We start from the raw sequence: 70,220 nt of genomic DNA, 5'->3' as shown, positions 1-70,220 counted from the left end.
GGCCAGGTCGAGGACGCTAATGTTGGTGCGTCTGTCCTCCCAGGGGATTTGTAGGATCTTGCGGAGACATCGTTGGTGGTATTTCTCCAGCGACTTGAGGTGTCTACTGTACATGGTTCATGTCTCTGAGCCATACAGGAGGACAGGTATTACTGCAGCCCTGTAGACCATGAGCTTGGTGGCAGATTTGAGGGCTTGGTCTTCAAACACTCTTTTCTTCAGGTGGCCAAAGGCTGCACTGGCGCACTGGAGGCGGTATTGAATCTCGCCTTCAATGTCTGCTCTTGTTGATAAAAGGCTCCAGAGGTATGGGAAATGGTCCATGTTGTCCAGGGCCGCGCTGTGGATCTTGATGACTGGGGCACAGTGCTTTGCGGTGAGGACAGGCTGGTGGAGGACCTTTGTCTTACGGATGTTTAGCGCAAGGCCCGTGCTTTCGTACGCCTCAGTAAATACATCGACTATGTCCTGGAGTTCAGCCTCTGTATGTGCGCAGACACAGGCATCGTCCGCGGACTATAGCTCGAAAACAGAGGTTGGGGTGGTCTTGGACCTGGCCTGGAGATGACGAAGGTTGAACAGGTTCCCACTGGTTCTGTAGTTTAGTTCCACTCCAGCGGGGAGCTTGTTGACTGTGAGGTGGAGTGTGGCAGCAAGGAAGATGCAGAAGAGGGCTGGGGCGATGATTCAGTCCTGTTTGACCCCAGTTCGGACGTGGATTGGGTCTGTAATAGATCCGTTGGTAAGGATCCTATGTCCACCTGTCCTAGCTCCCTGCTAAATACTGAAGCAAAATAATGATTTAATATTTCTACCATCTCCCTATCATTACCTGTGGTATTATCCTGTCTATCCCTAAATGGCCCTATTCCCATCCCAACCTTCCTTTTTTATTGATGTGCCTGTAAAATATTTTACTGTTTTGTTTTATGTTCCTTGATAATTTAATTTCATAGTTGCTCCTTGCCTTCCTAATTGTTTTTTTGACTTCTCTCCTAACCCTTTCGTATTCTCTCTTATCATGCACTTCTCTGCTGTCTATGTACTTAATGTATGCCTCTTCCCTTATCCTTAATTGATACCTTGTGTCTTTATTCATCCATGGAGTCTCATTAGTGTTTAGTTTGTTCTTTCCTTTTAGTGGAATGTATTTTTCCCGCACTCTGTTGAACACCATTTTAAATGTTTCCCATTGTTATTCTACATTATTGCTTGCCAATATTGTTGCCCATTTTATCTTCCCAAGTTCTATTCTCAGTCCCTCAAAATGAGCTTTTCTCCAAATCTGTATGTGTATGTATGTGAATGCACAAAGCGTAGTAAACAAGGTAAGTGAGCTGCAGATGTTGTGGCAATAACTGAGACCTAGCTCAAAAAAGGGCACGATTGAGTATTAAATATTCCTGGTTATAAGGTGTTCAGGAAAGATAGGAGTTTGTGTGGCAGTATTGGTTAAGGAGAATGTTACAGTACTGGAGAGGAGGATGTCCTGGAGGGGTCAAGGACAGAATCTATATGGCTAGAGTTAAAAAATAATAGAGGTGCCATTACACTACTGGGTGTATTCTACAGACCACTAAATAGTGGAGGAGCAAATTTGCAGAGAAATTACAGAGAGGTGTAAGAACTATATAGTAGTGATAATGGGGGACTTTAACTATCCTTATAGACTGGGATCGTAATAGTATAAAGGGCAGAGAGGGGAAAGAATTTCTGAATAGTGTTCAGGAGAACTTTCTTGATCAGTATGTTTCTGGCCCAATGAGAAAGGAGGCATTGCTGGATCTGGTTCTGGGAAATGAGGTGGGTCAAGTGGAGCAAGTGTCAGTAGGGGAACATTTAGGGAAGAGTGATCATAATATCATAAGGTTTCGATTAGCTATGGAAAAGGACAGGGAGCAATCTAAAGTAAAAATGTTTAACTGGGGGAAGGCCAATTTCAGTGGGATGAGAATGGATCTGGCCAGGTAAACTGGAATCAAAGATTGACAGACAAAGCTGTAGTGGAACAATGGGCTGCCTTTAAAGAGGAAATAGTTTGGGTACAGATGAGGTACATTCCCACGAGGGGGAAAGGTAGGGTAACTAAAGTCAGAGCTCCCTGGATGACAAAACAGATAGAAAGATGAAGCAGAAAAAGAGCATATGACAGATGTCAGGTTGCAAGTACATCTGATAATCAGACTATATATAAAAAGGTCAGAGGAGAAGTGAATAAAAGGGGAAAAGAAAGGGTATGAGAATAGAATGGCAACTAACATAAAAGGTAATCCAAAAGTCTTCTGTAGACATATAAATAGTAAAAGGGTAGTAAGAGGGGTGGGGCCCATTCGGGACCAAAAGAGAGACCTATGCATTGAGGCAGAGTGTACGGCTGAGGTACTAAATGAGTACTTTGCATCTGTCTTCACCAAGGAAGAGGATGCTGCCATAGACATAGTGGAGGAGGAGGTAGTGGAGACACTTGAAAAGATCAAAATTGATAAAGAGGTATTAGAAAGGCTGGCTGTACTTAAAGTAGATAAATCACCAGGAGCAGATGGGATGTATCCTCGGATGCTGAGGAAATTGAGGGCGGAAATTACGGAGGTACTGGCCATAATATTCCAATCCTCCATAGATATGGGGGTGGTGCCACCAGAGGACTGGAGAATTGATATTACACCATTGTTCAAAAAATGGTGTAAAGATAAACCCAGCAACTACAGGCCAGTCAGTTTAACCTCGGTAGTGGAGAAGCTTTTAGAAACAGTAAATCGGGGGAAAAATTAACAGTCACTTGGATAAGGGTGGATTAATTAAGGCAAGCCACATGGATTTGTTAAAGGCAAATCGATTTTAAACAACTTGATCGAGTTTTTTGATGAGGTAATAGAGAGGGTTGATGAGGGTAGTGTACATGGTCTTCCAAAAGGCATTTGATAAAATGCCACATAATAGGTTTGCCAGCAAAGTTGAAGCTCATGGAATAAAAGGGACAGTGTTAGCCTAGGTACAAAATTGGTTAAGTGACCGGAAACAGATAGTAGCGGTGAACGGTTGTTTTTCAGACTAGTGGAAGGTATACAGTGATGTTTTAGGACCACTGCTTTTCTTGATATATATTAATGACTTGGACGTGGGTGTACAGGGCACAAAAACAACATTTGCAGATGACACAAAAAGTATTGTGAACAGTGAGGAGGAGAGTGATCGACTTCAGGCTGGTGAAATGGGCGGAGATTTAACGCAGAAAAGTGTGAAGTGATGCATTTTGGTAGAAAGAATGAGGAGAGGACATATAAGCTAAATGATGCAATCCTAAAGGGGGTGCATGAACAGAGAGCCCTGGGGGTATGTGTGCATAAATCATTGAAGGTGACAGGGCAGATTGAGAAAGCAGTTAAAAAGGCTTATAGGATCCTGGGCTTCAGAAATAGAGGTACAGAGTACAAGTGTGTAAATTATGATGAACCTGTATAAAACACTGGTTCAGCCCCAACTGGAGTACTGTGTCCAATTCTGAATGCCACACTTTAGGAAGGATGTGATGGCCTTAGAGAATGTGCAGAAAAGATTTAAGAGAATGATTCCATTCAGTTACGTTGATAGACTGGAGAAGATGGGGTTGTTCTCCTTGGAGCAGGGAAGATTGAGAGGCAATTTGATCGAGGTGTTCAAAATCATGAGGGGTCTGGACAGAGTAAATAGAAAGAAACTGTTCTCATTGGCAGAAGAGTCGAGAACCAGAGGTCAAAGATTTAAGGTGATTGGCAAAAGAACCTGAAGCGACATAAGAAAAAACTCGTACGTAGCGACTCGTTAAGTACTGGAATGCACTGCCTGAAAGGGTGGTGGAGGCAGACTCAATTTTATCGTTCAAAAGGGAGTTGGATAAGTATCTGAAAGAAAAAAATTTGCAGGGCTACGGGGAAAGTGCAGGGGAGTGGGACTCGCTGAGAGTCGGCACGGGCTCGACGGGTCGAATGGCCGCCTTCCGTGCTGTAACAATTCTATGGACAGTTAAGAAAGAAAAAGGAGGAGACAGCACATCACTGGGTATTATCGAGGAGAACGGAGAGCAGGGCCATTAATGAAGGTGTCTCTGAGCTGCATCTGTCACTGCAGTTTTTCAGGTTAAGCTGCCTCAGTTGTAGCTTACACCATTTTACTTTGCAGATTGTGTACCTGCAGGAAGGAGGAGCTATGAAGGCAATATAAAAAAAGACAAAGAGAAAGAACTAGCTTAAAATGACAGCTTGGCTCTGATGGCAGCACTTTCCCCTTGGATCAAGACCACTGTACACCATCGGGGAGTGCTGCACTGCCGGAGGTGCTTTGGATGAGATGCTAGTGATGCACCTGTTCACGGATGGGCCGTTTCCGAACACTTTTCCTCCAGTACATTCATTGCTGGCAGCTTCCAGGAGCAGATCAAGGTTCCCAAGAACAGAGACCTCCATCCAATCAGCTTATTTATGTTAGTTTAGCCCAGGTCTAACAGTGAACCCCGATCACAATAAACTGCTCCCTGGAGAACACGCAGGATGCCCACTTAGACATCCTGCCAGCTGGAAACTATCATTGTCAGCCCATGTTGTACTAGCTGAACTACCATTAATTACAAGTAAAACAGCATAAAGCAGGAAGGCTTCACACAGGGAGCACGGGGCAGAGACAGAGATACAACACAGGGGTCCAGCTCTCTGAGCTGCTCTCCTTCTGAGTGCAGGAGCACTGCTTTACCCGATAGGCGGAATACAACTGGGATCAGTCCACAAAGGGTTAAAGGCGGCCTGCTGGCTGAAGGAAGTAGGTACAACACGAGACAAAAATTGGAGATCACCTGCACCCCACCCACCGCCCCAAACACTTCGACGCTCAAATCTCTTTTTTATGGTGCATTTACTGAAAAAAAAGATAAATAAAAATTTATACTGTAAATAACATATATACAAAGAGGACAAAAGTGCACACACGCGTCCAACCTACACACAGCCACTCTGCACAGTAACTGCCAAGGTCACTGCTTCACGGACAGCTTCACGATTAACGGAAGGAGATGGGAACCTGGCCTGTGGTAGACCAGGGGATTAGAGTCATGTGTCTGCACCCCTCAAACACGCGGGTCTTGTCCGTCAGGGGCGAGCAATCGGGTCTGTTTAGCAGGATTCCCGATAACCTTGTGGTTTAACTCTCCTCGCCATCACTGCTGATCCTGTGGAATATTCCCCTTGAATAATAATTAGTCCCGTCTCTGTCCTCTGACTGACCTGCAGCAACACTTCTGGGTTTGGGGTGTTGGGGCAGTTCCTGTGCTGTGCAATGGGGCGACAGGTGGAGTCCGCAACGGTCAGATGTTTGCCCAGTGACAGAGGGGGACAGGCCACAAAATTCAATTATTCAGACTGGTTCGACAGGTGGAATTAGGAAGAAATATTTTGACAAATTCTGAAAGTCAGGTGGAAAATATTCTAGAAAGGATGAAAAGTACACTGCTGGTGTTAGCCTACATTCAGTACAGTGTGGGGTTAGTCTGTGTCCAGTACAGTGTGGGGTTAGTCTGTGTCACTACAGTGTGGGGTTAGTCTGTGTCAGTACAGTGTGGGGTTAGTCTGTGTCCAGTACAGTGTGGGGTTAGTTTGTGTCCAGTACAGTGTGGGGTTAGTCTGTGTCAGTACAGTGTGGGGTTAGTCTGTGTCCAGTACAGTGTGGGGTTAGTCTGTGTCCAGTACAGTGTGTGGTTAGTCTGTGTCCAGTACAGTGTGGGGTTAGTCTGTGTCCAGTACAGTGTGGGGTTAGTCTGTGTCCAGTACAGTGTGGGGTTAGTCTGTGTCCAGTACAGTGTGAGGTTAGTCTGTGTCCAGTACAGTGTGCGGTTAGTCTGTGTCAGTACAGTGTGGGGTTAGTCTATGTCCAGTACAGTGTGGGGTTAGCCTGTGTCCAGTATAGTGTGGGGTTAGCCTGTGTCCAGTACAGTGTGGAGTTAGTCTGTGTCAGTACAGTGTGGAGTTAGTCTGTGTCAGTACAGTGTGGGGTTAGTCTGTGTCCAGTACAGTGTGGGGTTAGTCTGTGTCCAGTACAGTGTGGGGTTAGTCTGTGTCCAGTACAGTGTGGGGTTAGTCTGTGTCCAGTACAATGTGGGGTTAGTCTGTGTCCAGTACAGTGTGGGGTTAGTCTGTGTCCAGTACAGTGTGGGGTTAGTCTGTGTCCAGTACAGTGTGGGGTTAGTCTGTGTCCACTACAGTGTGGGGTTAGTCTGTGTCCACTACAGTGTGGGGTTAGTCTGTGTCCAGTACAGTGTGGGGTTAGTCTGTGTCCAGTACAGTTGGCGTGATAACGTGTCCAGTACAGTGTGAGGTTAGCCTGTGTCCAGTACAGTGTGGGGTTAGCCTGTGTCCAGTACAGTGTGAGGTTAGCCTGTGTCCTGTACAGTGTGAGGTTAGTCTTGTGTCCAGTACAGTGTGGGGTTAGTCTGTGTCCAGTACAGTGTGGGGTTAGTCTGTGTCAGTACAGTGTGGGGTTAGTCTTGTGTCCAGTACAGTGTGGGGTTAGTCTGTGTCAGTACAGGGTGGGGTTAGTCTATGTCCAGTACAGTGTGGGGTTAGCCTGTGTCCAGTACAGTGTGGGGTTAGCCTGTGTCCAGTACAGTGTGGAGTTAGTCTGCGTCAGTACAGTGTGGAGTTAGTCTGTGTCAGTACAGTGTGGGGTTAGTCTGTGTCCAGTACAGTGTGGGGTTAGTCTGTATCCAGTATAGTGTGGGGTTAGTCTGTGTCCAGTACAGTGTGGGGTTAGTCTGTGTCCAGTACAGTGTGGGGTTAGTCTGTGTCCAGTACAGTGTGGGGTTAGTCTGTGTCCAGTACAGTGTGGAGTTAGTCTTAGTCTGTGTCCAGTACAGTGTGGGGTTAGTCTGTGTCCAGTACAGTGTGGAGTTAGTCTGTGTCCAGTACAGTGTGGGGTTAGCCTGTGTCCAGTACAGTGTGGGGTTAGTCTGTGTCCAATACAGTGTGGGGTTAGTCTGTGTCCAGTACAGTTGGCGTGATAACGTGTCCAGTACAGTGTGAGGTTAGCCTGTGTCCAGTACAGTGTGGGGTTAGCCTGTGTCCAGTACAGTGTGAGGTTAGCCTGTGTCCAGTACAGTGTGGGGTTAGCCTGTGTCCAGTACAGTGTGGGGTTAGTCTGTGTCCAGTACAGTGTGGGGTTAGTCTGTGTCAGTGCAGTGTGGGTTAGTCTGTGTCCAGTACAGTGTGGGGTTAGCCTGTGTCCAGTATAGTGTGGGGTTAGCCTGTGTCCAGTACAGTGTGGAGTTAGTCTGTGTCAGTACAGTGTGGACTTAGTCTGTGTCAGTACAGTGTGGAGTTAGTCTGTGTCCAGTATAGTGTGGGGTTAGTCTGTGTCCAGTACAGTATGGGGTTAGTCTGTGTCCAGTACAGTGTGGGGTTAGTCTGTGTCCAGTACATGTGGAGTTAGTCTGTGTCCAGTACAGTGTGGGGTTAGCCTGTGTCCAGTACAGTGTGGGGTTAGTCTGTGTCCAGTACAGTGTGGGGTTAGTCTGTGTCTAGTACAGTTGGCGTGAGCCCGTGTCCAGTACAGTATGAGGTTAGCCTGTGTCCAGTACAGTGTGCGGTTAGCCTATGTCCAGTACAGTGTGAGGTTAGCCTGTGTCCTGTACAGTATCGGGTTAGTCTGTGTCCAGTACAGTGTGAGGTTAGCCTGTGTCCAGTACAGTGTGGGTTAGTCTGTGTCCAGTACAGTGTGGGGTTAGCCTGTGTGCAGTACAGTGTGGGGATAGTCTGTGTCCAGTACAGTGTGGGGTTAGTCTGTGTCCAGTACAGTGTGGGGTTAGTCTGTGTCCAGTACAGTGTGGGGTTAGTCTGTGTCCAGTACAGTGTGGGGTTAGTCTGTGTCCAGTACAGTGTGGGGTTAGTCTGTGTCAGTACAGTGTGGGGTTAGTCTGTGTCCAGTACAGTGTGGGGTTAGCCCGTGTCCAGTACAGTGTGGGGTTAGTCTGTGTCAGTACAGTGTGGGGTTAGTCTGTGTCCAGTACAGTGTGGGGTTAGTCTGTGTCAGTACAGTGTGGGGTTAGTCTGTGTCCAGTACGTGTGGGTTAGTCTGTGTCAGTACAGTGTGGGGTTAGACTGTGTCCAGTACAGTGTGGGGTTAGACTGTGTCCAGTACAGTGTGGGGTTAGTCTGTGTCAGTATAGTGTGGGGTTAGACTGTGTCCAGTACAGCGTGGGGTTAGTCTGTGTCCAGTACAGTGTGGGGTTAGTCTGTGTCTAGTACAGTGTGGGGTTAGACTGTGTCCAGTGCAGTGTGGGGTTAGACTGTGTCCAGTACAATGTGGGCTAGTCTGTGTCCAGTACAGTGTGAGGTTAGCCTGTGTCCAGTACAGTGTGGGGTTAGTCTGTGTCAGTACAGTGTGGGGTTAGCCTGTGTCCAGTACAGTGTGGGGTTAGCCTGTGTCCAGTACAGTGTGGGGTTAGCCTGTGTCCAGTACAGTGTGGGGTTAGCCTGTGTCCAGTACAGTGTGGGGTTAGTCTGTGTCCAGTACAGTGTGGGGTTAGTCTGTGTCCAGTACAGTGTGGGGTTAGCCTGTGTCCAGTACAGTGTGGGGTTAGCCTGTGTCCAGTACAGTGTGGGGTTAGCCTGTGTCCAGTACAGTGTGGGGTTAGTCTGTGTCCAGTACAGTGTGGGGTTAGTCTGTGTCCAGTACAGTGTGGGGTTAGCCCGTGTCCAGTACAGTGTGGGGTTAGTCTGTGTCCAGTACAGTGTGGGGTTAGTCTGTGTCCAGTACAGTGTGGTGTTAGTCTGTGTCCAATACAGTGTGGGGTTAGTCTGTGTCCAGTACAGTGTGGGGTTAGCCTGTGTCCAGTACAGTGTGGGGTTAGCCTGTGTCCAGTACAGTGTGGGGTTAGTCTGTATCAGTACAGTGTGGGGTTAGACTGTGTCCAGTACAGTGTGGGGTTAGATTGTGTCCAGTACAGTGTGGGGTTAGTCTGTGTCAGTATAGTGTGGGGTTAGACTGTGTCCAGTACAGCGTGGGGTTAGTCTGTGTCCAGTACAGTGTGGGGTTAGTCTGTGTCTAGTACAGTGTGGGGTTAGACTGTGTCCAGTGCAGTGTGGGGTTAGACTGTGTCCAGTACAATGTGGGCTAGTCTGTGTCCAGTACAGTGTGAGGTTAGCCTGTGTCCAGTACAGTGTGGGGTTAGTCTGTGTCAGTACAGTGTGGGGTTAGTCTGTGTCCAGTAGAGTGTGGGGTTAGTCTGTGTCCAGTACAGTGTGGGGTTAGCCTGTGTCCAGTACAGTGTGGGGTTTGTCTGTGTCCAATACAGTGTGGGGTTAGCCTGTGTCCAGTACAGTGTGGGGTTAGCCTGTGTCCAGTACAATGTGGGGTTAGCCTGTGTCCAGTACAGTGTGAGGTTAGCCTGTGTCCAGTACAGTGTGGGGTTAGCCTGTGTCCAGTACAGTGTGGGGTTAGTCTGTGTCCAGTACAGTGTGGGGTTAGTCTGTGTCCAGTACAGTGTGGGGTTAGCCTGTGTCCAGTACAGTGTGGGGTTAGCCTGTGTCCAGTACAGTGTGGGGTTAGCCTGTGTCCAGTACAGTGTGGGGTTAGTCTGTGTCCAGTACAGTGTGGGGTTAGTCTGTGTCCAGTACAGTGTGGGGTTAGTCTGTGTCCAGTACAGTGTGGGGTTAGCCCGTGTCCAGTACAGTGTGGGGTTAGTCTGTGTCCAGTACAGTGTGGGGTTAGTCTGTGTCCAGTACAGTGTGGTGTTAGTCTGTGTCCAATACAGTGTGGGGTTAGTCTGTGTCCAGTACAGTGTGGGGTTAGCCTGTGTCCAGTACAGTGTGGGGTTAGCCTGTGTCCAGTACAGTGTGGGGTTAGCCTGTGTCCAGTACAGTGTGGGGTTAGTCTGTGTCAGTACAGTGTGGGGTTAGTCTGTGTCCAATACAGTGTGGGGTTAGCCTGTGTCCAGTACAGTGTGGGGTTAGTCTGTGTCCAGTACAGATTTAAAGTAGATTATTTTGTGTTCAGTCACTTCACATTCAGTCACTACTGTAACATCATCTGCTCTTGTGAGTGGTAACATCCCTGCACTAATTCCTCAGCAACAACAGGGAAAAAGAACTGTAGTATTGCTGGGGCTGGAGGTCACCACAACCAGTACACGCCTGTCAGTGACCCCGAGAGCTGGGGGTCACCACACCCAGTGCACGCCTGTCAGTGACCCCGAGAGCTGGGGGTCACCACACCCAGTGACCTCGAGGGCTGCCCAGTGAGAAGCTGTCAGGAACATTTCAAAGTCTACGAAACATAGAAAATAGGAGCAGTAGTAGGCCATTCGGCCCTTCGAGTCTGCACCACCGTTCAATATGATCATGGCTGATCCTCTATCTCAACACCATATTCCCGCTTTTCCCCCGTACCGCTTGATGCCTTTTTTGTCTAGAAATCTATCTATCTCTCTCTTAAATATATTCAGTGACTTGGCCTCCACAGCCGTGTGAAGCGTTTGAGTTGCACGGAGTGGGTTAAAGGAGGGAGGAGACACTGAGCCGCTCGTTACTGCTGAGGATTCCCGCACAGGCTCTGCTTGGTTCATATTTCAACAACGCAGTGCGGAGATTTGCTTTTGATTTCAGCAGCGATGACCTTTGCCCCAGATTCTCCAATCCTGTTGCCCTGGAGACTGTAAGAGAAAAAGAGCCAATGGAATGAAATGTCAGTGTTGCGATCTTTAGTATTTGGGTAAGGGAAAAAAAACGTCCAATCCGACACAGAACAGGTTTCAGACTCAGTGACAGACGGATGGAGAATTGACCAATTATATACCATCACATTGTCACTATCGCAAGTGTGCCTGTGCTCAAAATTGTTCCCCGCCGCACCGGGAGGCCATGGGAGGCCTGACAGGTTAGTCAATAGATTAGCATCTGTTTAGTTAAATGCCCTGCTGGCCCCGATTATGGCAATACTCCCGTGTGGAGTCAGCTATCAATGGCACATAGCCAATATCAACCTCTTCACAGGTATATTGGGTGGGTGGGTTACTAACGAGTCATGTTAGCTTCCAGGAGTAACTTTACTCTTTGTAGCTCTTGGCTACTGTGGGGACCTAGAACAGAGGCAGTGGGATGAAACAGATTGTGAAAAGCCCCTCACTCTATCAGCCGCGGCTTTACAACAGCATTCTCGTGAGGCGTTCAGCTGGCTTGTCAAAGATTCCTGTTCACCATTGGGAGAAGAACAATGGAGAGGTGTTCTCCCTCCCCACGCCCCCCTCCAAGTTTCCTGGGGCCCAATGCTCCTTCCCTCAACCGAACTTGTAAATCCAGTCGGGAAATCAGGAGAAACTTCTTTACCCAGAGAGCGGTGAGAATGTGGAACTCGCTGCCACAGGGAGTGGTTGCAGCGTATAGTGTATATGCATTTAAGGGGAAGCTGGATAAGTGTATGAGGGAGAAGGGAATAGAAGGATATCTGATAGGGTGAGATGGAAGTAGGGTGGGAGGAGGCTTCTATGGAACAGAAACACCGCCTTGGACCAGTTGGGCCAAATGGCCTGTTTCTGTGTTGTAAAATTCTATGAAAATAAAGAACAAGGGCGAAGGAGTCACTTACTTGATGTGGCCAAGGCTGTGGTTGTATTTCAAAGCGATTGCAACGCACATCGCCCCATCCAGACCCAAGGAATTTTCTTGAAGGCTGCAAAATAGCAAATGTGGAAACTGGATTGCTTGACCAAAGAGTGTGAGCAAAGGAGCATTCCGATTGGTCGAGAAGTGGCAAAGCCCACAATGCATCGCTCATCTCAGTGCCACAGACAGATTGGATCCAAGACCAAGGCGTCCAGGCTTAATTTGCTCTGAGTGAAAGTGACTCAAGCTCTTGGCTCGAGGCCCCACAGATTATTCCCATTGCCCGTCACTGAAATTCCTACAATCCCTTGCCCTCCAACTCAACCTATGAAAAAAAGAAAAATGGAGAATTTTGGGAACGTACAGCAGCCAATCAGCAACTGCCCTCTGACCCCAAAATATCAACTCTCCCTTTCTCTTTCCAGATGCTGACACAGTTTCTGTGTATTTTCAGCATTTTGTGCTTTAATATCTTGAGTAACCTATATACAGATACAGTCATAGCTCTGGGCCTGGATCCAGAGGTCACGAGTTCAAATCCCACCATCACCAGCTGTGAAACGGAGTTCAATAAATCTGGTCATTTGTGGGCTGGTGTCAGTAAAAGTGACCATGAAGCTGTGGGATTATCATAAAAACCCAATTGGTTCACGAATGTCCTTCAGAGAAGGAAACCTGCCGAACTTACCCGGTCTAACGACACATGACTCCAGTCCTACACTGGGTGGCCAACTCTTAACTGCCCTCAGGATGATTAGGAATGGGCAATAAATACTCCCAGGGCCACCCCAAGTTAGTGTGTCAGTTTAGCTCGGAGTCACCTGGTCACCCTAGGACTGGAGCACAGAATCCAGGCCGACCCTTCAGTGCAGTACTGAGGGAATGCTGCACTGCCAGCGGTTTTGTGTTCATTAAACTGAGGCCCAGCCTGACTTTCAGGATCCTCGGGAACTGTTCAGAAAGCCGATGGTCTTGGTGTCCTGACCACACATCCCAATTATTCATCTTATTTCTGTTTGTGAAATCTTGCCATGCCTGCCGATATAACCATCTCTGCCCTGACAGAGCAAGTCGGTGTGTGTGGAACAGCTCAGCGTCAGTCTCTCAGTCACTGCCCATCACTGCAGGAGCTGCTCCCCACTCCGCTGGAACTGCCGCCCAGCGCCAGCACCACCTCCCGCACTCGCTCACTGACCATAACATCAGGGTGCTTCCATTTCACTCAAGTCCTTTAAACGGGTTTTCCAAGGGTGCGGGTTAAACCATGGAACATGAATGATGGACTTACTTGAGAGTCCGGAGGCTGTTGTTGACTTTCAGACCAGTGGCGATGGCCTTCACTCCAGCCACACCCACTGCGTTTCCTCGCAGACTGAAACAGACCAAAAACATAATCAGGTCACAGGCCCTGGGCATTGTCAAAATACTGACACCCACACACGCCCTCTCTCCCACGCACTCCCGCTCGCGACCGCCCTCCATCCCGCTCGCGACCGCGCTCCCTGCCTCTCGCACACACACACACACACACTTCCTCTCAAACACACACAAACGCCCTCCCTCCCACACACTCCCTCTTTCACTCTCTCTCACACACACACTTTCCCCCCCTCTCATACACACATACACACACACTCTCTCTCACACACACACACTCCTTCTCCCCTCTCTTTTCTCTCTCTCACACTGTCCAGTTATATTTCACAGGACACATGACAAATGAAATTTAGTATTTAAATAAAAATTGAAAAGTATTGTAGATTGAAAAATTAGATACAGAGCGACTTAGAAAGGAGCTGGGAGAGATAAACTCGCTACTTTTAATACCTTGACAACGTGATGAAACATGAACAGAACTCTGGGATAAACAGCCTGTACTGGGGCTGTTCTACCTCCTCCCACATCCCTCAACCCCTCCTTCCCACCTTCTCACTTTATCCCACAACGCCTCCTACCCATCCTCTCACCATATGTCTCAACCCCTTCTCTTTCCCGAAACACATCTAATTATCTCTTGACCCCAAATATTGTGTCCACTTCAACTGGAATTTATTCCATAACTGTTTGTGTGACCCCTTCCCACCCCATAACTTCCCTTCATAACGCTAACATCCCCTGGGATTTGAACCCTTCAGCACTGGACAATTCCCTCGATCAGTCCCATCATAATCTCCAAAACCTCCAGTAGACCAACTTCAAGTCTCCAACGAAAATGAGGCAACTTCCTGAACCTTTTGACATGTTTTAAATTCCTGATCCCCAACCCTTCGGAGGGCAGTTATCTCCTTCCTGTAATCCAGTGCCCAGAGTTGGACTCAGTGCCCTAGCCAGGAGTGAGCAGCCCCTGCACAGGACACAGTAAACGCCCCCATCCGTGTGGGTGACTGCCAACATTTGCCGGTATCATTAACTGTGGGATTGTACTCACTCTAGAGTGGTCAGGCTCTTATTCACCAGCAAGGCATCCGCCAAGGCCTTGGCACCTCTCACACCCACCGACGTTCCCTGTAGGCTGCAGTGAAAAAGGACCAATTAACACCAGCCTGGGCTCATATCTCTCCCAATACACAGTGCGATCACAGGACACATCACCATCATCATAGGCAGTCCCTTGGAATCGAGAAAGACTTGCTTCCACTCTAAAAATGAGTCCGTAGGTGGCTGAACAGTCCAATACGAGAACCACAGTCCCTGTCACAGGTGGGACAGATAGTCGTTGAGGGAAGGAGTGGGTGGGACTGGTTTGCCGCATGCTCTTTCCGCTGTCTGCGCTTGATTTCTGCATGCTCTCGGCGACGAGACTCGAGGTGCTTAGCGTTCTCCCGGATGCACTTCCTCCACTTAGGGCAGTCTTTGGCCAGGGACTCCCAGGTGTCAGTGGGGATGTTGCACTTTAGCAGGGAGGCTTTGAGGGTGTCCTTGTAACGTTTCCTCTGCCCACCTTTGGCTCACTTGCCATGAAGGAGTTCCAAGTAGGGCGCTTGCTTTGGGAGCCTCGTGTCTGGTATGTGGACAATGTGGCCTGCCCAACGGAGCTGATCAAGTGTGGTCAGTGCCACAGCAACGGCGAGATACGCGCTCCCCACGCGCGATATCAGCTTCAGGAAGTAATTGGGATTTCAGTGACATCGTTATAGGGATCGGGTGTCGCCGTGGGAATCGTTTCCCAGTGATGTTGCTGCAACCGTGATACAATCAGGGCCACAACATTCCTTCCCAGATCAAATTCAAATCGAGTGTAACTTCTGTCATTTTAATCTGACACGTGTATAAATTAAACATATCGTAAGGAGACGGTCCATAGCTCACCTTACTCAGGGTTCGAGGACAGTTATGTGGAGAGACTGGGATTGTTCTCCTTAGAGCAGAGAAGGTTAAGGGGAGATTTAATAGAGGTGTTCAAAATCATGGGGGAAATAAGGAGAAACTGTGTCCACTGGCAGGAGGGTCGGTAACCAGAGGGCACAGATTTAAGGTCATTGGCAAAAGATTCAGGGGAGAGACAAGGAGAATATTATTTATGCAATGATTTGTTATGATCTGGAACGCACTGCCTGAAAGGGAGGAGGCAGCAGATTCAATAATAACTTTCAAAATGGAGTTGGATAAATACTCGAAGGGAAACATTTTCAGGGCTATAGGGAAGGAGCAGGGGATTGGGACTAATTGGATCGCTCTTTCAAAGGTCCGACGGGCCGAATGGCCTCCTTCTGTGCTGTATGATTCTATGACAGTGTGACCTGCAGGGCTTGGCTCCACACGGGGTGGGTGGGTGAGTGTACCCGAGGATCGATGACTATCTGGGCCTCTGGGACCAGATTTTCCCACCTCCTCCTTTGCTCCAATCAACAGCCGACAAAAATACTAATCCCCGCCCCCTCCCCCCCCCCCCCCCCCAGGGCCGTATGGTCAGAAAGTGACAATGTCCCTCCCCCCTCGATCTGCAGTAAACACATTGTGATTTAATGATATCTACTGCTCTGTAACCCTATCCATTCAATAATACAGCGTATCCTCGTTCAGCCAATAGTAGGGGATTGTGTCATTTAAAGAGGAGCCATTGGGGTACAGTGCTGCCAGTGGGGAGCTGTGGTCAGAGGGAGCATGGGTCGGAAGAGCTACATCAGTATTTTTGGTGTAAAATTATAAATCAAATACCCTCTTATTAACGGGGGGTGGGGGGGGGGGCACTAAAACTGACAATTAAACCAATTAATGTTTACCTGAAACTTAAATTAAAATTTGGTTGCCGCGGGTGATGATGCACTCCAGTCCCTCCGGCGCCCACCTCTCGCAGAAGGCCGGGAGCATACCGATGGACACCGTGTGCTCCATCTCCAGGGACACCCTGGCACGGATGTAACCGCGGAAGAGAGGCAGGCAGTCGGGCTGAACGAACCCCTCGACCGTCCGCTGCCTGGACTGGTTAATGGCCCCCTTGGCCATGCCCAGGAGCAGTCCTATGAGGAGGCCCTCCGACCTACCCGCTCCCCTCCGTACAGGGTGCCCAAAGATTAGGAGTGCGCAACCAGAATTTGAGGAGCAGCCCCTTCAAATAATGGAAGAGGGATGTTAGTGTTTCAGCCCGATCTCCAACCCACACTCCCTGGGAGCAGCGCTGCCCCCGGGAGCACTGAACTTGCCCGATAGTGTTTACCAGTTTAACCCCCTTTGAGTGACCTATATTAGGTTCTGCACTGGTTCGGAGGTTGCACCCTGTACCCCATGCAATAGTATCCTCTTCACTGCGGTCCGATATTTAAATTGAATCCAAAAGCAAAATACTGTGGGTGCTGGAAATCCGAAATAAAAACAGAAAATGCTGGAGACACTCAGTGGACCAGGCAGCAGCTGTAGAGTGAGAAACAGAGTTACCGCTTCAGGTCGATGACACTTCGTCAGAACTCACGAAACGTGGTCAGACATTAATTGGTGAGCGCCCTTCAGCCTCTCACATCCATATTCTCCAACTAATTCCAAGATGTACATTAACTCACGAAAGGGTCTGACAAAGGGTCATCCACCTGAGACGTTAACCCTGTTTCTCTCTCCACAGATGCTGCCTGACCCGCTGAGCATTTCCAGCATTTTCTGTTATTTTAAATTGAACCCATTGTTCAGGATAGTTAAAGTAAAGAAGCCAACAGCAACTTACTACAAGGAGGTCAGCACCGAGTTACATTTGAGCGCAGCTGAAAGAGCGACGATCCCATCATCTCCAATGCTGTTTTCCTGAAGGCTAGGACAGAAACAAGGCCAAATAATTAATTTTGAAGACATCGGCGGGAATGTAAATAACGTGACGCGAGGGGCAAAGGTGGTCATTCAAATCCTGGTGTCTCGCTGTCCTGTCGCTCCTGACCTCACTGACCTACGTTAGCTCAGATTTAATATCCTCATCCTCATGTTTAACTCCTCTACGGTCTCACCCCTGCACAAGGAGCTGTGTCCACCAGCAAGGAGAGCGTTAGAAAGCCTGAATGTAGAGGTGACTAAGACATGGATAAGAGTTTTGTAATGTATTTGCTTCATGGGTTCTTTGCTTAAGAATTCAAAGCAACACATTGCTATTAAGAACTAGTTGGTTTATTAGCAAAAGGTTTAACAATCACACTACACATTACCAGTTCATCCACCAGGCTCACAACCACCTGCCTCATTGTGGATCCCCTGAACCCAACTGGCTGGGGTTTTATTGAGTCTTGTGAACATCACATGACTGGCTAAGCCACTCCCAACTCAACAGCTCTGAAACGATTTTAAATCAACAGCTCTACAACTATTTTAAATTGAAAACTTTAAATCAAGTGCCCCCTTTTTGTAAGGGCACTAGAACCCATAAATTTAGAAATTAACTGGGAACGTTGTCAATCAAATTAAAATCCTGTTCCCGTGGGCGATGATGCCCTCCAGCCCCTCTGGCGCCCATTCTCATGGAAGGCCGCGAGTATACCTGTGTAGTCAACAGCTCTACAACTATTTTGTTGTATCTGTAAAACAAATGTAAATCAAATGCCCCCTTATTAAAGGGGCACTAAAACCGACAATTTATACAAATTAAACTTTAAACTTTAAACGGTCAAATTAAAATGTGGTTGTTGGGGGTGATGATGCACTCCAGTCCCTCTGGCGCCCACCTCTCAGTGAGCATACCGGTGGACACCGCGTGCTCCATCTCCAGGGACACCCTGGCTCGGATGTAATCAGGAAAGAGAGGCAGTCACTCGGGCTGAACGACCTCCTCGACCGCCCACTGCCAGGACCGGCTGATGGCCACCTTGGCCATGCCCAGGAGCAGGCCCACGAGAAGGCCTTCCAACCTGCCCACTCCCCTCCACACAGGGTGCCCAAAGATCAGGAATGTGGGACTGAAGTGCAACCAGAATTTGAGGAACTGCCCCTTCAAATATTGGAAGAGGGGCTGCAACCTCGCACATTACATAAAAACATGGAACACGGACTCTTACAGGCGGCCTGTGAGCCCATGAACCGACTTAAAAACTTATTGCACGGGACTGCTCCGTGCACCACCCTCCAGACCAAGTCCCCAATAAATAGAGGGAGGACTCCCGCGTAGCACTCCTTTGGGGACCCCTCAACAGCTCTACAAACCTGTGAGCATCCTCACAGTGCATACATTACAGGGTTTCAGCAGTAAAGGGGCTGATATAGGCTGAGATGGGACAGTGGCAGGTAGTCATGGCAGCCGGTTGGTGATTGAGACCTTGAGACTGGAGAGCTTATGGGAGATGGCCTGTGGTGCATATTGTGGGGGTCACCTTTGACCTTAGTGCCACACTGTATCGGTGCAGCGGTGAATAAAATGCAGCGATTGGCACGAGTGAGACAGAGACTTACTCGAGGCTTGTGATGCTGTGATTGGACTGTAGTGCTTGAGCTAAGGCTTTGGCAGCTTCCGAACTGATGAAGTTCCATTGAAGACTGTGAAAGAGAATGTGGACAGACATTAAACGTGGACAGACATCAGCCTCGCACATCCATATTCTCCAACTAGTTCCAAGATGTACATTAAACCCCGGCACAGAGCAGAGCACAGAACTATTGAAATCCATCTCATTTAAACCTTTCCAAACATCACTGCACGGATATCTCCACCCCTTCAGGGCACTGAGTTTGCACTCCAACTTTTCCATCTCTTTTGGGTAAATATCAGCTTACTCAAAATAAATTCAAATATAAATTCATTCTCGCTTTGATTCTCACTACGGCAGAGATACTGAGCCCACATACCGCTCCTTGAAACCTCACACTGCCATTAACACACTCACGCCACACTCATCATCATCATAGGCAGTCCCTCGGAATCGAGGAAGACATGCTTCCACTCTTAAAATGAGTCTTTAGGTGGCTGAACAGTCCAATACGAGAGCCACAGTCTGTCATGTTTGTAACTACAATGTAACACCACTGTATTACTGTATACACTCAACTCAGATGCACACTTTGACCGCAGGGGGTGAACTTGTGGGAGACACTCCTTACCTGATCACACAGGTATATAAAGGGAGGTCCCACGCAGGAGTGCTGAATAAAGAGTCAAGGTCACTGAGTGGCCTTGTCCCTGGAATGTGCCTCATGCTGTAGAGTAAGGACTTTACATTGGCGACGAGAAACGGGAATTCACGACCCAGGAGAATGGCCACCGGTAGCACAGATGAACGGTACTGTGTTGGGGAAGACTGGGACGATTTTGTTGAGAGGCTTCAGCAGAGCTTTGTCACGAAAGAATGGCTGGGGGATGCAGCGGCCTTCAAGCGTCGGGCTCATCTTTTGACCAGCTGTGGACCAAAGACTTACGCGCTCATGAAGGACTTACTGGCACCCAAAAAGCCGTCAGACAAAACCTTTGAAGAGCTTAGCAAGTTGATTGGGGAGTACCTCAAGCCGCCGAGCAGCATACACATGGCTCGACACAGATTCGTGAAGGACAGAGCATACCGGACTTTGTGGCGGACCTCAGGCGTTTGGCCAGCCTCTGTAAGTTCACAGACGCCTGCAGGGGGGAGATGCTAAGGGACTTCTTTATCGAGGGTAACGGTCATGCGGGAATTTTTCGCAAGTTAATTGAAACCAAGGACTTGACCTTGGAAGCGGCAGCGTTTTTGGCTCAGACTTTCATGGCGGGGAGGAAGAGACGAAAATGATTTACGCATGCAACTCTGCCTCCAACGCGGCGATGGATCAGGGAGTCAACGTCCTCAATGCTACCCAGAGCCCCGCGGGCAGGCAGGGGCAGTCCGACATTTACCAGGCAGTAATAGACCCCAGATAGGACCTCAACAGAGACAATGGCAGGCTGAACGGACGTTCACGCCATCACAGTGGACAATGCGGCCCGGGATGGGGCCATTGACACCCACTAATAGGGTACTTAAAAGCAGTCAGAGGGACAGTCAGCGCGGAATTCCTGGCCATAGTCCCTTTGTCCCCAACAATGGAAACTTTAACTTGTGCTGGAGGTGTGGGGGAAAACACTCAGCCAGATCTTGCAGATTACAACAGTTTGTCTGCAAAAACTGCAACCTCAGTGGCCATTTAGCTTGTATGTGCAGAAAGCCTGCAACCAGACTAATATATGAGGCGGATGGACCAGAAGATGGTTCTGAGGCAGGATGACTTTTGGGGCAAATCAATGGACGCCGAGGTTCAGCAGGTCCATGCGGCGAATATTCACAGTTCATACACCAAAACGCCACCAATGATGGATGAGGGTTTTATTGAACGGTATCCCAGTACGCATGGAGCTGGACACGGGGGCCAGCCAGTCACTCATGGGCGTTCAACAATTCGAGAAGCTATGGCCACTCAAAGCCAGTAGACCCAAATGTATCGAGAATCAATTAAGGACTTACAGCAAAGAAATCATTCCGTTGCTAGGCAGTGCAATGTTGGCTGTCACGCACAATGGGTTAGTGAACCGGCTGTCACTCTGGATTGGCCCGGGCAATGGTCCCGCACTGTTGGGGAGGAGCTGGTTAGCTGAGATGAACTGGAAATGGGGGGATGTTCACGCAATGTCCTCGGTGGAGCGAAGTTCATGCCCACAAGTCCTACAATAATTCGAGTCACTCTTCCAACCGGGCGTCGGGACTTTCAAAGGCACTAAAGTAGTGATACACATCACCCCGGACGCCAGGCCAGTGCACCACAAAGCCAGAGCGGTGCCGTATGTGATGCGGGAGAAAATCGAGAGCGAATTGGACCGACTATTGCAAGAGGGCATCATCTCGCCTGTTGAATTCAGCGACTGGGCGAGCCCCATCATCCTCATTCTTAAAGCGGATGGCTCTGTCAGGATCTGTGGCGACTACAAGGCCACCATCAATCGGGTGTCCCTACAAGACCAATACCCGCTCTCAAGAGCGGAGGACCTCTTCACCACGCTGGCAGGCGGCAAGCTGTTCACCAAGTTGGACCTCACTTCAGCCTATATGACCCAGGAACTGGCCGACGAATCTAAACTACTGACCACCATCACCACGCACAAGGGACTGTTTGCGTATAACAGGTGCCCGTTTGGCATTCAATCAGCGGCCGCGATTTTTCAACGCAACATGGAAAGCCTGCTTAAATCCATTCCTGGAACAATCGTATTCCAGGACGACATCCTCATCACGGGTCGAGACACCGAGGAACATCTCCACAACCTGGAGGAGGTGCTACGCTGACTGGACTGGGTAGGCCTGCGACTCAAGAAGTCTAAATGCATGTTCTTAGCTCCGGAGGTTGAGTTCCTGGGCAGAAGGGTTGCTGCAGATAGGATTCAGCCCAGCGAATCCAAAACAGAGGCAATTCGACGAGCACCCATCGGAGTTGCGATCATTCCTGGGACTGTTGAACTATTTCGGGAACTTTCTGCCGAACTTGAGCATGTTGTTGGAGCTGCTACACATGCTCCTGTGTAAGGGTTGTGATTGGTTTTGGGGGGACTGTCAGGAACGGGCTTTTGATCTGGTGCGAAACCTACTTTGTTCAAACAAGCTGTTACCCTTGCAAAAGTTTAGTTCTGGTATGTGATGCATCGTCCTATGGAGTTGGGTGCGTGTTGCAGCAGGGTAATGCTGAGGGTCAGCTACAACCTGTGGCTTATGCCTCCAGGTCGCTCTCTCAAGCAGAATGGGGCTATGGGATGGTTGAGAAGGAAGCGTATGCATGTGTCTATGGTTTAAAGAAAATGCATCAGCACCTCTTTGGTAGGAAGTTTGAATTAGAGACGGACCATAAGCCACTCACATTCCTGTTGTCAGACAGCAAGGCTGTCAATGCCAACGCATCAGCTCGCATACAGCGATGGGCTCTCATGCTCACGGCTTATGACTACTCCATCCGGCACCGGTCCGGCAATGAAAATTGCGCTGACGCGCTCAGCAGGCTCCCACTGACCACCACCGAGGGGGCAGCTGAGCAAAGCGCTGAGATGGTCATGGCTGTCGATGCCTTCGACAGTGCAGGCTCCCCTATCACAGCCCGCCAGATCAAAATCTGAACAAACAGGGATCCTCTTCTATCCCTGATTAAGAAATGTATCCTGACTGGGGTTTGGGCGCCCACACACGGAGCATGGCCTGAGGAGGTCAGACCATTCCACAGACGGATGGATGAGCTCTCCATCCAAGCTGACTGCCTACTATGGGGCAGCCGGGTAGTCAATCCCCAGAAGGGCAGGGAGGCGTTTATCAGGGAACTCCACAGCGAGTACCCAGGAATTGTGATGATGAAGGCCATTGCCCAGTCACACGTTTGGTGGCCCGGAATTGACTCAGACCTAGAACACTGTGTTCGCAGGTGCACGACATGTGCCCAGCTGGGCAATGCCCCCAGGGAGGCCCCACTCAGCCCGTGGCCCTGGCCCACCAAGCCATGGTCACGCATTCACGTTGACTACGCGTTTCCTTCATGGGGAAGATGTTCCTCATTGTAGTAGATGCGTACTCGAAATGGATCGAGTGCACCATCCTGAATTCATGCACATCATCCATCACCGTGGAAAGCCTACGTGCAATCTTTGCAACCCATGGCTTGCCGGACATCCTGGTTAATGATAATGGCCCATGTTTCACGAGCTATGAATTCCAGGAGTTTATGTCGGGCAATGGCATCAACCACGTCAGGACTGCGCCGTTCAAGCCGGCCTCCAATGACCAGGCAGAACGTACGGTCCAAATCGTTAAGCAAGGGATGCTCAGGATTCAAGGTCCCTCCCTACAATGCCGCCTATCGCGCCTCCTGCTGGCCTATAGATCCCGACCGCACTCGTTCACGGGGGTCCCGCCCGCAGAGCTACTCATGAAACGGACACTCAAAACTCGGTTGTCCCTCATTCACCCAGTCCTGACCGACATAGTTGAGGGCAAGCGCAAGTCACAAAACGAGTACCATGACCGTAATTCGAGGGGGAGATGTATAGAAATAAATGATCCTGTATTTGTCTTCAATCACGCCATGGGGCCTGTTATGTAATGATGCGTGTATCGTCCCAGTACCTTAAATGTAATGTAAGTACTATGCCACACCACAGAGGGCGCTGCGGTGGGAAACCCTGGTAGTATCTGTAACAAGGACTACATAAGGGTGACCACCACACCTTGGAGGCATTCTGGAGCTGAACAATAAAGGACGAAGGTCACAGCAGTTAGATTTACACCAGACCGTGTGGAGTCAGTGATTTGTGTGCTACATTCACCACATTGGCAACGAGGAAGCGGACGAACTCCACGCAACTATGGCTACTCTGGGCTCGCTAAAGGATTTTACCGTGGGCAATGATTGGGAGGCCTTTACCGAAAGGCTCGAGTACTACTTCACAGCAAATGACCTGACGGAGGACACATACGCAATGAGAGAGAAGCGTAAGGCGATATTGCTCTCCAGTTGTGGAGATGAGGTTTACTGTCTCGTCAGGGATTTGCTGGCACCCGGGAGCGCCAGGGACAAGTCATACAAGGAGCTGACTGAACTCATTCGTGACCAGTTGAAACCGAAGGAGAGCATCCTCATGGCCAGATACAAATTTTACCATCACTGCAGACCTGAGGGCCAGGATGTCACCAAATATGCTGCGGACCTCAGGAGACTCGCGGCGCCGTGTGATTTTGGGGCACACCTTGACAAGGCTTTGCGGGACGTTTTCGTTATGGGGATTGGCCACGAGGGCCTCCTTCACAAGCTGCTGGCCACAGTCACTCTGACAAAGGCCATCACCATCAGCCAGGCATATATGACCTCGACTTGCAGCACCAAGCAAATGATCCACACAGTCTCGAACCCGGCAGGCACTGTCCACAGGATAGCGCCCACCACGGACAAAACTGCAGAACGTGGCTCTGCCCGGGGCAGAGAGCACAGACCTCGGGATCCTGGAGCTCAGAGTCCGCCGAGGGGGGCCAATCAAGCAGCACCATGCTGGCGCTGTGGAGGAAGCCATGGGGCTTACCGGTGCAGGTTTGCGGAGTACACGTGCAATACCTGCCACGTTAAAGGCCACCTTCAGCGTACGTGTAAAAGAAATCGGACTCGCCATGTGGCTGAGGAGATGGGGGATGATCCACTGTTCAGCGAGGAGCAGGTAGAAGATGATGAGGTGTTGGGATTGTACACGTGTACCGACGATTCGCCCCCAGTGATAAGTGAAGTAAAAATCAACGGAGTCCCAGTGAGTATGGAAGTGGACACGGGCTCGGGTCCGTCGTTGATGAGTCGGAGAACTTTTGATAAACTGTGGATTAACCCAGCTGCACGACCCAAGCTGGTCCCGGTCACGGTGAAGCTGCGTACCTACACCAGGGAACTAATACCTGTTCTCGGCAGAGCGATGGTGCAGGTATCCCACCGGGACGAGACGCACGCTTTACCTTTGTGGGTCGTTGCAGGCGATGGGCCAACACTCCTCGGCCGGAGGTGGATGGGGAAGGTCCGTGGGAGCTGGGAAGACTTCATCACTCCACAGGCTGCTGCTCCCCGGGATGCTGCCGTGCCCCGGGTCCCCAGAGAGCAGCGCCGACCGAGCTGGAGCTGCAGCCTCAATCCACCCACAGGCAAGCCCCAGGCCCGGACCTCACACCGAGACCCTGCAGCCTTAATCCCCACAGGCAAGTCCCAGGCTCGGACCTCACACAGAGACCCTGCAGCCTTAATCCCCACAGGCAAGTCCCAGGCCCGGACCTCACACAGAGACCCTGCAGCCTTAATCCCCACAGGCAAGTCCCAGGCCCAGATCTCACACAGAGACCCTGCAGCCTTAATCCCCACAGGCAAGTCCCAGGCCCGCACCTCACACAGAGACCCTGCAGCCTTAATCCCCACAGGCAAGCCCCAGGCCCGGACCTCACACAGAGACCCTGCAGCCTTAATCCCCACAGGCAAGTCCCAGGCCCGCACCTCACACAGAGACCCTGCAGCCCCAGCCCCCATAGGCAAGCAGCCCTGCACAGAGGGGCCCAAGGGGGGGGCGAGGGTGAGCCAGCGGGGCGCTGCGGGCGGGGTGCTGAGGGATCCAGGGGCCGGCGGTTCGGAAGGGCCCCGCAGAGGAAGAGGCCGTTGGGCGGGCCCCGCAGAGGAGCTGGTAGCGTCGGTCGGCAGCCATGGCAGCCGCAGGTGAGGCCGCTACGGAGGCCGCGGTGGACGCGGCAAGTGCGGCCGCTGGAGAGGCCACGACGGCCGCAGGAGAGGCGGCAAGTCAGGTGGCAGCGGAGGGGAGCAGAGGCTGCGACGGCGGAGGGCATTCGGAGCGGCGGAGAAGAAGATGGCGGCGGCATCATGTCGGAGCTGCAGAACATCAAAGATGGCAGCGCCCAAGGAGAAGCCTCGTGGAATCCTCCTGCATCAAAGATGGCGCCTTAAAGAGGAAATGCACCCGGGAGTCTTAAAAGGGCCTTACAAAGAGGTGATCCCCACAAAGGACTTCTGTTTAGCAGAGCGAGTCTAAAATGAGCTGTGTTAATGTGAGATAATGAATTTATAATAATAATTATTTTTTTTATGCTGAATGGCCACTGTATTTGTGTAAAATAATGAATGAAGTACAATTAATGATAACAGTTAACAAGGAAATCAAGGTTCCGCTACTAGTCAATAACCAGTTAATGTACCAAATAATATGTAACATACTAACGCACTGTCTATGCCCACCTGCCTTCCGTTGGACAAGTGTGATGTTATGTAATGATGTGTGTATCGTTGTCCTGCGTCCAGGTGGGGGGGGAAGGTGATGTTCTGTAATGATGCGTGTATCGTCCCAGTACCTTAAATGTAATGTAAGTACTATGCCACACCACAGAGGGCGCTGCCGTGGGAAACTCTGGTATTACCTGTAACAAGGACTATATAAGGGTGACCATCACACCTGGGAGGCACTCTGGAGCTGAACAATAAAGGACGAAGGTCACAGCAGTTAGACTTACACCAGACCGTGTGGAGTCAGTAATTTGTGTGCTACATACACCACAGGGCCCAAATGGCTGGAGGGTACTGTAATTGACAAAGAAGGGAATAGGGTCATTGTGGTCAAACTCAACAATGGTCAGATATGCCGTAAGCATCTGGACCAAGTTAAAAAAAGGTTCAGCAATGACATGGAGGAACCTGAAGAAGACCATGAGATGGAGCTCACAACACCACCAGTGAACGAGCAACAAGAGCAATCAGAGGAATGCACAGTCCCTGAGGTCAGCCCGGACAGGCCGGAATCACCACAGGTGACAGACACTCACATCAGTGTCCAACAACCAGAGCCCCAACTGTGGCGCTCCACAAGGGAGCGTAGACCACCTGAAAGACTAAACCTATGATCCCAGTAAGACTTTGGGTGGGGGGGGGAAAGGTGATGTCATGTTTCTAACTACAATGTAACACCACTGTATTACTGTATACTCTCAACTCAGATGCACACCTTGACCACAGGGTGTGAACTTGTGGGAGACACTCCTTACCTGATCACTCAGGTATATAAAGGGAGGTCCCACGCAGGGTCATCATTTCTGGAGTACTGAATAAAGAGTTAAGGTCGCAGAGTGACTTTGTCCCTGGAATGTGCCTCATGTGGTTTCATGCTGTAGAGTAAGGACTTTACACAGTCCCTGTCACAGGTGGGATAGACAGTCATTGAGGGAAGGGGTGGGTGGGACAGATTTGCCGGACGCTCTTTCAGCGCTTGATTTCTGCATGCTCTCGGTGACCAGACTCGAGGTGCTCAGCGCCCTCCCGGATGCTCTTCCTCCACTTAGGGCGGTCTTTGGCCAGGGACTCCCAGGTGTCGGTGGGGATGTTGCACTTTATCAGGGAGGCTTTGAGGGTGTCCGTGTAACATTTCCTCTGCCCACCTTTGGCTCGTTTGCCATGAAGGAGTTCCAAGTAGAGCGCTTGCTTTGGGAGTCTCGTGTCTGGCATGCGGACAATGTGGCCTGCCCAGCGGAGCTGATCAAGTGTGGTCAGTGCTTCAATGCTGGGGAAGTTGGCCTGGTCGAGGACGCTAATGTTGGTGCATCTGTCCTCCCAGGGGATTTGTAGAATTTTGCGGAGACATCGTTGGTGGTATTTCTCCAACGACTGGAGGTATCTACTGTATATTGTCCGTGTCTCTGAGACATACAGGAGGGCGGGTATTACTACAGCCCTGTAGACCACACTCACACTGCCATTTACACACTCACACTGCCATTTACACACTCACACTGCTATTAACTCTAACCTCATACTATCAGTAAATGTGAACTGCAGTCTCATGTTAAAATCCAACACATTGTTAGGTGGTGAGAGTCTGCAGTCCCCAAGTGTGCTTCTCCCATTCCTCGCTTGCTCCATTGATTCAACACTGGCCAGACATAGAGTGGGGCTCTGCTGTGTGTGTTGCAGCCTCCAAGTCGAGAATGGAACGGGGCAGCCCAGAGGGATCTAATGAAGTAGAAAATACCAGGAAAATGGAGCAGAGATCAATGTACTTACTGCAGAGATGTGAGGGTCTGATTCTCTCGAATAGCGGAAGCAATGGCTGCAGTTCCTTCATCATGTAACAGGTTCGCTGTTAAACTGAGAATGAGAAACAGAGAGCATTCAGTGGTCCTTATACCAGAAACAGCATTTGCCTGAAGGGGCTCTCTTCACGGGACTGCACAACCCAGCATTGAGGTGCAGTATAACATGTCTCAGATAGATGCTGCATCGGATGGTGGCACTGCTCCTGAAGGGGTTTTTCCTGGGCAATGCTGGCAAAGCTTCATTTATTGCCCTTCCCCAGTTGCAGAGTGATTGTACAACTGGCTGCCACTTGGCCACAGGGGGTCAAGCATACCTGGGGGGAATTTTTAAACCCAAAAAGTTGGGGGGGATGGGGGGGGGGGAGGTTGGCCAACCCACTCCCAGGAGGCGGGACTGGCACTTTAAATATTATAATGAGACAGTGTGCCTCATTTTGAAGATGCATTTAAAATTAAACGCTGGCTGGGTTTCCCGGGCCTCAGGAAACCCGCCAGCTAATGGAAGGTGAGGATTGCTGGATCGAGGTCGGTGTCTTTCCACTTATCTGCTGGATTCATCATCCCTGCCTCGCCAACCCCCCACAATCGGCCCCCCCCCAACTGATCTCCCACCGACTTCCCCCCCCCCCCACATTCTGAAGCCTCCGACCACCGCGTCTCCGCTTCCACCATGATCCCCCCTCCGACCTTCCAACACCTGGTCCCCAGCCCCCGAAACCCCCTCCAACCTCCCGACCCCCTCTGAAAATCCCCAGCCTTCCGACCTCGCTCCTCCGAACACCCCCCCCCCCTCTCTGAAGCCTGGTGGCACAGGCCTACCCACCCGACAGCCAGCCAGATGGAGATTAACAATTAAATTCGGCAGGGCCTGATTAACATTTCACTTCTCTGTTTCCCGCCCGCAGCCAGCCAGCCGGATGGAGAGGCTGACTGGCTGTCGGACGGGTAGGCCTGCGTTCTCCCTGGTTTCCTGACTGTGATCCAGCCCTCACCTGCCTCCAAGTTAACATTCCAGCCATAGAGTGGGACTGGAGTCACTTTAGGCCAGACCAGGTTGGGGCAGCAGGTTCCCTTCCCTGAAGGACATTCGTGAACCAGTTGAGTTTTTACAACAATTCAGAAGCTCTCATGGTCATGTCTGCTTCTATCCCACAAATGACCAGATTTATTGAATGCGCTTTCACAACTTGCCCTGGTGGGATTTGAACTCATGCCCTCTGGGTTGGTGGCCCAGGTCTAGGCTACCACACTGCTGTACCATAGTATCGGCCAAAGCTTTCTCAGCAAGAGAGAGCTGTGTGATATTGTACCAGCACTCGAACCACTGCTGGTTCACTTCACTTCAGCCGTAGTGTTGGCCTTCATAGCGAGAGGATTTGAGTATAGGAGCAGGGAGGTCTTACTGCAATTGTACCGGACCTTGGTGAGACCACACCTTGAGTATTGTGTTCAATTTTGGTCTCCTAATCTGAGGAATTCTTGCTATTGAGGGAGTGCAGTGAAGGTTCACCAGACTGATTCCTGGGATGGCAGGACTGACATAAGAAAGACTGGATCGACTAGGCTTATATTCACTGGAATTTAAAAGAATGAGAGGGGATCTCATAGAAACATATAAAATTCTGACGGGATTGGACAGGTTAGATGCAGGTAGAATGTTCCTGATGTTGGGGAAGTCCAGAACCAGGGGTCACAGTCTAAGGATAAGGGCCATTTAGGACCAAGATGAGGAGAAACTTTTTCACCCAGAGAGTGGTGAACCTGTGGAATTCTCTACCACAGAAAGTTATTGAGTCCAGTTCGTTGGATATATTCAAAAGGGAGTTAGATGTGGCCCTTACGGCGAAAGGGATCAGGGGGTATGGAGAGAAGGCAGGAGTGGGGTACTGAAGTTGCATGATCAGCCATGATCATATTGAATGGTGGTGCAGGCTCGAAGGGCCGAATGGCCTACTCCTGCACCTATTTTCTACGTTTCTATGTTTCAACTTCACTTTCAACTGTTATTACAACTTACTCAGCTAATAGTAGCAGTTGGAGAAGAAACCTCAATAAAGAGCTAATTCCCTCTGTCTGTACCTTAAACAACATTGGATGTTTAAACAGGTATTCGAGGGGAGAGCCCAGAATCGCGCTCTGTCAGAGTATTTGGCCTAAAAATTTGGGTCGTTTGCACCTCCTGTTAGTGTCCTTGGGAGGCGCTAACGGGGCGTAAACGACTTCCCGTCCGGGCGGGACACCGCTATCGACTCCCGCTACATTTTGTGGGAATTTAGCGGCGATGGTATCTCATAGCACCCTGCTCCGCTGGCGAAGACAACGCCATCACCGTGCGCAGCGCTGCATCCCGCTTCCGACCCGTCCGCCCCACAAAGGAAGTGGAGTGCGCTACTTTGCGCGCCACTTCATTTCGGGGGGCGGTGACCCGAATTTAGCGAACGGGGTGAGACTTCCGTGCCTGGTGCAAAATGTCCCGCCTCCTGGATATTACCGCCCTCAAACGGGACGCAACGGAATTTTTACCCCTTTGTGATAACATCAGCAGTGTATAATGATGTCATTACTCCCAGCACACATTATTCCTGATTGATTGACTTAGGTTGTTGTAGGAGCTGGGCCAATCCTTAATATGGATGTGAATCCAAGCCCCTTTAAGGTACAAGTCCATTCATTCTCTGTAGGCAGGAATGGACAATGTACAAGAGCCCTCAGTGCACACTTCTGTACAATGGAATGAAAGGGTTCCCATTCTGGTAACACACAGCGCTACCCACAAAAACAGCTTAAGGTTGACCTTTGGAGTGTTGAGAAGTAGGTTAATCAAGGTGAGACTTACTCCAAAGTCCTGAGCACCTTATTCACACGGAGTGCATTTGCGATTTCCCGAGCACCATTGAGGCCAATTGAATTTTCTCGAAGGCTAGAAATGGAAACACAATTTAATAAAATTGGAACTCATTCTACTATCCCCACAGCACTCAACACCATGGATATCCACTGACAGAGTGCAGAGGCAGCCAATGATACCACAAAAGGCAATGGAACGATATCTAAAGGGGCAATGGCGGATATCTAGAGGGGCAATGGAGGATATCTAGAGGGGCAATGGAGGATATCTAGAGGGGCAATGGGAGGAGACCTAGAGGGGCAATGGGAGGATATCTAAAGGGGCAATGGAGGATATCTAAAGGGGCAATGGAGGATATCTAAAGGGGCAATGGAGGATATCTAGAGGGGCAATGGGAGGAGACCTAGAGGGGCAATGGGAGAATATCTAGAGGGGCAATGGGAGGAGACCTAGAGGGGCAATGGAAGAATATCTAAAGGGGCAATGGAGGATATCTAGAGGGGCAATGGGAGGAGACCTAGAGGGGCAATGGGAGAATATCTAAAGGGGCAATGGAGGATATCTTAAGGGGCAATGGCAGGAATACCATTACTGAATTGCCATCTATCTCTATGTTTGCCTGTTGTGTACTCCACATTTTTGCTCCTGATTTAATAGCTACACAAAGCATATTTTATAATACTTCACTTTATCACATTCAGGAGAAATTAATGTAAAATATCAGCTTTACGCATCTGAACAAATACCGTTGCACCCAAAGCCTGATTCCATTCACACAGAAACATTAAAAACCTGGTGCCCAGCATCTGGCCAGCTCCACCAGATTGAGTCTCGGGCCACGGAGTCTTACTTCAGGTCGATGAGGCCTTCGTTCAGTTTGAGAGCTGCAGTCAGGGCTGTGGCACCATTGTTGCTGATGGAATTACTCTGGAGACTAGAGAAAGGAAAATTGCACCAGTCACCATCTGAGGAAGACTTCTCTAGCTGGTCAGCAGCAATCAATTAACATATTTGTAGTTAATTATCAGAGTAAGCAGACCGCTGGTCCTTAACAAAACATCAGAGCATCTATTTGCCTGCTTCCAACGGAGCAAGTCAGTGATGGCCGAGGCTCAGCAATGTACCTTGCACAGGTGCGGGCTTCGACAGCACTCTGAAAAGCCGCACCAAGATGGGTTGCGAAGGAGCGAGGGATTGGTGGCTAGAGGCGAGTGACTCATTGCCCATCTTACAACAGGCCTCTCCAGGAGTGTGGGACAGGTGGTTAACAGAAGCTCCCCAGATACAGGAGCAGTGCATCTGGACAGACTTGGGGCTGGATTTTCCGGTCCTTTGCGCTCGGGGTTTCGCTCCGGAGCGGGGTGAAAGACGGCGGTGTCTCGAGCACCCGCTACGATCCTCGGGTCCGGTTTTGCGGTGGCGCTCAGCGGCACCGCTGGGAAGAGCTGCACCCAGTGTGCAACGGCCCTGGTTGCGAAACCGCCGCAAGTTTTAAGTCTTGCCCGTCCCGTCCGCCTGGAAGTGTGCCCCGCAATGACCGCCTAGAAAATCAGGGCGGTCCAGCGATCCCGGCGGCGGAGAGGAAGGTAATGGACTCCAAAAGTAAATGCCAGTGTTTTTTCTTTCAGTTTTCTGTGCAATTTGTGTTGTGGTGATGTGGGCAATGTTTTGGGAATATTTGTGTGATTTTTTTTAGGTTTCCCCTCTCTGCCACTGACCCCATCAGAGGGCCTGCGATTGGGCCCTGGTCACGATCCACTCCATTAATCTAGGCACTCTGGACAAGTGGAGCACACTTCATCTGCACTTTGCCTTTCCAGTGCCCAAACCGGGAGAAGGGAGGGGAGGCCGAGAAAACCTGCTCCTTGATCGATCTGTTTAATCCACGGCTCTTCCTGCAACAACTTCCGGCGATAAGCCATCTGCGTTCAAGAACTGGCGACATGTTGTGCAGAGATTGCGGACGGTGAGGACACAGAGACAGACACTTACTTGAGTGTTGTGAGGCTTCTGTTCACTTTCAAGGCGTCAGCTATGGCCGTGGCTCCGATATCACCCACACAGTTACTGGACAGGCTGGAAAACAAGTTATAGATCGGTCACCACAGCAGGAAATGGGCACTGGCAATGGGGAGGGGCTGATGGTTAATGGATACTGGTGAATGAGCAGATGGCTAATGGGCACTCGTGCATGGGATGAGCTGATGGTTAATGGGCACTAATGCATGGGATGAGCAAGTGGTTAATGGGCACTTGTGCATGGGATGAGCAGGTGGTTAATGGGCACTAGTGCATGGGATGAGCAGGTGGTTAATGGGCACTAGTGCATGGGATGAGCTGATGGTTAATGGGCACTAGTGCATGGGATGAGCTGATGGTTAATGGGCACTAGTGCATGCGAAGAGCTGATGGGTAATGGGCACTAGTGCATGGGATGAGCAGGTGGTTAATGGACACTAGTGCATGGGATGAGCTGATGGTTAATGGGCACTAGTGCATGGGATGAGTTGATGGTTAATGGGCACTAGTGCATGGGATGAGCTGATGGTTAATGGGCACTAGTGCATGGGATGAGCAGGTGGTTAATGGGCACTAGTGCATGGGACGAGCTGATGGTTAATGGGCACTAGTGCATGGGATGAGCTGATGGTTAATGGACACTAGTGCATGGGATGAGCTGATGGTTAATGGGCACTAGTGCATGGGATGAGCTGATGGTTAATGGGCACTAGTGCATGGGATGAGCAGGTGGTTAATGGGCACTAGTGCATGGGATGAACTGATGGTTAATGGGCACTAGTGCATGGGATGAACTGATGGGTAATGGGCACTAGTGCATGGGATGAGCAGGTGGTTAATGGACACTAGTGCATGGGATGAGCTGATGGTTAATGGGCACTAGTGCATGGGATGAGCTGATGGTTAATGGGCACTAGTGCATGCGATGAGCTGATGGTTAATGGGCACTAGTGCATGGGATGAGCAGGTGGTTAATGGGCACCAGTGCATGGGATGAGCTGATGGATAAAGGATCTATCCTTGCCACCCCCCCACTCCTACTTCTCATTTACATGTTTCCCTTCGGTGAAACCATCCGAAAACACAATGTCCGTTTCCACATGTACACTGACGACATCCAGCTCTCCCTCACCACCACTTCTCTCGCCCCCTCCACTGTATCTAAATTGTCAGACTGCTTGTCCAATGTTGGATGAGCAGAGATTTCCTCAAACTAAATATTGGAAAGACTGAAGTAATTGTCTTCGATTCCTGCCACAAACTCCGTGTCCTAGTCACCGACTCCATCCCTCTCCCTGGCAACGGTCTGAGGCTGAACCACACTGTTCGCAACCTTGGCGTCATATCTGACCGTGACATGAGCTTCTAACCACATATCCACACCATCGCTAAGACCGCCTATTTCCACCTCCGTAACATCACCCAACTCGACCCCCACCTCAGCTCATCTGTTGCTGAAACCCTCATCCATGCCTTTGTTACCTCTAGACTTTATCCCAATGCACTCCTGGCTGGCCTCCACATGTTCCAAAACTATGCTCCCCATATCCTAACTCGCACCAAGTCTGTTCACCCATCACCCCTTGTGCTCGCTGACCTACATTGGTTCCCGGTTAAGCAACGCCTCTATTTTAAAATTCTCATCCTTGTTTTCAAATCTCTCCATGACCCCTCCCCCTCCCTAGCTCTGTAACCTACTCCAGTCCTACAACCACCCGAGATATCTGCGCCTCTCCAATTCTGCCCTCTTGTGCATCCCCGATTTTAATCGCTCCGCCATTGGCGGCCGTGTCTTCAACTGCCCTTAAGCTCTGGAATTCCCTCTCTAAACCTCTCCGCCCCTCTATCCTCCTTTAAGACACTCCTTAAAACTTACCTCTTTGTCCAAGCTTTTGGTCATCTGCCTTAATATCCCCTTATGTGGCTCTGTGTTAAATTTTGTTTGATAACGCTCCTGCGAAGCGCTTTGGGATATTTTACTACATTAAAGTTGCTATATAAATACAAATTGTTGTTGCTGCTGTTGTTGGTGGGTACTGGTGAAGCGGAAGGGCTGATGGTTAATGGGTACTGGTGAAGGGGAGGGGCTGATGGTTAATGGGTACTGGAGAAGGGGAGGGGCTGATGGTTAATGGGTACTGGAGAAGGGGAGGGGCTGATGGTTAATGGGTACTGGTGAAGGGGAGGGGCTGATGGTTAATGGGTGTTGGTGAAGGGGAGGGGCTGATGGTTAATGGGTACTGGAGAAGGGGAGGGGCTGATGGTTAATGGGTACTGGAGAAGGAGAGGGGCTGATGGTTAATGGGTACTGGAGAAGGGGAGGGGCTGATGGTTAATGGGTGTTGGTGAAGGGGAGGGGCTGATGGTTAATGGGTACTGGAGAAGGGGAGGGGCTGATGGTTAATGGGTACTGGAGAAGGAGAGGGGCTGATGGTTAATGGGTACTGGAGAAGGGGAGGGGCTGATGGTTAATGGGTACTGGAGAAGGGGAGGGGCTGATGGTTAATGGGTACTGGTGAAGGGGAGGGGCTGATGGTTAATGGGTACTGGAGAAGCTACACCACTAGTTAGAAAGCCCTACTGGTGTTGAGTTCTATAATAAAATTTAGGAGATATTTAATCCCCCCAGAGCCCAAGGAGAGAGCTGGGATTTACTTGAGTTCCTTTAGGCTCCCATTATGTTTTAAGGCACTCGCAATCCGCTTTGCTCCTTCGTGGCCAATGGAATTCTTTTGAAGGCTGAAATGAAGAGAAGGGGAAGAGTTTGATTGTGTGAACAAAGACAATGAGTACCTACTATTCCACCGCAGTAGGCCTCACCATCCATGAATGTGTGCGAGCTTTCCAACGGGCTCGCTGACAGCAGCAGCCACTGTTGGACCGGCAGGAGTGGCAGAGGGAAGCCCGGCCAACTTTCAACCTCCCTCATTTGGAGAGTGAAGCCAAATCCTAACCCCCCCGCGTCCCCCCATCACTCCATCGGTAATGTCAGCTACCTCGGCACAGAGCAGGCAGAGATTAAACCTGGCCTGTATGGGTCAGCATTTACCCGGTGACCGATTCCTAGCACTAATCCCCTGCTGCTCAGGCCCAAACCAATCAAAGTGCAGTCTGTTTACAGGAAGAAACCTAATGGCATTCACTCCGGTTTGTCTCAGAGCTGGATATGTTTGTGTGCCTATCCGCTGCCCGGTTACTGTCCTTCAACCCAGGGATCTGGGAATTCAGCTCAGCCTCAGCTTCCTACTGGAGGCTAACACCCCCCCGGGACCGTCACCCTCCGGCCTGATGATTACCAGAGGGTAGTATTCATAGTTACTCCCCGAGGATACAGGGAGACACCTGCACCTTACCAGTTAGTTTACCTTGTCCAGAACCAGAGGACACGGCCTGTGCTTGAAGGGCGCTAAATTCAAAACTAATCAGCGGGAATATTTCAGTGAGCGAGCGGTCAATCTACGGAATGCTTACTTTAGGACAGTCAGCTTGCGATTCACGTGAAGAGCTTCCGCAGTGAACTTTGCCCCATCTTCACCCACAAAATTATTCTGAAGGCTGCAGGAAAAGATAAAGAAAGATTTGGATTTACATAGCGTCTTTCATGACCACCAGATGTCTCAAAGCGCTTTACAGCCAAAGAAGTACTTCTGGAGTTCAGTCACTGTTGTAATGTGGGAAACGCAGCAGCCAATTGCGCACAGCAAGCTCCCACAAACAGCAATATGATAATGACCAGATAATCTGTTTTTGTTATGTTGATTGAGGGATAAATATTGGCCAGGACATTAGGATAACTCCCCTGCTCTTCTTCGAAATAGTGCCATGGGATCTTTTACCTGAGAGAGCAGACGGTGCCTCGGTTTAAGGTCTCATCGAAAGACGACATGTCTGACAGTGCAGCGCTCCCTCAACACCGCACTGGGAGTGTCAACCTAGATTTATGTGCTCAAGTCCCTGGAGTGGGACTTGAACCCACAACGTTCTGACTCAGGCAAGTGTGCTACCCACTGAGCCACAGCTGACACACAGCAGGGAAGCAAGAGGAAATGTTAAATCTGTGGGTGTGGGCAGGTAGTGCGGGGGTTGGGTCCGGGACAAGAGGGACTGCCTCACGGGCTTCACTTCAATCCAGAATATCAAAAATCAATTTACGCATTTCAGTGCTGAGCAGTCAGTTCCTTTCACAGTTCTTCAACCCAACGGAGGGCCCCGATCGCTGGAGTGGGACTGAAACGTTCTTGTTTTCTGATCAATTAATTTGAACTCTGATATTGCAGAATTCCAACTCAGCTCTTTGCTGCAGACATCTCAGTAACTAGGAGCGGTGACAGCTCTAGATGTGTGACATCAAGGCCCAGGCCTGGGAATCCTCACACTGCGGGCCCAGGCCTGGGGCTCCTCACACTGCGGGCCCAGGCCTGGGGCTCCTCACACTGCGGGCCCAGGCCTGGGGCTCCTCACACTGCGGGCCCAGGCCTGGGGCTCCTCACACTGCGGGCCCAGGCCTGGGGCTCCTCACACTGCGGGCCCAGGCCTGGGGCTCCTCACACTGCGGGCCCAGGCCTGGGGCTCCTCACACTGCGGGCCCAGGCCTGGGCCCTTTCAGACAACAAGGGAATTGTGCCACCAAGGGCCTCCCCTCTATCCACCACAGATTGAGGTCTGTGAGGGAGCGATGGAGGATGCAGATGCCCATTTCTTTTTCATTGCTCACGCTCTTATATATTTGACATGCCTCATTGGGTTGTACGTGATGCAGTTTTGCAGTATGTGCCGGCCTTTCAGTGAATCAGATGCCTCATATCCGGAGTCGATTAGTAACAGTGCAGTTCAGGCTGTGTAAACCACACACAATACAACAAGCAGGCAGGTAACCACCACAGGAAGCAACACTCGAATACAACAATCACTCCATCCAGCTCCCTCACCAGGGGCCAGAGACATGGACCATCCAGCTCCCTCACCAGGGGCCAGAGACACGGACCATCCAGCTCCCTCACCAGGGGCCAGAGACATGGACCATCCAGCTTCCTCACCAGGGGCCGGAGACACGGACCTTACATGAGGTACCACACTCCCCTACACACTTCTGTCCCTGCAGCTTCCACCGGAGCCTGGTGCATTCTAACAGCCCCGGCCTTAACCATTCCCTAGAGTCTGGGCTCCTCACTTTAGCCCAGGCCCAGAAATCCTTTACATTGTTAAACTTATTGTCTCCCATATCCCTTCTTGGATTTCCCCATCCCACAAACCAAAGGGACTCTCCCAGCCTGGGTCCTCTCACCCCCAGACTGGGCCCTCGCCCTCTCTCTGACTGGCAGTGTGACTTATGTTGACTTGTGTTGTGCTTTTACATTGTGTCCATGTTGAAAAAGATACAAGAACATAAGAACATAAGAAATAGGAGCAGGAGAAGGCCATTCGGCCCCTCGAGCCTACTCCGCCATTCAATAAGATCATGGCTGAACTGATCTTGGCCTCAACTCCATTTCCCTGACCGCTTCCCATAACCCTTAACTTCCCTATTGTTCAAGAATCTGTCTACCTCCGCCTTAAATATATTCAATGACCCAGCCTCCAGAGAATTCCACAGATTCACGACTCTCAGAGAAGAAATTCCTCCCCATCTCCTTAGTCTAAAACTATGCCCCCAATTCTAGATTCCCCCCATGAGGGGAAACATCCTCTCAGCATCTATCCTGTCAAGCCCCCTCAGAATCTTAAACGTTTCAATATAGAGGCACTGGAAAGGACTTTTAAGACCCTAGGATGCAGGTCATCAGGTCCAGGGGACTTGTCCACCTTTAGTCCCAACAGGTCCAGGGGACTTGTCCACCTTTAGTCCCAACAGGTCCAGGGGACTTGTCCACCTTTAGTCCCAACAGGTCCAGGGGATTTGTCCACCTTTAGACCCATCGGGTCCAGGGGATTTGTCCACCATTAGTCCCATCAGGTCCAGGGGACTTGTCCACCTTTAGTCCCATCAGGTCCAGGGGACTTGTCCACCTTTAGTCCCATCGGGTCCAGGGGATTTGTCCACCTTTAGTCACATTAGTTTTCCGAGTACTTTTTCTTTAGTGATAAAGGCACTGGAAAGGGTGCAAAAGAGATTTACAAAAATGATACCAGAACTGCGAGGTTATACCTATCAGGAAAGGATGAACAGGCTGGGTCTCTTTTCTCTTAAAAAGAGAAGGCTGAGGGGTGTGTAAAGTCGTGTCCCCTCAGTACAGATTCACACGAGGCATGTAGTGAAGTCAAGGTCACTGTGGACCTGCACTTTTATTTCACAGCTCTGGAATGCTGCACTTGCCTGAAACCTGTCCTTATATACCTGTCTCTTGCAAGTGCACCCTTGGTGGTAAGCTATGCTGGTGGTTACAGGTCATATCTTATTACAGTCATGTATAGCATGTTAGGATACAGTTTTATATATATAATAATGTAAGATACATGACATCACCCTCCCCCAAGGTCTTATTGTCTTTATAGGTTCAGTCACTTAGGTGGTCTATGCTCTCGCGTGGAGCGTCTGAGTTGTGGTTCAGTTGTTTGCCTTGGTGTCTGTTTTTCTTTGGGTGTGGTTGCTGGTAACTCATCTGGGCTGTCTGTTTCGATTGGTGTGATTGTTGTTGACTCGCCTGGGCTGTCTGTTGGGATTGCCCTTTCCTCAGGTTGTTCCCTCTGTCTGTCCACCAGGTGTGGTGCGAGTTCCACATTGTAGTCTGCCTCTGGTTCCGCAGCGTTGTTGGTAAATCTGCTTTTGACTTGGTCTACATGCCTCCGGCAGGTTTTGCCATTGTCCATTTGTACTACCAGTAGCCTGTTTCCTTCCTTGCCCGTTACTGTCCCTGCAAGCCATTTGGGACTCCTGCCATAGTTTAGTACAAACACTTTATCCCCTATCTCATTCCATCTCCCCCTCGAATTTCTGTCATGGTACTCAGTCAGCTTACGGCGCTTTGCCTCAACGATTTTGTGCATGTCTGGGAGGATTAATGAGAACCTTGTTTTTAAAGTCCTTTTCATCAACAGTAGCGGGGGGGGGGGGAGGGGGAGGAGTCCCAGTCAGTGAGTGCGGACAGGATCTGTATGCCAGCAGCAGTCGTGACAGGTGACCCTGCAGCGTTGGACCTTGGATATTAAGCATGCCTTGTTTAATGATTTGCATTGCTCTCTCCGCCTGGCCGTTGGAGGTCAGCTTGAACGGTGCCGTTTTGACATGATTTATGCCGTGGTCAATTAAAAAATCTTGGAATTCTGCGCTGGTGAAGCATGGACCATTGTCACTGACCAATATGTCAGCGATTCCGTGCGTTGCAAACATGGTTGCGAGGCTCTCCACAGTGGTGGAGGTTGTGCTCAAGTTTAAAATGGTGCATTCGATCCACTTTGAAAATGCATCTATAACTATGAGGAACTTTTTGCCCATGAATGGGCCCGCATAGTCTACGTGCACCCGCGACCACGGTTTGGTAGGCCAGGGGCTCAGGGGGGCATTGCTGAGTTGGGCACAAATGGTGCACCTTTGGACGCAGAGCTCCAAGTCCGCGTCAATACCAGGCCACCAGACGTGGGATCTGGCTATGGCCTTCATGAGAACGATCCCCGGGTGCTCGCGGTGGAGCTCCCGGACAAATGCCTCTCTGCCTCGCAGAGGCATGACTACTCGGCTGCCCCACATCAGGCAGTCCGCTTGTAGTGATAGCTCATGCATGCACCTGTGAAAAGGTTTGAATTCCTCGGGGCAGGCATCGCGAGCCTCTGCCCAGTCACTGGTTAGGACACATCTTTTTACGAAGGATAACGTGGGATCGCTGGCCATCCAGGCTCTGATTTGGCGAGCCGTCATGGGCGAATCTGTGGACTCAAAGGCATTGATTGACATGACTATCTCACAGTCCTGTTCGTCAGACCCGTCCGTGGTCGCCAGGGGTAGCCTGCTGAGCACATCGGCACAGTTGTCTGTGCCACATGGTATAGTCGTAGGACGCCAGCATGAGTGCCCACCGTTGAATTCGCGCTGAGGTATTGGCGTTTATTGCCTTGCTCTTGGATAGGAGGGACGTGAGGGGCTTGTGGTCGGTTTCTAACGCGAACTTGGCCCCGAAAAGGTATTGGTGCATCTTTTTGACACCGTACACGCACGCGAGCGCTTCCTTCTCTACTATTCCGTACCCGCGTTCCGCCCGCGAAAGTGACCTGGAGACATAAGCTATGGGTTGTAATTTGCCCGCACTATTGACATGTTGTAAAACGCACCCGACCCCATACGCTGACGCATCGCATGTGAGAACTAGCTTTTTACCTGGATCAAAGAAAGTAAAAACACTGTTGGAACACAGAAGGTTGCATGCCTTATTGAAGACGCGTTCCTGGGCGTCCCCTCAATACCAATCGCACCCCTTCCTGAGTAGCAATTGGAGAGGCTCCAGCAGCATGCTTAAGTTCTGCATAAAGTTCCCAAAGTAATTGAGTAGCCTGAGAAAGGCACGCAATTCTGAGACATTCCGGGGCCTGGGTGCCAGGCGAATTGCTTCTGTTTTGGACTCTGTTGGGCTGATTCCATCAGCGGCAATCCTTCTGCCCAAAAATTCAACCTCGGGTGCTAGAAACAGGCACTTGGATTTCTTAACTCGTAGGCCTACCCGATCCAACCGCTTTAGTACTTCCTCCAAATTACGGAGATGGGAGTCGGTGTCCCTGCCCGTGATAAATATGTCGTCTTGAAATACAATCGTCCCCGGGATGGACTTGAGCAGACTCTCCATGTTGCTCTGGAATATGGCAGCTTCCGACCTGTTGCCGAATGGGCATCGATTATACATGAAAAGGCCTCGATGTGTGTTGATGGTGGTGAGTAGCTTGGATTCCTCGGTCAATTCTTGCATCATATACGCAGATGTGAGGTCTAATTTTGAGAAAAGTTTACCTCCAGCCAATGTGGCAAATAAGTCCTCCGCTCTGGGCAGCGGGTACTGGTCCTGTAGGGAGACTCTGTTTATGGTAGATTTGTAGTCCCCACAGATTCATACGGATCCATCAGGCTTCATGACTGGGACGATGGGACTTGCCCAGTCGCTAAATTCTACAGGTGATATAATGCCTTCCCGCAGAAGCCTGTCTAGTTCGTGTTCAATCTTTTCCCTCATCACATAGGGTACAGCTCTGGCCTTGTGATGGACCAGTCTAGCATCCTGTGTGATGTAGATTTTGACTTTGGCCCCTTTGAAAGAGATGTTCAAATCGCTTTATAACTATTGAGTAGGAGGTCTGTTCCTCTAACGACATGGCATGGACATCATCCCATTTCCAGTTTAATTTTGCCAGCCAGCTTCTCCCCAGCAGTGCTGGGGGTTCTCCGGGGACAATGCACAGGGGAAGTCGGTTCACTGTCCCTTTGTGTGTGACGGAGAGCATGGCGCTGCCGAGGACTGGTACGATTTCTTTGGTATAGGTCCTTAGTTTAGTGTCGACCCTTGTGAGTTTTGGTCTGTCTCTTTTATGTGGCCACAGTTGTTCAAATTGTTGAGCACCCATGAGAGATTGACTCGCTCCCGTATCCAGCTCTATGTTGACGGGTATCCCGTTGAGTAGGACCCTCATCATTATTGGAGGCGTCCTGTTGTAGGAGCAGCGGCCATTGATCGTGTTGACCCGCTGTACATCGGTGTCCCGGGTACTGTCCCCACTGTCTTCTGGTCCGCTTTCCAACCCATCCGATTCGTATACCAGCCGAGCTGCCGTTTTATTGCATATGCGGGCCAAATACCCTGTATATTCACAGTTGCTGCAAACAGCCTGCTGAAATCGACATCCCCTTGACAAGTGCCCACCCCCACACCTCCAGCACAGACCGCTTCCATTGTTTCCAAAGAATGAGCTGCGTCTGGCTGATCTCTCGAGCTTCTCTCAGGTTGTAGTTGATTGCTCGCATTGTGGGTTGATGAGGTGTGAACGGCCGTTCCTGTGGCCCTTGATGGCTTCTGGCACCACTGCCTGCTGTGGGGGGCCTGCTCTCCCGCTTTTGTCTGTATGTGGGGGTAGCAGCTTGTTTCATGCTGTGAACTCCTTGTTCCGATATTTCATTAGTTGTCGTACCTGCATTGTAAATCAACCTTGTTTCTTCTTCCCCTGCCAAGAATGTCTGTGCAACCAGTGCTGCTGCCTCTAAGGTCAGGTTCTTGGTCTCTATGAGCTTTCAGAATATGCCTGCGTGGCCTATTCCTTCAATGAAAAAGTCTCTCAGCATTTCTCTCCTCAATTCATCGGAGAACTCACATAAACTAGCCAATCTCCAAAGTTCCGCCACGAAGTCGGGTATGCTCTGGCCCACACAGTGCCTGTAGTTGTAGAACCTGTGTCTGGCCATGTGTAGGCTGCTCGCTGGCTTCAGGTGGTCTCTTACCAGTGTGCTCAATTCTTCAAATGACTTGCTTGCTGGTTTCTCGGGTGCCAGCAGATCCTTCATTAAAGCGTATGTTTTCGAGCCACAGCTGGTCAAGAGATGGGCTCTTCTCTTGTCTGCTTTGTCGACTCCTAACCAGTCTTTGGTTACAAAGCTTTGCTGGAGCCTTTCTATAAAGTCCTCCCAATTGTCTCCAGCATTGTACTTTTCATCTGATCCGTTGTTCGCCATTCTGTGGATTCTATAATCCCGTAACTCGTCGCCACTGTAAAGTCCTGTCCCCTCAGTACAGATTCACACGAGGCATGTAGTGAAGTCAAGGTCACTCTGGACCTGCGCCTTTATTTCACAGCTCTGGAATGCTGCACTTGCCTGAGACCTGTCCTTAAATACCTGTCTCTTGCAAGTGCACCCCTGGTGGTAAGGTATGCTGGTGGTTACAGGTCATATCTTATTACAGTCATGTATAGCATGTTAGGATACAGTTATATATATAATAATGTAAGATACATGACAGGGTGACCTAATAGAGATCTTTAAAATGATGAAAGGTTTTTATAAAGTAGACAGAGAGAGTGTTTTCACATGTGGAGAAGAGTTAAAAGAGAAGTCATCAATACAAGATAGTCAGCAAAAAATAGGGAATTCAGAAGAAACCTGGCAATGATGAGAATGTGGAACTCGCTACCACAGGGAGTGGTTGAGGTGATGCATTTAAGGGGACGATAGGTAGGCATATGAGGGAGAAGGAAATAGAAGGTGTTGCTGATAGGGTTGGATGAGGAAAGACAGGAGGAGTGGAGGATAGACGCCGACATGGATAGGTTGAGCCGAATGGCCTGTTTCTGTGCTGTGTATCCGATGTAATCACTTACTTCAGTGAGACCAGGCCCTGGTTTATTTTCAAGGCGTCGGCGAATGCTTTCGCTCCTCTGGGGCCAATCGAATTGCTCCTGAGGCTGTTGGGAATAACAAGCAGTTGTGGAGTGATGAAAGCATGTGAAGGAAATCATCCTGAAGAGCACAGCGTAAAAATACTCACTCTAACGCTGCCAGGGTCCTGTTCACCATCAGTGATCGAGCAATCGCCTTCGCCCCTTTGTTGCTGATTAGGTTTTCAGCCAAACTGCTCAAAACAAACAACATCCATTACCTGGGTTAATGCAGCAACCACTGTCAGCTGTGCACGTCTCAGATATTGGCTCCAACCTCCCAACTCCCACTGTTCTCCCACCCCATTCCCAACTCCCTGATGAGAGAAAACAGGGAACTACAGGTCAGTTAGCCTGACATCAGTCATTGGGAAAATCCATTTATAAGGAAGTGGTAACAGGGAACTTAGAAAATCATAATATCATTAAGCAGAGTCAACATGGTTTTTATAAAAGGGAAATCGTGTTTGACAAATTTATTAAAGTTTTTTGAGGATGTAATCAGCAGGGTAGATAAAGGGGAACCAGTAGGTATAGGGGATTTTCAAAAGGCATTCAGTAAGGTGCCACACGAAAGGTTGTTACACAAGATAAGAACTCATGTGGTTGGGAGTAATATATTAGCATAGATGCAGGATTAGTTGAAGGACAGAAAACAGAGCAGGAATAAACAGGTCATTTTTAGGTTGGCAGGCTGTAACTAGTGGGGTGCTGCAAGGATCAGTGTTGGGGCCCTCAGCTATTTACAATCTATATTAATTACGTAGATGAAGGAACTGAGAGTAATGTTTCCAAGAGTTCCGACAATACAAAGCTGGGTGGGAACGTAAGCTGTGGAGGAGGACACAAAGTCTGCAAAGGGATATAGACAGGTTAAAAGGTGGCAGACAGAGTATAATGTGGTGAAAGGTGAGGTTATTCACTTTGGTAGGGAGAATAGGAAAACAGAATATTTTTTGAAATGGTGGAGAACTATTCAATTTTGGTGTTTGGCGGGATTTGGTGTCCTTGTATAAGAAACATAGAAAGTTTGCATGCAGAGACTGCAAGCAATTGGGAAGGCAAATGGTACATTGGCCTTTATTGCCAGGGGGTTGGAGTACAAGAGAAAGGAAGTCTTGCTGCAATTGTACAGGGCCTTGGTGGACCACACCTGGAGAATCATTTACAGTCTTGGGGGAGAAATTTGCACCATCATTAGCGCCCCCTGGGGACGCTAACAATTTCTCACACAGGGCCACTACCGCCTCCCGCGAAATTCTGCGGGAGTTAGCAGAGGTGCAAATCGCCCCAGAGCGAAAATTCGGTAGCTCCGAGTGAGGTTGCCACGGGCGATGCGGGGCGAAAATTAAAGGGGAGGTGCGGCATGGCCGACTTACCGGTCGGGGCCTTGCCTTTTCCAATCTGCGGGGTCTGTGCTGCCATGGCACCCCACTCCCCGATGGTGAAGCGGTGGCACCTTGCCACATTGCAGGGTTTGCAACGTGCCCGCCCCTTTAATGGAAGGGGAGGGCCCTGTGCTCCCGCCAACGCTACGCTGCGCTCGCGTATCGCTGGAAAATTCCCACGGTTAGCACCCAGGTCCCGCCCCCAAGAGGAAGTGGAGCATGCAACATTGCACTCCACTTCCTCTCGGGGCCGGTAACCCCAATTTCGCTGCCGGGGTGGCACCTCTGTGCCGGGTGCAGATAGTCCCATCTTTGCAACGGTTATCGAATTTCAGCCCCTTGGTCTCCATACCTAATGAAGGATATACTTGTCTTAGAGGGAGTACAACAAAGGTTCATGAGATTGATTCCTGGGATGAGAGGGTTGTCCTATGACGAGAGATTGTGTAGAATGGAGATACTTTCTGGAGTTTAGGAGAGGTGATCTCATTGAAACAAAGATGATTCAGAAGGGGATTGACAGGGTAGATGCTGAGACGCTGATTCACCTGGCTGGAGTGTCTACAACTGGGGAGCATAGTCTCAGGATAAGGAGTCAGCCATTTAGGACTGAGATGAGGAGAAATTTCTTCAGTCATAGTGTTATGAATGTTTGGAATTCCCTACCCCAGAGGGCTGTGGATGCGGAATCTTTGAGCATATCCCAAGCTGAGATCACTCGATTTTTGGATATTAAGGAATCAAAGGATATTGGGATTGGGAGGAAAGTTGAGGTGGAAGATCAGCCATGATCTTATTGAATGGTGGAGCAGGCTGAAAGGGCCAAATGGCCTGCTCCTACACCTATTTATTATGTTCTTATGTACAGTCGGGGCACTGTAATGGACTGGTGTTCCGACGGATTGACGGCACAGTGTAGAGGGAGCTTTATTCTGTATCTAACCCATGCTGTACCAGCCCAGTCCCAACACCCATTACACTCCAAGCCCATCCTAAACTCCTACTACACTCCCAGCCCAGCAATAGGAATTGGGTTATCAGTGTTATTAAATGCATCAAGGTAATCTGATAGGAAGTTGGTGGTGCACCAATTGACTATTGAAATGTCTACAAATTGTCACTATAACATAGAATGAAATAGCATATACAGCACAGAAACAGGCCATCCAACCAGTCCATGCCGGTGTTTATGCTCCACTCAAGCTTCCTCCCATCTTTCCTCATACAACCCAATCAGCATAACCCTCTATTCCCTTCTCCCTCATTTGCTTATCTAGCTCCCTTAAATGCATCTATACTATTTGGTTCAACCACTCCTTGTGGTAGTGAATTCCACATTCTCACCACTCTCTGGGTAAAGAAGTTTCTTCTGAATTCCCTATTTGATTTATTGGTGATTATCTTATAATGATGGCCCCTAGTTATGCTCTTCCCTATAAGTACAGGAACTATGTTAATCTGTTAGGAATACCAGCAGGGATTGATTGGCTTTCTTTCTGTTTTTGTATTTATTTAAGATATTTTCATTGTGATTTTATGTTTTATACAAAGTGTGATGCTGCAGTGTGCTGTCTGCGGTGCAGGTGGGCAACGGCAGTGAGGTGGGCAACTGGATTGGATGCCACCATAACCCAGGTCGCTGATTGGAGCATGGGTAGATACAGCAGGAGCGGCGAGAGATTGCAGAGCGACGTGATCGGGGCCCAGGAGAGGCGAGGGCCCAGGGGCAGCAAGGGCCAGCCCACACTGCAATGTGTGTGTGCACTAGGTCCATGCAGCAGAGCTGGTCTCCAGTCGTCTTGGGTAATCCTTGCTACTGGACCAAGACCTAGCTCTGTCAAGCCCTTGTGGTGGCTGGTGTGCAATGGCCACCCCACGTTAAAAATATCCACGCACAGGCATCTTCCACCCTTCAGGATGTAGTTCAGAATCCGGAATATCAGGTCCTTCATTGAAACACCTGTGAACTCATCCCTTTTTGGCGAGGAAGCAGGTTATCGTCGATACAAGGGACCGCCTAAGAAGAAGAAAAAGAAGAAGCTGTCTGCAGTGTGTTGTTTGCGGTGTGTTGTACCCTGCCTTGAGTGGGAATTAGATTGTGTAACAGTACCTAATACAAGAGTTTGCATTTTCATAGCACTTTTTTAGTGTAGAAAACATCCCAGGATCCTAATCTAGTAACACAATTGGAAGAATTTAAGAGACAGACTTACCTAATCTTTTGAATCTGACAGTCCTTCGCACTCAGCAAGCTCCCCAGTAGATCCATCACGTTGTCTTTGAACTGGTTGTTTTCCAGCCTTTAGAAAATAAATAAAACGCAACACCTTTATGCTGAGCTGAGCATTGTTCAGGGTATCACTGGATATCCAAGTATTCAGAGGCTCATAGCTTGCGGCTCTTACTTGTCATTTGCTGTGAAGTTGACACAAGTCGAAGGTGGGTATTGGAATCTGAGCAAACCCCCCTTCCCCCCCTCTGAGGGCAAGCACACAGGCGGGTTCCAGGGCGTGGGGCAGGCGGGTACCAGGGATATGCCCACAGTATTGTTTGCACCCGCCTGTCCCAGGCTAATGAGGAACCCTCCCACTGACTCCACAAACTCCACGGAGTCAGGGTAACCACCAAGGTCATCACCCGAGGAACATCAGGGACAATATCTCGCCCAAAAAGCAGCACCTCGAGTAATGCAGCACACCCTCAGTGAAAACCACTACAACAATGCAGACCCTCCCGTCAGTCTATCTGCTCCAACAATGCAGCACTCCCTCAGTAAAAACATAAGAATTAGGAACAGGAGTAGGCCATCTAGCCCCTCGAGCCTGCTCCGCCATTCAACAAGATCATGGCTGATCTGGCCGTGGACTCAGCTCCACTTACCCGCCCGCTCCCCATATCCCTTAATTCCCTTATTGGTTAAAAATCTATCGATCTGTGATTTGAATACATTCAATGAGCTAGCCTCAACTGCTTCCTTGGGCAGAGAATTCCACAGATTCACAACCCTCTGGGAGAAGAAATTCCTTCTCAACTCAGTTTTAAATTGGCTCCCCCGTATTTTGAGGCTGTGCCCCCTAGTTCGAGTCTCCCTGACCAGTGGAAACAACCTCTCTGCCTCTATCTTGTCGATCCCTTTCATTATTTTAAATGTTTCTATAAGATCACCCCTCATCCTTCTGAACTCCAACAAGTAAAGACCCAGTCTACTCAATCTATCATCATAAGGTAACCCCCTCATCTCCGGAATCAGCCTAGTGAATCGTCTCTATCCCCCTCCAAAGCTAGTATATCCTTCCTTAAGTAAGGTGACCAAAACTGCATGCAGTACTCCAGGTGCAGCCTCACCAATACCCTGTACAGTTGCAGCAGGACCTCACTGCTTTTGTCCTCCATCCCTCTCGCAATGAAGACCAACATTCCATTCGCCTTCCTGATTACCTGCTGCACCTGCAAACTAACTTTTTGGGAGCCTATGGCCATACTAGTCTGAGAATGCCTGCTCTCATCTGATCTGGAAAGCTAAGCAGAGTCAGGCCTGATTAGTACTTGGATGGGAGACTGGAGGCTCTATCCCACCCCTGTATTCAGGGGGCACTTGAACTAATTGTTTGTGTCACCCAGGTCGGGTGGCATGGTCTTAATGTTTTATGTTTTGCAGGTAAACTCAAAAGAGTTTCATGCACAAGGACCCCCAGGTCCCTCTGCACCGCAGCATGTTGTAATTTCTCCCCATTCAAATAATATTCCCTTTTATTGTTTTTTTTTCCAAGGTGGATGACCTCACATTTTCCGACATTGTATTCCATCTGCCAAACCTTAGCCCATTCGCTTAATCGATCAAAATCTCTTTGCAGCCTCTCTGTGTCCTCTACACAACCCGCTTTCCCACTAATCTTTGTGTCATCTGCAAATTTTGTTACACTACACTCTGTCCCCTCTTCCAGGTCATCTATGTAATTTGTAAACAGTTGTGGTCCCAGCACCGATCCCTGTGGCACACCACTAACCACCGATTTCCAACCCGAAAAGGACCCATTTATCCCGACTCTCTGCTTTCTGTTAGCCAGCCAATTCTCTATCCATGCTAATACATTTCCTCTGACTCCGCGTATCTTTATCTTCTGTAGTAACCTTTTGTGTGGCACCTTATTGAATGCCTTTTGGAAATCTAAATACACTACATCCATCGGCACACCTCTTTCCACCATGCTTGTTATATCCTCAAAGAATTCCAATAAATTAGTTAAACATGATTTCCCCTTCATGAATCCATATTGTGTCTGCTTGATTGCACTATTCCTATCTAGATGTCCGCTATTTCTTCCTTAATGATAGCTTCAAGCATTTTCCCCACTACAGATGTTAAACTAACCGGCCTATAGTTACCCTTTTGTCTGTCCCCTTTTTTAAACAGAGGCATTACATTAGCTGCTTTCCAATCCGCTGGTACCTCCCCAGAGTCCAGAGAATTTTGGTAGATTATAACGAATGCATCTGCTATAACTTCCGCCATCTCTTTTAATACCCCTTACATCAGGACCAAGGGACTTGTCTACCTTGAGATCCATTAGCCTGTCCAGCACTACCCCCCTAGTGATGGTGATTGTCTCAAGGTCCTCCCTTCCCACATTCCCATGACCAGCAATTTTTGGCATGGTTTCTGTGTCTTCCACTGTGAAGACCGAAGCAAAATAATTGTTTAAGGTCTCAGCTATTTCCACATTTCCCATTATTAAATCCCCCTTCTCATCTTTTAAGGGACCAACATTTACTTTAGTCACTCTTTTCCGTTTTATATATCGGTAAAAGCTTTTACTATGTGTTTTTATGTTTTGCGCAAATTTACTTTCGTAATCTATCTTTCCTTTCTTTATTGCTTTCTTAATCATTCTTTGCTGTCGTTTAAAATTTTCCCAATCTTCTATTTTCCCACTAACCTTGGCCACCTTATACGCATTGGTTTTTAATTTGATACTCTCCTTTATTTCCTTGGTTATCCACGGCTGGTTATCCCTTCTCTTACCGCCCTTCCTTTTCACTGGAATATATTTTTGTTGAGCACTATGAAAGAGCTCCTTAAAAGTCCTCCACTGTTCCTCAATTGTGTCACTGTTTAGTCTGTGTTCCCAGTCTACTTTAGCCAACTCTGCCCTCATCCCACTGTCGTCCCCTGATCATCGACCTCAACTCCATTTTCCCACCCAATCTCCATATCCCTCGATTCCCCTAGAGTCCAAAAATCTACCTATCTCAGCCTTGAATATACCCAACGACTTTTGGGGTGGAGAATTCCAAAGGTTCACAACCCTCTGAGTGAAGAAATTCCTCCTTGTCTCTGTCTTCAATGGTCTACCGCTTATCCTGAGACTGTGTCCCCTGGCTCTAGACTCTCCTGCCAGGTGAAACAACCTCTCAGCATCTACCCTGTCTATCCCTTCAGAATCTTGTGTATTTCAATGAGATCACCTCTCATTCTTCTAAACTCCAGAGGGTATAGGCCCATTCTACACAATCTCTCCTCATAGGACAACCCTCTCATCCCAGGAATCAATCTAGTGAACCTTTGTTGTACCACTTCCGAGGCAAGTATATCCTTCCTTACATAAGGAAACGAAAACCGTGCACCGTACTCCAGGTGTGGTCTCGCCAAGGTCCTGTACAATTGTAGCAAGACTTCCTCACTCTTATACTCCAACCACCCTGCAATAAAGGACAACATATCATTTGCTTTCTTTATTGCTTGCTGTATCTACACGCTAGCTTTCTGTCTTTCTTGCACGAGGACACCCAAATCTCTCTGAACATCAACATTTAAAAAATATTCTGTTTTTCTATTCCTCCTACCAAAGTGAATAACCTCACATTTCTCACATTATACATCATCTGCCACCTTACTGCCCACGTACTTAGTATATCTATATCCCTTTGCAGACTTTTTGTGTTCTCCTCACAGCTTACTTTCCCACCTAGCTTTGTATCGTCAACAAACTTGGATACATTACACTCGGTCCTTTCATTTAGGTCATTAAAATAGATTGTAAATAGCTGGGGCCCCAGCACTGATCCTTGCAGCACCCCACTAGTTACAGCCTGCCAACTGGAAAAAGACCCGTTTATCCCTACTCTCTGTTTTCTGACCATTAACCAATCCTTGTGGAATAACCTTTTATGTGGCACCTTATTGAATGCCTTTTGGAAATCCAAATATACTACATCCACTGGTTCCCCTTTATCTACCCTGCTAGTTACATCCTCAAAAAACTAACACATTTGTCAAATATGATTTCCCTTTCATAAAACCATACTGACTCTGGCTAATCATGTTATGATTTTCTAAGAGCCCTTAACGATGGATTCCAGCATTTTCCCCACCACTGATGTTAGGCTAACTGGCCTGTAGTTCCCTCTTTTCTCTCTCCCTCCTTTCTTGAATAACGGAATTGTTACCTTCTAATCCACTGGGACCCTTCTAGAATCTAGGGAATTTTGGAAGATCAAATCCAATACATCCACTATCTCTGCATCCACCTCTTTTAAGACCCTAGGATGTCGGTCGTCAGGCCCAGAGGATTTGTCGGCTTTTAGTTCCATTAGTTTCTCTAGTACTTTTTCTCTACTTATATTAATTACATGAAGTTCCTCATCCTTATTAGACCCTTGGTTCCCCACCATTTTAGGGATGCGTTTTGCATCTTCTACTATGAAGACATATACAAAATATTTGTTTAATGTTTCTGCCTTTTCCTTATTCCCCATAATAATTTCTCCTGTCTCAGCCTCTAAGGGACCAATGTTTACTTTTGCTATTCTCTTCCTTTTCATATACTTGTAGAAACTCTTACAGTCTGTTTCTATATTTCTTGCTAGTTTTATCTCATTCTATTTTTCCCTTACCAATATTTTGGTCATCCTTTGCTGGTTTCTGAAACTCTCTCAATCCTCAGGCTTACTACTATTATTCGCAACATTATAAGCTTCTTCTTTCAATCTAATGCTATCCTTAACTTCTTTAGTTAGCTACGGATGGATCACTTTTCCTATAGAATTTTTGTTGCTCAATGGAATGTATTTTTGTTGAGAATTATAAAATATTTGTTTAAATGCTAACCACTGCTTACCTACTGCCATATCTTTTAATCTATTTTTCCAATCTACCTTAGCCAGCTCACCCTTCATACCTATGTAATTGGCTTTATTTAAGTTTCAGACTTTAATTTTGGACTGAGGCAAGTCACTCTCAAACGTAAGCTGAAATGCGCTATATTATGATCACTCTGCCCCGGAGGATCGCTTACTATGCGATTACTAATTAACTCTATCTCATTACACAATACAAGATCAAAAATAGCCTGTTCCCTAGTTGATCCCATGACGTATTGTTCTAGGAAACTGTCCCGAATGCATTCCATGAACTCGTCCTCCAGACTACATTTGCCAATTTGATTTGTCCAGTTTATATGAAGATTCAAGTCCTCACGATTATTGCATTACCTTTATTACAAGCTCCTATGATTTCTTGATTAATATTCTGTCCAATGGTATAGCTCCAGTTAGGGTGACTATACACAATTCCCACCAGTGTTATCTGCCCCATGTTATTTCTTACCTCCACCCATACTGATTCTACTTCCTGAGCTTCCGAGCCAAGATTCCTTTCTCTTTACTGTCCTTATATCATCCTTTATTATCAGGGCTAGTCCCTCTCCTTTACCATTCTGCCTATCTTTTCAAAATGTCAAGTACTCTGGAACATTTAGTTCCCAACTTTGGTCACTTTAGAATTATAGAAATTTACAGCACGGAAGGAGGCCATTTTGGTCCATCGTGTCCGCGCCGGCCGACAAAGAGCTACCCAGCCTAATCCCACTTTCCAGCTTTTGGTCCATAGCCCTGAGGGTTACGACACTTCAAGTGCACATCCACGTACTTTGGGTAAATGTGGTGAGGGTTTCTGCCTCTACCACCCTTTCGGGCAGTGAGTTCCAGACCCCCAACACCCTCTGGATGAAAAAAAATCCCCTCAAATCCCCTCTAAACCTCTTACCAATTACTTTAAATCTATGCCCCCTGGTTGTTGACCCCTCTGCTAAGGGAAATAAGTCCTTCCTATTAACTATATTTAGGCCCCTCATAATTTTATACGTCTCAATAAGGTCTCCCCTCAGCCTCCACTGTTCCAAAGAAAACAAACCTAGCCTTTCTAATCGTTTCTCATGGCTAAAATCCTCCAGTTCAGGCAACATCTTCATAAATCTCCTCTGTACCCTCTCTAGTGCAATCACATCTTGTGGTGACCAGAACTGCACATAGTACTCTAGCTGTGGCCTAATCAGTGTTTTATACAGTTCACGTATAATCTCACTGCTCTTATATTCTATGCCTCGGCTAATAAAGGCAAGTATTCCGTTTGCCTTCTTAACCACCTTATCTACCTGGTCTTCTACCTTCAGGGATTTGTGGACATGCACTCCAAAGTCCCTTTGTTCCTCTGCACTTTTCAGTGTCCTACCATTTAATGTGTATTCCCTTGCCTTGTTAGCCCTCTCCAAATGCATTACCTCACACTTCTCCAGATTGAATTCCATTTGTTACGGTTCTGCCCACCTGACCAGTCCATTGATATCTTCCTGCAGTCCGCAGCTTTCTTCTTCATTATCAACCACACAACCAATTTTAATATCATCTGCAAACTTCTCAATCATACTCCCTACGTTCAGGTCTAAATCACTGATATATACTACAAAAAGTAAGGGGTACTGAGCCCTGCTGGACCCCATTGGAAACAGCCTCCAGTCACAAAAACACTCATCAATCATTACCCTTTGCTTCCTGCCTCTGAGCCAATTTTGGATCCAACTTGCCATTTTGCCTTGGATCCTACGGGTTTTTATGTTCGTGACCAGTCTACCATGTGGGACATTATCAAAAGCTTTGCTAAAATCAATATACACTACATCGTACACGCTGCCCTCATCGACCCTCTTTGTTACCTCCTCAAAAAATTCAATCAAGTTAGTCAAACACGACCTTCCCTTAACAAATCCATGCTGACTGTCCTTGATTATTTTGTGTCTTTCTAAATGAAGATTTATCCTGTCCCTCAGGAGTTTTTCCAATAATTTTCCCACCACTGAGGTTAGGCTGACTGGCCTGTAATTTCTCCCTTTTTAAACAAAGGTACAATGTTAGCAGTCCTCCAGTCCTCTGGCACCACACCTGTAGCCAGAGAGGATTAGAAAATGATGGTTAGAGCCTCTGCTATTTCCTCTTTTGCTTCTCTTAACAGCCTGGGATACATTTCATCTGGGCCTGGGGATTTAATCACTTTCAAAACTATTAAACCCCTTAATACTTCCTCTGTTATGTTTATTTCATCTTGCAACCACATCTCTGTAAAGATCAAACCCATTTATCTCTCTTTGTGCCATTAGTTTGTCTATCTTGTTATGAATGCATGCATTCAGATAAATAGCCTTTAATTTTTTTTAACCATTATTCTCTGCTTTGACCTTCCATTAAACTCCCTGTCCCTTCCTGTCACACTCTGCTTATTTTTACCCAAATCGCTACACCAACACCAATAATGCAGCACTCCTTCAGTCCAACACCAACAATGCAGCACTCCCTTAGTCCAACACCTCCAGCAATGCAGCACTCTATCAGTACAACAGCAACAATGCAGCACTCCCTCACTCCATCTATGCAGCACTCCCTCAGTCCAACACCTCCAACAATGCAGCAAATTCTCAGCCCAACACCTCCAACAATGCAGCACTCCCTCAGTACAACATTGCAGTACTTCCCCAGTCCAACACCAACAATGCAGCGTTCTCTCAGTCCAACAATGCAGCACTCCCTCAGTCCGACACCAACAATGCAGCACTCCCTCAGTCCAACAACAATGCAGCACTCCCTCAGTACACCAACAATGCAGCATTCCCACAGTACAACTCCAACAATGCAGCACCCCTACCGTACACCTCCAACAATGCAGCACTTCCGCAGTACACCTCCAACAATGCAGCACTCCCGAAATACAACAACTCCAACAATGCAGCACTCCCACAGTGCAACACCAACAATGTAGTACTCCCGCAGTACATCAACAATGCAGCACTCCTCAGTACAGCACCAACAATGCAGCACTCCCTCACTTCAACACCAACAATACAGCACCCTCTCAGTAGAGGACCTCCAAGAATGCAGCACTCCCTTGGTCTTTAGTGCCGAAGGATCGACCCTTGATCCCCTGCTGTTCCTCATCATCATCTGACATGGGGACAGTTACTGCATGTTTGCCGATGACATTCAGCTCTATTTCTCCACCTGTGCTCTCAGACTGCCTGATTAACATCAAAACGGATGAATCCTCCGGTTGAATAACAGGAACTCTGGAACTATCACTTTAAGCCCCCAGCCATTGACCCTGCTCCCTTGCTACTGATGACAGCCCCCTCTTCAGCCTTTCACTCTGAGGGACCGGACTGGACTAAACTTTGATGTCCTGTTCGACCCAGAGCCCAGGTTCAACCCACATCCTCTCCCTGCCCTTCACCAAGATTGCTTATTTCCATTTGTATAATATTGCCCACCTGCCTCCCCAACCTCAGTTACTCTTTCACTGAAGCCCCTAGACATGCTTTGTAACCTTCAGACTCAATTATCACACGTCTTCTCTCTGTCCTCCCACCCTCCATAAACTCCAGCTGCCCATACTGTGTTCCGTGCAATCACCCGCTCACCCACCTCCTCGCTGACCTACACTGGCTCCCTATCCACCAACACATTAAACCCTCGTCCTCCAATCCTTTCATAGTCACCCCATCCTGTGCCAGCAAGCTCCTCCAGCACTATACTCAACGCCCTCCAGTGATGCTGTTATTATCTGATGGCGAGTAATTCCACAACAGCCCACAAACTAAAACAGGCTTTCAGCATGTGGTATATCCTACAGGTTATTACACAGACAGCAAGCTGTTAAACTGGGCCTCATCACATTACCATGGCTGGAGGCAATGCTTTGGACTGATACATTCTTCTAAACATTCTTCATAGAATCAAACAGATATAGAAAAGTCAATTTTGCACATCAATTAGTCTCATCCCCCCGCTCTTTCCCCACTGCCCTGCAATATTTTTCCCTTTAAATATTTATCCAATTCCCTTTTCAATGTTACTATTGAATCTGCTTCCACCACCCTTTCAGGCAGCGCATTCCAGATCACAGCAACTCGCTGCGTAAAATGTTTTTCCTAATGTCGCCTCTGTTTCTTTTGCCAATCACCTTAAATTTGTGTCTTCTGGTTACTGACCCTCCTGCCAGTGGAAACAGTTTATCAAAATCAAAATCCCTCCTAATCTTGAACACCCCTATTAAATCTCGTCCTAACCATCTCTGCTCTAATGAGTCACCAAGACACTCGATGGGAGTCTCACAGTCAGAGTATCTCTTGTTCTAGTTCTGTGTGTCCCAGGGGGTGTGGAGCTGTACCCACACCCCCTGGTCTGTGAGTGCAGCCCATTGTGCGACTGGGAATCATACAGGAAGGGTGTGGGGGGGGCAGGTTCCAGCCTCGAGGGAGGGGGGGGGTTCCCAGCCTCGAGGTAGAGGAAGGGGTCCCAGCCTTGAATGGAGGGAGGGGTTCCAGCCTTGAGGGGAGGGAGGGGAGGGGTCCCAGCTCGAGGGGGCAGCGGAGGGGTCTCAGCCTGAAGGATGGGAGTGGGCCCAGCCTCAAGGAAGGGGAGAGGTCCCAGCCTCGGGGGGAGGAGTCCCAGCCTCAGGAGGGGGGGGGCAGTCTTGGGTGGGGGGTGCGGGAGGTCCCAGCCTCAAGGGGGGGGTGTGGTCTCAACCGGGAAGGGGAGGGGGGGGGAAGGCCCCAGCCTTGGGGGAGGTCCCAACCTCGAGGGGGGGGTGTCCCAGCCTCGAGGGGGAGGAGAGCTCTCAGCCTCGAGGGGGAGGGTGGTCCCAGCCTCGAGGGGGGAGGGTGTCCCAGCCTCGAGCGGGGGGGGGGGGGGGGGGCGGGGAGAAAGAGGTGGGGATGGATGCGGGGAGGGGCGGTCCCAGCCTCAATTCCCTGCTGGGCTAGGGCGGACCTCAGCCGCTGGCTCCAGTTCCCCGACACTTTTAGTTGGGGTGCAACAACGCCTGAACCCATGGAGTTCGGACACACACACACACACACAAAAGGACGAGTACCTGAGGTTGTGGCAGTACAGAAGGCGGGGGAGCAAGCTCTTGAAGATGTTGTAGCTCAGGCAGTTGGAGAGGTTGGTCTCTTCCATGCACTCCTCGGAGACCTGCAGGAGGTAGGCCAGGGCGGAGCAGTTGATGGGGGTCAGCCGGCCGGCCAGGCTCCCGCTCCGCAGCGCGTCGGCCACGCCTTTGGCGATCTCGGTGTGCTGCAGCTCGTGCAGGCAGTGCACCACATTGACGGTTCTGGAGGAGATGACGTAGTCGGTGTTGAGGCAGCACTGCAGGTGGTGCACCACGGACGCCCGGTAGCTATTGTGCTCGTCTTTGGTCAGCAGCAGGCCCTGCAGCAGGCGGTTCACTTCAGGCGACAGCAGGCCGGAGAGGAAGCGTACAAATATGTCCAGGTGGCCGTCCTCCGACTGCAGCGACTTGCTGACCGCATTCTTAAAATGATTGTGGAAGCCGATCTTGGGCCACGACACGGCGCTCTCGGTGAAGAGGTCAAAGATGGCCCTTTTGGCCGCCGTGTAATAGTAAGTGGCGGCCAGGTACTCCTGCAGGGTGATGTGTGTGAAGTAGTACACGGTACAGATATTGGAGTCATCCTTGGCGAAGATCCGAGTGCACAAGCTTCCCTGTAGTGATGTGAGGTCGATGCCATAGGCCTTCATGTCCTGTTCATAGAAAACAAACCTGCGTTTGATTAACCCATAAAATGCCAGCCTGCTCAGGTTAACAATCAGCTTCTTGTTGTTGCTGAAGGCTTGGTCAATCCTCAGCGCCTCCTGCTCCTTCTCCTGCCAGTCCCCGTTGAGAATCATCTTGAAGAAGTAGGTGTAGATCTCCGTCATGGTTCTGGGGAAGCTGCCGGCCTTGTGAGCGTCGTGAGTGATTGTGAGGTAGTAAGCAAGGGACAGGCCGATCATCAGGCAAAAGGCCGGCACCGAGCACATTATGTACAGCGCCTTGTGGGCCTTTATGTGCGAAAAGACCCGGGTGGCCATCGCTCGCTCTTCAAAGAGTGTTTCCAAGAAATCCTTCATCTCCCCTTCCCCGAAGCCCCTGAGCTCCGTCATTCTGTCCACAAGACCCGCGGGGATCTGGCTCGCCGCTGTGGGACGGGAGGTGATCCAGACTGTGGCCTGGGAGAAGATGTTGCCCCGTATGATGTTGGTGATCAAGTTGTCGATCTGGATGTCTTTCTTTGGGTCGGTGCATGTCTGGGAGTTTGAAAACTCCAGCGGGTACTTGAACTCGTCCAGCCCGTCGAAGATCAGCACCACCTTCGCCGTCCCGTTCAGGATGTCTTTGGTCTCGGCAATGTGGGGGAAGGTCAGCTTGACCAGTTTCTCTGCAGAGATCCTTTCAAAGGAGTTCAGCTCCCGGAACATGAAGGGGAATATGAAAGTGACATCACTGTACAGCTCGCCCTTCAGCCATTTGTACACCAAGATTTTCACCAGTGTGCTCTTCCCGATTCCGGCCACCCCGACTGTGACTGAAATGCGTGGCGGGATATTGACCTTGGAAAGGGGCAGGAAAAGCCTGTCCAGTGGAGTGTGTCTCGGGCTGTTCTTCATCCCTCTGGTGGCCTCAGTTTGCATAACGTCATGCTCCTTCTGTTGGATGTCCGTCAGCCCGTCGATCAGCAGCAGGTTGGTGCGCCCTTCCAGGGAGAGCTTGTCACAAACTTCATTCCCACTCCCGAACTTGCTCTGCAGAACTTCCATGTGCTTCTGTATCATCGGCTCTTTAAACAAGAACAGGAGAGAGAATGAAATGCGGACCCGCTGACCCACCACACAAGTAACAAACCAACCCAAGACACGTCAGCCACTATTTAGGGCAACTCCATTGATCCCACACTCAGAGGGAAAGGGTGGCAGGTTGGAGAATGGTGGAGGAAACGAGGGAGGAGGAGAGAAATAAGGGGGAAGAAGGAGCAGAGGGAAGGAGGAGGGGAAGGAAGAAAGGAGTGAGGAGGAGGACATGCCATCCAAAATGGTGCATCAAGTTTTGCTCTCTGTTCATATGATAGCTGTGATTATAATAATTTTCCATGTAAGTGATGGATAGTGATTTTTTTTTCTACTTATCATGAAAAGCGGACCAATCTATTGTTAAGTATCAGGGGCGGTATGTGATGCCAGCGGATCAATGGGATCCAGTTCCTCCAATAATGAAGTGCCCAGTTGCTGACTGAAATTCCGAATGGTACATTTAAAGGGTTTCTTTCCAAGTCCGCCAACCTCAGGCTCACAATTGGGTGAGGGATCGCAGTACTCACTCCCTGTAGAACCAGGGTCCTTGTGTCACTGCATGAAGCAGTGTCCAGGCTGCTGTGTCTGAGAGAATGCTGTCTCTTTCACTGGTCTGTCGAGCAACTAAGACTCGGTCAAGATACCCAACCAGCTCCTAGTCCACATGTCCTAAATACAGTGATTATTTCTGCCAGCGAAACAATCTTTAACTGGAAAAGATGCACTTTATTAAATGATATTGCCGCTCCTTTGATTTATAAGCTAGCTATTTGTACACGTGTTGCCTCCATTCAGTGTTCAGAACGATGCTGAGTTGGGTGTACTGCAACACCACTTTCCCATCTCCCCTCCTCCCCCTTCTCCACTTGTTCCTCTGCCATTCTCCAACCTGCCTCCCTCCTCCTGTGAGTGTGGGATGGAAGGGAATTGTCCCGATGTCCACAGGTTCAAGGCCCCCTTTTGCTGCCTTCCTAGGTTGCTGTGGAGAGGTACGGAGCTGAGGACAAGCCCTCCCAGCAGCAGGCCCCTCGGATGTGACGTGCACCGCTGGGTGCCTCAGATCAGCCTTCTAAGGCTCTGTGACCCAGGGGAGAACAGAGGGGGGAAAACAGGGACCGTTCACATTCAATAAAAACATCTTACCGTAAACAGTAATCAAAAGGTACAGCTGTGAGTTTGTGGTCTCTATAAAGGTCTGCAGTGATTCGGAGGCTGAGTTCCCTTTGCCAGCTAGAACATCGATGACTGCCTTCACTTTGTCCGATGGGCCACTCAGTTCCTGGATCTGACTGACTTCTTCATCACCGATCAGACCCTGCCTCTTCATGTAATGGATTATTGTCTCCAGAAAGGGCCCGCTGATGGACTTTACCAGCTGCTTCCGATATCTGTTGATCCAAATACCTAAAAAGCACACAAGACATGGCGAGGAATGAAGATCTGGACTCTCAGCGGCCATTTGGCAAATGAGGCTCAACAAAGTCGAGCGACCAAAGCTGGTATTATGAATCCAATGAGTCGCGTTAAAGGAAGGCCACTAACCAGTGCTCACTGACAGCGATAGAGTGAGCTTTCCCCTGAAGGCAAAAACATATGCCAAGGTGGACCAAGACCTAGCTCTGTCAAGCCCGTGTGGTGGCTGGTGTGCAACGGCCACCACATGTTAAAAAAATCCATGCACAGGCATCTTCCACCCTTGAGGATGTAGTTCGGGTCCTTCAATGAAACACCTGTGAACTCATCCATTTTTGGCGTGGAAGCAAGTCATCCTCATTTCGAGGGACCGCCTATGATAATGATGATGATGATGTCTGCCACTCACAAACCCCAGGCACCACGATGAAAGGGAAGCTATTGATGGGACACCAGCTGAAGGCAGAACGTGGAGCATAGCTTTATACATGTGCAGAATGCAGGGACAAACTGGGATAAACTCAGGTCCTTGCCCTCAAAAACCAAGAAGGGCCACATTCAGGCATTTTTTGGGGCTCTCAGTTTAGGTCAATATTCATTCCTAACTGGCATTCGCTCAAGCTCTTTTAAGTGTCAACTGTGCCAGCACTCTCCTCTGAGTTAAAAGGTCGTGCGATCAAATCCCACTCCCTTGAACACGTAATCTAGGCTGACACTTTAGTGCAGTACTGAGGGAGTGCTGCATTGCCAAAGGTGCTGTCTTTCAGATGTGATGTTAAACTGAGGCCCCATCTGCCTGACCACAAAATAATTACAGACAAGGATGACCATTCAGCCCATCTAAATGGGTGAGAGCTCAACATCCCACATTGTAGCATGAATTGTTTTTAAATGAATCCAGAGATTTTGCCTCTATTGTTCTATCTGGAGGTTTATTCCACACATTGATCACAACAACAACTTATTTTTATGTAGTGCCATTAACGTAGTAAAACGTCCCAAGGCACTTCACAGGAGCGTTATAAAACAAAATTTGACACCGCGCCTCATAAGGAGAAATGACGGCAGAAAGCGGTAGGTTTTAAGGAGCATCTTAAAGGAGGAGTGAGAGGTCGAGAGGTCACGAAGTTTAGGGAGGAAATTCCAGAGCTTAGGGCCTTGGCAGCTGAAGGTATGGCCACCGATTAAAATCAGGGATGCTCAAGAGGCCAGAATTAGAGGAGCGCAGATATCTCGGAGGGTTGTGGGGCTGGAGAAGATTACAGAGATGGGGAGGGGGCGAGGCCTGGGAGTGATTTGGAAATAAGAATGAGAATGTTTTAATCGAGGCATTGCTTAACCGGGAGCCAATGTAGGTCAGCGAGCACAGGGGTGATGGGTGAGCGGGACTTGTTGCGAGTTAGGACACATGCAGCAGAATTTTGGATCACCTCAACTTTACGTAGTGTAGAATGTGGAATCCAGCCGGGGTGCATTGGAATGCTCAAGTCTAGAGGTAACAAAGGCATGGATGAGGGTTTCAGCATCAGATGAGCTGAGGCAAGGGGCGGAGACGGGCAATGTCACGGAGGTGGAAATAGGTGGTCTTAGTGGTGGTGCGTATATGTGGTCGGTAGCTCATTTCAGAGTCAAATAGGACACCAAGGTTGCAAACAGTCTGGTTCAGCCTTTGTGTGAAGAAGAATTTCCTGATATCAATCCCAAAATGACCTTTTACCAGTTTGAACCAGTGAACCCTACTTGTCCTACTCTAACCATTTAACTTAAAGTAATATTCTGAATTGACTTATTCCATTTCCTTCACTATCTGATACATCTCTATAAGGTCACCCCTCAGATGCCCCAAGTCTTTCCCCATAACTCAGACCCCTGAACCTGGGGAATCAGGTTTGTGGCTCTTCTCTGCACTGCCTCCAGCCCTTGAAGGTCTCCCATTTCTCAACAATCAGAACCGGACTCGAGATGTGGTCTGACCAGAACCCTGTGCTGTTTAATCACGACTTCCTCTGATTTGTACTCTGTTATGCCCTGTAGTTCAATATTCCATTGGCTTCTTTCATCGCTGCTCTGCGTTGGTGCAGGTAGATCCTACGGCACTATTGGAAGAGGAGTGAGCATTCCCCCAGTGCCCTGGCCAGCATTCCCCCCTCAAACAGCCCCATAATTTAACAACAACAACTTGTATTTATATAGCACCTTTAACTTAGTAAAACGTCCCAAGGCCCTTCACAGGAGGGTTTTAAGACAAAACAAATAAATTTGACACCTAGCCACATAAGAAGAAATTACGGCAGATGTCCAAAAGCTTGGTCAAAGAGGTAGGTTTTAAGGAGAGTCCTAAAGGAGGAAAGAGAGACGGAGAGGTTTAGGGAGGGAGTTTCAGAACTTGGGGCCCAGGCAGCTGAAGGCACGGCCACCAATGGTTGAGTGATTATAATCAGGGATGCTCAAGAGGGCAGAATTTGAGGAGCGCAGACATCTCGAGAGGGTTGTGGGGCTGGAGGAGATTACAGAGATGGGGTGGGGTTGGGGGGGGGCGACATCATGGAGGGATTTGTAAACATAAGCATAAGAATTAGGAGCAGGAGTAGGCCATACGGCCCCTCGAGTCAGCTCCGCCATTTAATACGATCATGGCTGATCAGCTTCCACAGCTCTCTGAGGCAGCGAATTCCACAGATGCACAACCCTCTGAGAGACGAACTTTCTCCTCATCTCAGTTTTAAATGGGCGGCCCCTTATTCAAAGATTATGCCCTCTAGTTCTAGTCTCCCCTATCAGTGGAAACAACCTCTCTACATCCACCTTGTCAAGCCCTCTCATAATCTTATACGTTTCGATAAGATCACCTCTCATTCTTCTGAATTCCAATGAGTAGAGGTCCAATCTACTCAACCTTTCCTCATAAGTCAACCCCCTCATCTCCGGAATCAACCTAGTGAACCTTCTCTGCACTGCCTCCAAAGTAAGTATATCCTTTCATAAATATGGAAACCAAAATGCACACATTATTCCAGGTGTAGCCTCACCAATACCCTGTATAGCTGTAGCAAGACTTCCCTGCTTTTATACTCCATCCCCGTTGGCCTTCCTGATCACTTGCTGTACCTGCAAACTAACCTTTTGTGTTTCATGCACAAGTACCCCCAGGTCCCGCTGTACTGCGGCACTTTACAATCTTTCTCCATTTAAATAATAAACAAAGATGAGAGTTTTGAAATCAAGGCGTTGCTTAACCGGGAGCCAATGTCGGTTGGCGAGCGGGAATTGGTGCAAGTTAGGACATAGGCTGCCGAGTTTTGGATGACCTCAATTTTACATAGGGTAGAATGTGGGAGGCCAGCCAGGAGTGCATTGGAGCAGTAAAGTCTAGAGGTAACAAAGGCATGGATAGTGATTTCAGAGCAGATGAGCAGAGTCAGGGGCGGAGGCAGGCAATGTTACAGAGGTGGAAATAGGCGGTTTTAGTAATGCCGCAGATATGTGGCCGGAAGCTTATTTTGGATCAAATGTGACGCCTAGGTTGCGAACAGTCTGGTTCAGTCTCAGACAGATGCTAGGGAGAGGGGTGGAGTCGATGGCTAGGGAACGCAGTATGTGGCGGGGACCAAAGACAATGGCTTTGGTCTTCTCAATATTCATCTCCTTTACTGCTCGTGGGATCTTGCTGTGTACAAGTCAGCTATTGTGTTTTTCTAGATAACTGTGACTACAATTCAGGAAAGTAATAGTCATGAAGCACTTTGGGAGGCCTTGGGAATGTGGTAAATCACTGTATTGATGCAAGATCTTTCTTTCTCATTCATACTGGTCACCAGCTCTGCCATTCATTCACCTCTGGCTCACTGGATTTATACGGGTCATGCATTAGGGACAATGTTCACCCGTTACCCTGCTGACATGGACAGGCTTTGTTTGCCTTTACTGCCAGATACCTCACATCAATTTAGAACAGGTAGGTTATGTACACTCCCTGAGAACTCCTGTCCTGGCTTAGGGAGCCCCAGTATCCCCCGCACCCCTTCCCAGCCCAGCTCTCCTTGTACTAAAGACCCTGGGGGAGCAGGTGGAGGCTCCATCCCTACAAGGTCATCCCGGAATCCTCAATAGATGGCTGGTGTATCCAGGTATTAAGGAGGGGGTTCCCGGAGGACTCGTACCAAACTTACAGCTGGAATCGCCAGAAAGGCCGGGGATTCTCAGGGCAGGGAGTTCCAGGTTGGTCTCTGAGGGTCACCAATGAAACTACAGAGTCATATCATGCTACATGAGATGGAGATGAAGAAAAACTGTCATCAAACCAACAGTGAACTGAGACATTATACAGGAGCCTGCACAAACATTTATGTCTAGATAGAGTTATTGATGGACTTCACCAGGAAGAATGTTTTTGAAATGTTTCAATGATGGGATTGAACCTTATTAGAACATAAGAAATAGGAGCAGGAGTAGGCCATTTGGCCCCTCGAGCCTGCTCCACCATTCAATAAGATCATGGCTGATCTGATCTTGGCCTCAACTCCACTTCCCCGCCCGCTCTCTATAACCCTTGACTCCCTTATTGAACCTCCCACTCCAGATCTCACACCAAACGTACCTTCCATTGTCTCACAGTATTGACTGGCCTCTGCCAATGCCCTGTGACGTCATCTGTCAATCTTTGTGCTGCTGCTTCCAGTAGGAACGATGTTGACCCCTCACCTCTGCTCGTTCTCCGACACCAGCTCCAACACATACCATCCAGGAGCGGTCTTGGTCTGATACCACAATTCGCAGCCGCCCCTCAAATCACCCTTTCTCCATGCTGCTGTAAATCAAATTCATATTTTACTCAACGTTCAAAACTCAAGACATTTTGTGCAATTTGTTTGATTTTCTCCCAGTTCAGGCCTACCCATTGCTATCTCTCTCCCTCAATCACAGTGACAGCAGGACAGCTTGTGGGATCACAGCAAAGGAATGAATTGAGGGTCCGGAAGAAATACACGAGCAGAGTAACTTCACTCCAGTGTAGATTCAGGGAGACAGCTCGGCCTGATGTCCAGTACATATATCGCCGTTCCTTCATCCATCGCTGGGTCAAAATGCTGGATCTCCCTCCCTAACAGCACTGTGGGAGCACCTTCACCTCACAGACAGCAGCGGTTCAAGAATTCAGCTCACCACCACCTTCTCGAGGGCAATTATGGAAGGGCTCTACTCGGAACCCCTTCACAGCAGAGGAAATGTTACAAGGACGCCCTCAAAGCCTCCCTGATAAAGTGCAACATCCCCATTGACACCTGGGTCCCTGGCCTAAGACCGCCCTGTGTGGAGGAAGTGCATCCAGGAGGGCGCTGAGCACCTCGAGTCTCATCGCCGAGAGCATGCAGAAATCAAGCGCAGGCAGCAGAAAGAGCGTGTGGCAAAACAGTCTCACCCAGCCCTTCCCTCAATGACTATCTGTCCCATCTGTGACAGGGACTGTGGTTCTCGTATTGGACTGTTCAGGCACCTAAAGACTCATTTTTAGAGTGGAAGCAAGTCTTCCTCGATTCTGAGGGACTGCCTATGATAATGATATGGATGGGCAATAAATGCCGGCCTTGCCAGCAACTCCCGCATCCCATGAATAATAAAAAGACAAATGACTTGCATTTATATAACACCTTTCGCACACTTAGGACATCCCAAAGTGCTTGACAGCCAATGAAGCATTTTTTGAAGTGTAGTCGCTGTTGTAATGTAGAAAATGTGCAGCAAGCTCTCACAAACATCACTGTAATCATGACCAGATAGTGATGTGGGTTGAGGGATAAATATTGGCCAGGACACTGGGTACAATTCCCCAGATTTTCCTCGAATAGTGCCACGGGATCGTTTACGTTCATAGTGTGCGGGAGTTTGGCAGGGAAGGCTCTTCTGATGTGGCTGGCTTTCTATGGAATCGGTGGTAAACTGACACCAGGCACCACCAATGGGACATTGTGATAGCCACAGGCCAGTGGTCGAGATCCTGCTTGGGGACAACAGAACGATTACAAAATAAAGTACACTATATATTTTTGAGGGAACCTTGCCGGATCAAACTGTGAGTTGGTCCAAGACGCCACATCTCCAAGCACCAATCGCTCCACCATTGGTGGCCGTGCCTTCAGCTACCTGGGCTCCGGAATTCCTGCCCTAAACCTCTCCGTCTCTCTCTCCTCCTTCATGACGCTCTTAAAACCTGCCTCTTTGACCAATCTTTTGGTCGCTTGTCCAAGTATCTCTTAATGTGGCTCGGTGCCAAACTTTCTTCGATAATGCACCTGTGAAACGCCTTACTACATTAAAGGCTCTATATAAATGTAAGTTGGTGATGTTGCATCTCTTTTTCTCTTAGGCAGTCTCTCAGAGTCGAGGATGACTTGGCACCACACTAATATGAGTTCTAAATGGGGTTGTCCATGAGGGTCCTGATGTTTCAGGTCCCGAACTTCATTTTAGAGGGTGGAAGATGCCTGTGTGTGAATTATTTTAACGTGGGGTGGCCATTGCATACCGGCTACCACACAAACTTGACAGAGCAAGGTCTCGGTCCAATAGCAAGGGGAGCCAAGATGATGGAGACCAGGCTCTGCAGCATGGGCCTAGCACACAAACACACACACACACACACACACATATATACACATACACACACATATACACACAGACACACACACACATATGCACACACAGACATACACACACAACATACACACACACACATGCACACACACACAGACATACACACACAAACATACACACATACATACACACAGACACACACACACTCACATACACACATATATACACACACATATACACACTCACATACACACACAACCCTGAATCTAGAAGCCTGGGAACACTCTAACCTGCAGACTTCTCTACAACCAGTGGGCAGCCGAGTGCTGCATGCAACAAGTGAAACGTAGCCATTGTTGTTAAGTGTACCGTATGCTCGGAGTGTCCTGGGCTTGAATCATTGTTGTTATTGTGTATCTGTGAGAGAAACACGGAAAAAAAAGATAGAGGTGGAGATTGGTGATATTACCGAGGAGGGTGGAGATAGTCTAGACGATGGGCTGGATTTGGGGTTAGAAGTTTAGTTCAGGAATGAGCAGGACTGCGAGGTTGTCAGGAGGATGGTGTAAAAGCACTGCCCTGAAATTCCAGAGGTGGGGGTGCTCTCGGTCTTGGCCATAACTCTGGCCGTTTCTGCTGTTTCCCTGAGGGTTCTGCTGGTCTCCCCACTGGAGTTACAGTGCCCCGCCCCAGAATTGCAGGGCCTTTATGTCTAATCAACATTATTCAGAAGAGACAAACATTCAGGAAAAATTCACAAACAAATAACGGTTATTTTTAAACGTCAGATTCAGATTGGAAGCGTTGGCCGAATTTCACCTCCAGTCTGTGAATGTTTCAATACTTCTAAGAGGTTTGAATTAAACTCCGAGGAGGCTTGGGGTTGTGCTGCAGATTCTAATTATTATCAGTGCAAGGCCCAGATGACCTAGGTCACAACACACAAGCCGACCAAAACTCAAAGCTGTGGGATTGAAAACCATGAAACCACACTGTGTGCAGCTACATGCGAGCTGATACAGTGTCCTGCAGCTACAGTCTGGGCAGGATATCTTCACTCAGATCAGCCATTAACTCACTTCATTTCTGCACTAGTTTTTAAAACTCTGAATGTAGAATATAAAAGAAATGTTTCCCATCTCCATTTGCAAAATTCATCTTCAGTTCTCCACACTGTCCCATCAAACACTCCCAGGGCAGGTACAGCATGGGTTAGATACAGAGTAAAGCTCCCTCTACACTGTCTCATCAAACACTTCCAGGGCAGGTGCAGCACGATTAGATACAGAGTAAAGCTCCCTCTACACTGTCCCATCAAACACTCCCAGGGCAGGTACAGCACGGGTTAGATACAGAGTGAAGCTCCCTCTATACTGTCCCATCAAACACTCCCAGGACAGGTGCAGCACGGGTTAGATACAGAGTAAAGCTCCCTCTACACTGTCCCATCAAACACTTCTAGGGCAGGTCCAGCACGGGGTTAGATACAGAGTAAAGCTCCCTCTACTCTGTCCCCTCAAACACTTCCAGGGCAGGTCCAGCACGGGGTTAGATACAGAATAAAGCTCCCTCTGCACTATCCCATCAAACACTTCCAGGGCAGGTACAGCACAGGTTAGATATAGAATGAAGTTCCCTCTACACTGCACCATCATAGAAGGAAAACATTGATTCATATAGCACCTTTCACAATCTCAGGACATCTCAAAGCGCTTTACAGCCAATTAAATACTTTTGAAGTGTAGTCCCTGTTGTAATGCAGGAAGTGCTGCAGAGAAGGCCGACACACAGACATTAAAACATGTGATTTAGAGAATCTCAAGGAAATAATTGGCCACTGTCCTTCCTGACCCATCCCCCCATCTACCTACTCTATACCTGACCTGATTATCTGTCCTTTGGATTTGCCGCTTTTCCAGATATTCCTCGGCAAAAAGGCAATGCAGAGGATTGAGGGATCTATTTCTCCAGCCTATCTGTCCCTAATAACGCTGTAGTTTATATGCTAGAGCTTCAAAACTTTAAAATATGTTTTTGGGGAACACACAGACATAATGGGCCTGAAATTCCGTCCTCCCCGGGTGCGAACAGAGTGTGTATGAACCCGGCGAGGCCCCACAAAAGCTGGTTTTCAACGGGTGATGAGCATGTGCCGAAAATGGGCTTTTCCGATCTGTCAAGATCGCACGCATCTCGGCAGCAAGGACATTCGCATGGGCAAGATTGCGCTATTTGCCCATCTCTTGCCTAGCAAATATCCTTAAAACTCTTGGCCTGGTAAAAGCAGGCGCATTGCCTACTTTTACCAGCATAAGAATTTTAAAACATATTAAAAAACATATAAAAATAAAATTTAAAAACACATTTTTCTGTTAAAAACCCTGCCCACTAAGGTAAGTTAATTTTAAACCCTAATTACAAAACTTTTTTTTTTTAAATTGGAAAAATATACTTTTTTTGTAACTCATTTATTAACTTTAATTTAATATGTGATTTTTCCCCTATTTTTTATTGGTGTTTTGGTGTTGTGTGGGGGGGGTGGGGGGGGGAGGGAGGGGTGTTTCTCATTCATAAGAATGAGAACTCCTACTTATGGAGTTCCCAATATTACAAATGAGAATACTTTACTTTGATTGGCTGTCCACTGCCACATGACTCCCGCTTCTCCCAGCGCACCTGCAAGATGTGAACGTACTCCGATGCACGGGAGAGGAGGCCTCCGACCGGGATCGCTGGAGGGCGCAGCAGCAAAAGGTAGGTGTGGAACTTTTTTACTATTTTCTGGCGAGCGCCCGCGGGAAGCCCAGCACCGGGATTTCAGGCCCAATGATCCTTAAAAGGGCTATCATAGAATTCTAGAAGTTTACAGCACGGAAGGAGGCCATTTCGGCCCATCGGGTCCGCAACGGCCAACAAGAGGCTATCCTGCCTAGTCCCACTTTCCAGCTCTAGGTCCGTAGCCCTGTAGGTTACAGCACTTCACGTGCACATCCAGGTACTTTTTAAATGTGGTGAGGGTTTCTGCCTCTACCACCCTTTCAGGCAGTGAGTTCCAGAC

The 70,220-nt window shown here is 49.0% G+C and overlaps 1 protein-coding gene across 1 annotated transcript; it reads right to left on the bottom strand.

Moving 5' to 3' along the window:
* Nucleotides 1-9,653: 9,653 nt before the first annotated feature.
* Nucleotides 9,654-65,195, bottom strand: nlrc3 (NLR family, CARD domain containing 3). The gene is made up of 18 exons (XM_070900866.1): nt 65,169-65,195; nt 60,302-60,562; nt 57,402-59,148; nt 47,419-47,505; nt 43,928-44,011; nt 43,761-43,844; nt 35,949-36,032; nt 35,133-35,216; nt 32,451-32,534; nt 31,309-31,392; nt 30,447-30,530; nt 27,579-27,662; nt 18,477-18,560; nt 16,774-16,857; nt 14,047-14,130; nt 12,907-12,990; nt 11,602-11,685; nt 9,654-10,669 (listed from the first exon to the last, which is right to left on the bottom strand). Exons 1-18 carry the CDS (start codon nt 65,173-65,175, stop codon nt 10,579-10,581), a joined length of 3,285 nt encoding a protein of 1,094 aa, XP_070756967.1. The 5' UTR covers nt 65,176-65,195; the 3' UTR covers nt 9,654-10,578.
* Nucleotides 65,196-70,220: the final 5,025 nt, after the last annotated feature.

This window comes from Pristiophorus japonicus, chromosome 15 (assembly GCF_044704955.1).
Source record: "Pristiophorus japonicus isolate sPriJap1 chromosome 15, sPriJap1.hap1, whole genome shotgun sequence".
NCBI classification, from domain to species: domain Eukaryota; kingdom Metazoa; phylum Chordata; class Chondrichthyes; family Pristiophoridae; genus Pristiophorus; species Pristiophorus japonicus.
This window is presented reverse-complemented; position numbering and strand designations above follow the sequence as displayed.

Excerpts from the sequence above, each read along its gene's own strand:
- nlrc3 (XM_070900866.1), bottom strand. Across the intron at positions 59,149-60,301 it reads CCTTTTGATTACTGTTTACG|AGCCGATGATACAGAAGCAC; the intron begins GTAAGATGTTTT and ends TCTTGTTTAAAG. Across the intron at positions 30,531-31,308 it reads GAAGGCCTCATCGACCTGAA|CCTTCGAGAAAATTCAATTG; the intron begins GTAAGACTCCGT and ends TTCCATTTCTAG.